This window comes from Haemaphysalis longicornis, unplaced genomic scaffold (assembly GCF_048455015.1).
Source record: "Haemaphysalis longicornis isolate Haplotype H1 unplaced genomic scaffold, Haemaphysalis longicornis Haplotype H1 scaffold_12, whole genome shotgun sequence".
Lineage (NCBI taxonomy): Eukaryota > Metazoa > Arthropoda > Arachnida > Ixodida > Ixodidae > Haemaphysalis > Haemaphysalis longicornis.
Genome location: NW_027526225.1, coordinates 92,326,118 through 92,398,206, shown reverse-complemented (window position 1 = coordinate 92,398,206; position 72,089 = coordinate 92,326,118). Strand labels below are relative to the sequence as shown.

The window sequence follows — 72,089 nt, the reverse complement described above, 5'->3', positions numbered from 1 at the left end:
TTGTACATCGTCTTTCTCTGTACGAATCCGCTTATTTCCAAGGCCGGTATCTTCTCTATCCTCGGATTGTGTATCAATACAAGTATTTTCTTTGGGTTGAGTACTAGGCGGAGCGCCGGTTGTGGTCCTGCGTGTTGATGGCATGCTTGCGAGTTATATATTGGGACTGTGGGCGTAGGGAGAAAGAGCGTCTGTTTATGTACGGCTAAGTTGTTCTTGAGATAGTGGCTGACTCACCTTCTTTTTGTGGTGAAATTTCCTTGGGTCTTGATTCCGTGTGCGGTGGCAATGTAGTCTTCCGCTGGAGGGGGGGGGGGGATGGGCCTTCTAGTTCTTTTCGGGTTTCCTGTTGGCCTCGGCTTGGTGTGGCCTTGTACAGTGGCGGCAGGTTCCCTCGGTGTCAGCTCGTTCAAGTGTCCCCGTTAAGTGATTGCGGGTGTTGAGGCGTTTCAGATACGCTTGTTTTGTAACGACAGCGTCCGCTTCGAGTTCCTTGTGGCAAAAACGCCCGTGTGTGCGAGATTTCGGAGCACGTTAAAGATCCCCAGGTGGTCAAAATTAATCCGCAGCCCTCCACTACGGCGTGCCTCATCACCTGCGTTGCGTCGGCGCGTTAAACCCTACACTCAATCAAAAATCCTTGTACCATGTGGCGTCGTCCGATCGGTGTGGTCCTAAGCAGTTGACACACTTGATGTCAAATGTGTGAGCATCGTCTTTGTTGGAATGGCCGAAGTTGGGGCACCTGATGAGGGTTGAGAGGGTACACGCATCTGCTGTGTCCCAGTCCTAGGCATTTATAGTAGATCTGAGACTTGGGCCGGTGAGTTTTGCAGCGGCGGTCAGCAACACCTAAGCTGACCGTTAGCGATACGTAGGTTCCCGAATACGTTATAATCGCTGCCATGGAATACCACAGCAGCGATTATTCCATTATTCTTTCGGAGAGTGTGGTATATCCTTGCGGCGCTATGACGAGCGGATTCAGGGTTGCTAGGTCTCTGCCGCGTTCCACTTCGGCGATGACACCTTTGCACGTTTCACGACCGGCCGGGGTATGCACGTTGACGCCGTTGTTCACTTGAGTGAAGCTTCGGTAAGTTATGTTAAGTAGCCTCCTGATGGCGGTGGCGTCGTCGCTAGTGTTACTAGGGTATTCTTGAAAGGCTCGATCGTCCTCGTCGTCGTCACGCCTGCTGCTTCTTCGGGTTTGAGACCTGCTGTTAGGATAGGGTAGTCGGTGCAAAGCCAGACGCACTACTTGAGTGAAGTTGGAGACTTCCAGCCGCTCTTAGGATGATTTCCGTGGCTCACCTTGATTGGGGTACGTGTCGGGTGATTCCAGCCATCCTCCATCAGTTGGTACCGCATCGTAGGGTCTTTAACGGGGCCGGCGCTGGCCAAGCGGGTAGGATTCATCGTTAGGCCTAGGACAATCTCCCTAGTTGGAAGACAACATTTGGCAGTACAATCCCGGCAAATGAGCGGAGGCCACTCCATTTTGGTAGACGGCCTTCGAAGATGATTCGGCACTTTGTCAACTCCAGTGGAGAATATTCCTACGAGGTATTTCGGCAGAGTGGTGTGCATGCGTGCTGACCATGCCAGCAAAGAGGAAGAACTATTTTGAAGGAGATGTCTAGGTGACGCGTGGTAAGTCGGAATATTGACGTAATTCGCGCCAAATGTTGAAGATAAGAAATAGAACACAGAGACGTACCTCCCATGTAGCAGTAATGTTCTCTTTGGAAAACATTTCTTTGTTTCTATGTTCAAGCTCACGTAAGCGGACGTAATGGCTCAAGAATGTTTTTGTGCTCATGGATAAAAACTCCCAGCGAACTTTGGGTGGAGGGAAGAGGGAGGGGTAAGCAAATATTCCTGACACTTCGATGCTCTGGGTGGCTTATGGCGAAACATATGTCCTTGTTGAAGCGGTTGACGGTGGCCTTTGTTTTCATTATAGGCGCTTGCAGGAGGCGATCTTAACGTGACGTACTGCCAGATGTTTCTTGCGGCGGCCGGGGTGTACTCAATGCGGGATAAAGCGTTTACATTTTCTTGTTCCACTCGGAAGTCTTCTCTGGGTGGTTGTCCCAAACAGCTCCGTGTGTGTCCCACCTTTGCAAAATAGAATGGCAGACTTTTTTTTCTGACTGCTTCTGTGACAATTTAAACCGTCCCAGATGCACCTGCGCCTCCGTTTGAGACAGATGTTTTACAAGGAGACCTGCGCAAATTTCGCTTGTCCGGTATGCGGGTTTGTATTCATTCCGAAATGGAACCGCTACGTGCTGAAGCCTGAAGCCTACGTGCTGAAGCCTGAAGCCTGTTACGTCAAATGAAAAGAGCCTTGTCCAACCTGCGGATGCCTTTGACTCGTTTATGCTGGGTCTGTTTGAATTCTATTCACAGTAAAGCCCGCTTATCTCGAACAGTGCGAGGATTGTAAAATAGTTCGATATAGCGAAAATTCGGTATAGAAAGGGAAGCAAAAAAACCTACGCGAGAGCAATCCTACCGACGGTGTCACGAGCTGACGCTGAGCTCTTGCCACCCTGAATTTCACCATTAATATGACACTTTCTCGGAAGGAGAACAATAATTTTTGGGGCGGAAGAACTGCGTGAGTGTAGCCTGCTTCTTGGAGCACAGCGCGTTGCTGGTGACGGCTTGCTTCGCGGTATCTAAACAGTCTACAAGAACAAGACCGCTGCCCTCACTGACACTGCAGCATCGCCGTAGCAGAGCCACGGCAGCGACGGCGTCTCTCGTGCTCGGAAGCCGTGCGGAGTCCTCGGCGTCTTCGACAGAACGGAGACAAGCATGGATACAAGTGAATAACGGCGAACCCAGCGAACCCAGAAAGTGCGGGAAACGAGTGGCGCGGTCTTGAAGATCGGGGGCACCGCAGCCCGCAGCGCCCAATGTGGCGCTTTCGGCGCTTACGGCATGCATGCGTGGAGCTGGTCCACTCTGCCACGGCTGGTTTGGACGCGCTCGAGCTCCCGCGGTAGTTTCAAACGACACCGGCGCCAGCGCTGCGCGCCGATGTATGGCGGGAAAGCCTGCCGCATGCCTAATGAGAGCGAAAAATCCGGCGCGGGAGAGTTCGATATATCCATTGTGAGGAAAATCGCGTTCGATATAAAATTTAAAATGCATGTAATTTTTATCAGAATTATACAAGGGTTTGATATAGGCAGCAATTCTGTATGTCCGTGTTCGATATAAGCGGGCTTTACCGTATGCCTAACATCGGAAAAGGAAGCCGCTTTGGAGCTTACGTCCTCAATGAAGGGCTGTAAGAAGACAGCTGAACTAGTCACGCTACGCATCGATTCACACTTTCTAGTGTTGGCCGTTTGTTCTGTTGTTGAAAAAATGGGATAAGCTAAACCTTGCCTGGGTACGGGATATATGTATAGGTAGCTTAACTATTTTCAAAGCTCTCCATAGTATGCCTTAAGGCTTTAGTAACGCGACCTTGTATAGTCCAACTAAACAAATACCATAAAAATTGTTTGCCCCTGTGTATTGCCGACACAGTTATGCGCACAAGGTGTCTTCTGAGCCAAAGAAGAAAGAAATACAACCGGCGGCTGGTTGAGGGGGCGCTAGCGCGAAAGACAACGGGAGAATGAGTCATTATGAAAACACAGAGCTTTTGATGACGCCACATGGCGTTCAGGGTACTGGTTTGGTGCAATACTAATATTTTTATTTGTTTCGTTCGTAATGCTGTAAAGCTCTTTATTACCTACGAATATACAGCGCTTCCCGCGCTAATAATAACATAGTAATAGAGCCAATAGTGCAGTACCTTTCAATCTGTTCATCCTACTTGGGACTCATTTTTGACCACTCGAGTATTACAGAAAAGAGATGCATTAACGTGGCAGCCATGTTATTACATCTCTTCCCTCTCCTTCCCGCCATTTCGTGCTCTTCCCCTCTCGTATCCCACTGCCCACGATAAACGCTGTGGAGGCTTGCTGAGGTCAACTCAATTTTCCCGCGTTCCTCTACTTGGACGTTATCCTTAAGGACTTGTAACGTTTCGGCTCTAAATGCCCCTCGATGTCTATGACGTGCCGTCAGCTTTTCGTTGCATTTTAGTGTGAAAAAAACTGTTTTCGACTCGTATTTGTACTTTCTATAACACATACCAAGCGGACAAATCTTCTCAAAAAAGCGACGCTGCTTAGCACGTGTTATGTATTGATGTTTGAGATATGCCAAATGGGTTCATTTAACTTCACAAACGTTGACATGGCAACTGATTTTTTGGTTCGGAAATATTTGTCCCAATGTGAGCTCCTCGTTTCAGTATTCTTTTAATGGCCGGGCGATTGAATCAAGGGACAAAAAATACGCAGACAGACAGACATACCAATATTATGTGGTATATGTAGACCGGGAAATGCGATCGCCTTTAAATCATTCAGGAGACATTTAAGACTTCCACGTTTGGCCTTGCGGAAGAATTTCACTTCGTTTCAAGATGTACAAACTCAGTGTTTAGAGGCAGGCATATCGTGATTAGGTCTCTTTCTGTTTGAGCATTGTTTTTGTCGCAAGCGAGATACGTGCCTGGCATGTCATCTTTGTGTAGTAGTGCTTTTGTAGGCGTCTGTTGGGGGTGGTTTAGTTTCAATAAAATCCCGCATATTTGATCGCGCGCCGGCAATTTAAATCGGACACTGAAGGCCTAATAAATTCGTAGCTCTCTTAAGTTTTATTCCTCGAGCAACGATGTGTAATTTTTAAGAAATTATACACAAAACTGGCATTCCTCTCTTCCGTTTCCTTTCACTTTTTTGTGACGTAAGCACCGGGTCAGAAACTGAGATTGAAGCATCGGCACGGTCTAGAGCTCAAACACTGGAAACGGTACCTTTTTTTGTCTCCAAGCCATGGCCGCCACCGAAAACGAGTTTCTTTCGAGGAGACTGGCTTGTACTTTTATGATTTTTCGCCAACGCATGGAGAAATGCGTTGATATGCTCTGATTACCGGTTCGCTCTTTTATACCAGCCACCCAAAGTTCCTCGGGGCGGTCGCAAGGAAGAGGTATCGAATACCCAGAAAGGACACCAGCCTTTCTAAGCGCCATTTAAGCGGGTGCCCTCTTCTCACCCCATGTAGGGATAACGGAGTTTTTAATTTTTTTTATCCCTCAAAAAGTGCGCAGAAGAAATCTGTTACTAAAATTTCTGAGTGTGGCGAATTGGGAAATTGGAGACTGTAATGGTGAAAACAGCACATAAGAAGGCGACCTATGGTAAACACAAACACGGCGCTCACTCGCAACTGAAGATTTTTATGAAAGAAAACACCCATAATTGTGAGGCATATCACCGAAAACACAAACAAGAAAAAAAGAGGTAAAAACCAGCTCAAAATGGCTACCACTCTTAGCAATACACTAGCGGTCATGCGCCATCAAGATATGCAAGTTATCTTTTAGAAATGGTGAGAGAAGGACAACCGATGCATTTTTGGAGCTCCTTGACCGTTGAATGCGCACAAAAAATCTGTCGCGGGAGTTTTTCTTGGTGCTTGGCTAGAATTGTTGTGCCAACGAAACAAGGGACATAGCGACACGTCAGGATATCCCCGGCCAAATGCACCCAGGTCTCGTTTCTAAAGGAGCGTTCATGTTTCCTTAATCTAATAATCGCAAACCTCCCTATCTGGCCAACGTCCGTCTTAGGGCAAAGGCAAATTTCACACCACATTTCTGGTGCACTGTACAAATTTAGACCCATGGTATTTCCCGGCATCTTCATTGGTGATGTCTCGGCCGCCTTCTGCACTGCCTGGCAAATGCTCCTCAGCCATGCAGGAGCGCTGTATACAACCCTGAAACCATACCTTGATGCTGCTTTTCGTACCCCTTGCGACAATCGTTGGATATAAGGCACAACCGCAGGCTTTTCTCCTCCCGAGACGTAAACATCGCCGCGAATACTAGCACTTTTTACCTCCTCGTGACAGCGCACGTTCCAGATACCTCGTATTTTTCAGTCTGAGTAGCTGAGCACATAAACTTGCCGACACGGTGCATTGGCAAGACTTTATTACGGATGCGTAAATGCACTACTCTGCGAGGCTATCCTTAATAACCTAAATAATATTAGTGCGGTTTCGTAAATAGCAAAACACACACAAAAATTGAACACCAAAAATGCGAAGAAAAAAAATTGTAAATGTGCATTACTACACGAGAGAGCTGCTGCGTAGGCAAGATATATTCACACAGACTTCTAGTTATTACCTTGTAGTTCAAGACTTAATACGAGTGGATGTAGAAGTTGGCATTATCACTTGCACGTGAGTGTCCTGTTGCCTGCAACAGGGTTTAAAAATCATTTGGACTCGTTGCGGCGTAGAGAATTGAAAGAAAAGTGTAGGAAACTAACATTGAGACAGATTATACAAACTTTTCGCTTTACATTTGGCTGAAACCGGCGTGGCCCGTGCAACTGCGAGTGTAAACCCCATGTGGAGGCAGTTACTTTTCATGAAACTGTTTGTATTGCTGATTACAAGTTTTCGCTTCAGTACATTACAATTTTGGTTTCTAAAACGAACGAAGAGCACCGTATTCTTGTGAGCCTTCAAGACTAGTTAGCGTAGAAACGGTTGATTTTATGTTTCTGTTTCAAAATGTAGCTTCAAGCAAATCTCCAAAACAATGTTATGTTGTCTTTCATTTTTTTGTAAAAGCTGTAAAACACTATTTCTACCCTCCACCCGTGGAGGACAGGCCGCTTTTCCCGGCACATATTACTTCCCTGTTAAAATCGCCATCGTGGCTAGGGGAGTATGCATATTTCGTGATTTCTGGCGCGTCCGATGTGTTACGCCACACCTTACTGTGCCACAGACAATACTACCAACGGTACAGTAGTACTGTAGCATGGATAATGCTTACAGCTGCAGCATAAATGCTATGACTTGGTTTATTATAACATATATGTTAAATTTGTTCGCAGTGACCGCCCGCAGTGCAAGGCCAAATTAACAAGACCCGCACTTCCAATCAAGAAACGGCGTTTGCCTTATGAATGCCGAATACTTTATGAATTAATAACAATAAGTGTTTGACACATGCGGTTACATTTATGCTCAATCTGAAAGCTGCCATCGCATCTCAGATTAGACTGAAGAATCCCGTAAAACGTTTTGCGATTGCAAGATGAACGGGGTAAATCAGTACCGAGAGCAGATAAACGGCTTTGTTTTGGGAGGGAGGTTTATAATTCCTCTGCAATAGGTCCCCTTTCCCTCGCACACGAGTAACAAAATTTGAAGTTCTTCCAGTACACTTTTATGTTAAAAAGCAAAGTGGTGTTTAAACAAAGAGAGCAAATGAAAGGGCAGGCGGGACCAGTGCTAGGCAAATATATAACGCAATAATGTCATTAGTTTTTGTTCGTGTTTACCTTAGTGGGGCCGTGTGTTTAAGGGCGAAATACATACTCCCTCACATGAGGGAAAGTTCCAAAAAAGATAAGAAAGGTATGCGCTGTGGACACATGTATTTTGGTTCGTTTTATGTTTTTGTTATAAGAATTAAAGCTTGTCGGCGAAACGCATCCTTGAAAACCCGGAAATTCCTAGCCCTCACAGAGCTCCGAGCCGTGGTATCGATTATTTATACGGTCAAAAGATGCGAGACAATCAAAAGCCGTGCACACCAAAATTAGCGTATTAGTGCTGTCTTCGCCAGAATGCGTAATGCAGCAAAAAACCAAAAAATGTTGTTTTTTTTCTTGCGCGCTAAGGGAAACCTATGTGCAGTTTTCCTAATTAAAACGCATTTCTAAGGTGGCGATACTTAACATGTGGGCGCCCTTTTCTGCACGAATGACGGCATGCCATTAGCGCTGCTTGGTAATTGCGCCTGTATAGGTCAAAGCCGAAGTTTAAAGTCGCCTGGAGGCTGAAGGATACCGCGATAATTTTCTTGCGCCGACTTGCACTCTACGGGTGTGAGCAGTGGCCGCTTGCGTGTCCAGTATGGCGGCTCACCTCTCGGCACAAAAAGCGACGCTGTGTGGACGGTGAAAATTTATATGACTGCTAAAAAGGGAAAAATGCATTAACTATTGTGACATTGAGATACATGAAAGGCTGGGATGGTCACAAAAAACAATGACAGTGCATGGTAAGGGGTACATGGTTGAGCGACCTCGTCATGAACTTGTAAGTGTTAGTGGTTTTATGCTGTTGCGTTCCGGTTTGAATTCTACCGGTGATAAAACTAAGGGTCCAAACTTGGTTCCTGCCGAAATATCGCTTCGATGGTGGTTTCTTGCACTTCCACAATCCGGTAATGAGAGTATATCTTTATTTCATTTTCATTTGGTTTGTTTTACTGTACTTTAAAATACCACTACCTGCACTGAACGCCCAACTAAACACAGTCAGCTTCCTCCAGAGCCGTGGAGCGCGTTGTCTCCTCACAGGTTTTTAGGGCGAAGCTCCTCTGGCTCGGGCCCTGTCCCGCCCCTCGTTGCTGCTGTACACGGCACCACGATGATGATTGCGGCAGGATCCTCCTAGGGATTGGCCAACCAAAGATTGGCCAAACAGGTCAAAACGTTCAACGCGTTCGTTGCTACCCAACAAGGAGGAGAGGAAGAAGAATATGTTGTCGTTCGTCGCCTGCGAGCTCAAGACACGTACCGGGGGTACGCTACACAAGACGCCCTGCAGAAGGTGACGGCCAAGGTGGCTAAAATGTCACACACCGAATTCGCCAACTTACCCATTGAGATTCTCATCGTCCCAAACAAGCCCTACATAGTCACCACAAACATCGACGTCGTCGACGGGCTTTTCAACGGAGCGATGGGAACTCTCAAGCTTTGCGAGTGAGGAGTGGTGGTCTTGACGCGGTGGCGCCCGGTTTCGATCCCACGACTCTATGGCCGCGATGGGGGATACGTGGCGCAATTGCCACTGCGCTACAAACCGAGACGCGTGCATGGCTTCGAACGCACCTTATGTCCTTCACTCATTCAGATGGTGCGTGGGGCCAAGAAGACCTATAACAATGTTTCACGGTTTCACCTATAAGCATTTTAGCTTCGCCCCTCTCATCACCATCCACTTCGTGGAGATGGCGGGATTTTTTACACGCTCTGTCCTGAGGGCACGGGACATCCGTACAAAAAACGTGGCCTCCGGGTTCCCTGTAAACTGCAGGGAAGTGCTCGCGCGACACTTTGTTCAACTGTATTCCATAGCACCGACATGAACAATTCAGAAGACCCTTCCCATGGTCTTTTAAAAAAATACCGACCCTGATATTTAAGCCTTACTCAGTAAAATACATTCTACTTTCGTCATGCTGCGAGATACAACCACCTCAATGCCTATGGAAGACAAGTTACTTCGCCTATTTTCGATTTAAGTAATGGAAAACGTTGCGGTGGAAACTTGCTATAAAAGCTGGGCTATATGTTTGTAGCTGATGTAGAAAAAACTAACTTTTTCTTTAGAGCATCATTTATTTTACGTTGGTTTACTTTATTGTAGGAACGTTACCAACATGTACCTTTATATACCATAAGAAATAAACGAGATAACTTATGTTATAAAATCGCTGTGTCTAGTGTGCGTCCGACGGCCGTATAACCACTCCACCCAAGTGAACCGGATTTCGGCAAAAAAATCTTTGGCCCGGCACTTCCTCCTTGTCACTAATGTAACCCCACATAACCTAACCTGAGAAAACCTTAAGAAAAGAAAGCAACAATTCAAAACTCCCGAAGCAATTTTAAACTATGACAATAAAATACGAAAGTAAAGAGGCACAAAAATGACGCAAGCGCCTTCTTGTAACAACGACTGTTTCGATCAGGAAGCAGAGACGGAACCCCTAAACCACAATAGCAAACGCTCTGCCCTTTGTCGACCTAGTCTAACAAACCCGAGTTGCGTTGGACGCACCCTTGCCGTGGTTTGCAACGCTGAGTGAAATCGGGCTCAGATGGCGCTTTACACACCAGGTATGGAAATAACGTGGATGTTTAGAACTTTTTAGGAAACCACTAAGCTTTCACCATCCAAGGCAGAATTCTAATCAAATAATCTATCAATCTGTTAAGCAGTGAACGTGTCCACAAGTGCCTTTATGATCACGAGACTGGCACATCAAAGTCACATACTGCGACAACAGGGGTACTGTCATCGGAACAAATCCAAGGCATCAGGAAAGTCCTAGAACACCTGAGCAGACCCTAGAGGTTCAATCACACAATGAATCAGCTATACTTGGAAACAGAAACACAAAATCAGCCCAAGCCACCGCTGACAAGCCTTGGAAACATTCAAATCACAAGTGGCACTTTACAATAAGAATGTAGTAAATTAAGATCAGCTAGTAACTTCACACCATTTGTGCTCATACATGAAATGTGACACTTCTACATACAATTGAAAATGATATTGCACGATATAAAATTTCACAAAGGGAAGTTATTATTCATAAGTGTATAAGCAAAGTTAGTGCACAAAACATATGCGAAAGCTCATATACGAAACCTGACCCTAAAGGGAGAACTTTTTCCGAAATGCAGCAAAGTACATTGTATTAAGTTCTTTGTACAAACGATAATTTAGGAGTTTCGGCAAAATGCATTTCAACATAGCAAAGCTGCAGTTATTTCTACATTGTGGAATTTTAAACGTAGTGGTCGCTCAATGGCATACGGCTGTTTTCATGGGATAAGCAATGGAATTTTCTTGATAAATCGATGGTTCATTTATATTGTTTTCTTAAAGATAATTCCAAACCTGTGGTGAAAAAACCGAGGCAAATTTATGTCGCGTGTATATTGAAGCAACCCGAGCTTCATATGATACGCAAGCGATATCACGGTGGGTCTTCTTCTGCAGGATTGGGAGTTTTAAATATTCGTGTGGTGATGGTTACCGAAACAAGATAACATTAATAGATAGAGATGACAGAAAGAACTGTAAAGGCTTAGTTGAGATTTATCGAGTAAAATATGACTTACTCCAAAGCATACCGTCAAATATTGAAAGCGCAATATACTTTTTACAAATGTGGGCGTTGTAGGTGTAGGCGTAAAGATTATACCTAGTAATGCACAACTCTGCGTTCTGAATAACTGAATAAAACGATCCAGATGTATTACTCGAGAACCTGTCACGCGAAAAAGCAAGCCTTTGTTTTCTGTTTGCTTTTAACTAATTTACGCAGTAACATCCCTCACACAAATAGAAGACGGGTTAGGCTGGCGGTAAGGTGAGTAATACTTTTCGATGAGAAAAAAGGGGTAGTGCCACCCACAAAAATAACGTATAATGCCAACTTGCTTATCTAACAGATGCCATTTATGTAGAAACTGAACAGGAAATGCTCAAATAAACCACCCTGGGGTACACCATATTCTGTTTTAGCGCAACCGGAAGGCCAGTAGGTAATAGTGGCATCTTACAATTGACAGCCTAACCACGAGCGTCATGATGTTCGAGTTTCGCAAAAAAAAAACTCCCTCATTCCCGCCCGGTGGGAACCGCCGTAAGTCCTGAAGGCTTTCGATTGTAATGGCCACCCGTACTCTCTGCACCAGTCGTCTCTGCTATCAGAAGTGGGACTGCGTAAACGGCTCCCCCAATTTCTCAAGTAGTGTCGGGGATAGGAATGGGGGTTGAGAATTGCTTCCACCCCCATTCCTGGTGGGGGCAGAATGTGCATGTGGTTGCATATAGGGTCGAATACTTCACATGAAGAAAGCTTTTCTGTGGGTAAGAATTAGTTTGCAGTATGCGAAAGGTTGTACCTTCGTATCGCGAGAGGTGTAGGTGTTGGCTGTGCCCATTCACTGGCGACAGCTGCGAAAAACATTGTCCGCGGATACACAAAAACCCAAAACCCTTCGGAGTATTGTAGCCCCTATAGGTTTTTAAAATTCCTGGATAACTAATGCAACCCCGTTGCTTATGTTAGCACAGAAAAATAAATCACAAAAAGTGGCAATCGCCGTACTTTCAGCTGAATTAAGAAAGGGGTTCCTCTAAAATCATTGTCAGAGATCTACAACAATCGTCGCAAGACGTTACAGGGAATTTTGTACTGGCAACGGCATCCGCCACACAGAACACATGGCTATTAAACGCAGCTCCCCTGTTCACTTTCTGGTGTAGCATATCATTGAAGAATAAGCTAAGTTAGTGTGGGTATCGTCGATTCTTGAAAGTGTTGCTTGTTTGGTCCAATAATCAATAGAGATAAATAAATTAAATATATCATGTAATTTATTTTAAAGCATCCTTGATGTCATTCTTGTCAATTTCCTTGTCGTCGTATATCAACCCCAACCACACGAATCAGGACGTTATCTTTCACTTTGTAACACACGCCTAATACCGGGGTTGAAATTGCCGCAGCATTTCCACCGTTTTTGTTATTTGTGGCCGACACCCCTCTTCCGTCCTTGGCTCCGCTTTCTTTTCCTCCCCGGTATATGCAACCGTCCAGGCACCGGATCAATTTGTTTCCCGGATAGCGCGTCCGGAAGCTCGCCCGATACATCACTGAATCCTGCCAGAACGACGGGAAATCTTGCTATTACGCTGCTCACCTAGATGTCTCCTTTCACCATGTAGAAGAAAGGTTGCTTTCAGCGCGTCTTCGTCCTGCAGGTCTGTGCGAAGAGTTACTGCCCCCCTTCATTGGCCCCTACAAAGTCCTTCGGCGAACCTCTCCAGTGAACTAATTATCATTTCCTCATTGTGGCGTCACCGACCATTGGTGCCACGGTGTTGAGATTGTGGACGTGTCACGTATGAAGCCGTTCGTCTAGCGTTCTTTATCCTCTTGGTTTTCGGCTAGTTTCGTTGCATCGGTGACCGATGCGAAATAGTGTGAGCAGTCTTTCAGTTTTAGAGGGTATAATGCCCTGTACTGGTCAATCTCACCGAAACGAGCACCTGCCAGGAACATTCCCATTACATTTTCCGTCTTCATTATCGCATCACTCGCCATCATCATCTCGCCCACGGGCGCATTCGTTCTTAGCCTCTGCTTCAGCTGGTTTCACACCAAGGTTGATGACGTCGTTGTCCTGCAATAAACGATTCACCACAGCCCCTGGTCCAGGCCTCTCATTATACAGAATATTTATTTTGCTGCAGAGGCAAAAGGCAGACCCTTTATTCATGACGTGTGGAGGCAGAAAAACCAGCTGTTGGTTTTTGAATTTCTTCTATTTTTGTTGATATTTGAAGACTGAGTTGTGTATATTTGTACGGAGTACTGCTTTATTGCGTTTGGTGGTGTACCTGTCAGTTAAAGTGTACCGTCCTGACTGCTTGGTCATTATTGTTTTGTACCACATCTTGAATACCAACTAACCTTGTCAGCATATATAACTACACAAAAGGTTAGCGGAAAGTACCGAGGCTGCCCTTTGAGTGGCACACACCGTCAAACACCCGGCTTCTTAGCCAAGAAAACATTGAGAAAAATATTGAAGTTTCACTTTTACTGGAAACGATTGTGATCGCTAGGGACGGATGGGTTTTTGCCAAGGCACTCCGTGTCCCAAGCGGATAGCAGTGGTTCCTTAAGAGTTACCGCGTCCAGACAGCATGCCGGCATTCTGAAGGTCGCTGTTAGGGAGTAAGCTTCATCGTGTACACGTTGGTCATGTGCCTTAGCATACACCAAAAACTGAGAAAACAAAAGCAGCCAGCCCAGTTACACCACGCAGTGCAAGTAGCATCCTTTCTTTGTTATTTGTTTGGTACAGCTGCACGGCATAAGAGTTCGGTAGAGCTAAGACGAGCTATCGCTGCTGTCGTGCACGGGCTATGCCCCGACATTCGCTTTGCACAACTGATAGGGAACATGATGCCAAATGGCACAGGGTACCCTCCACACGAAGAGAATTGATTGTTGTTGTCCGGTCAAGAAAATGGCCACCGCTGTCATAAGTACATGAATAAAAGTGCAATAATGATTTGGTGGTATTTGAATTTCCATCTCCACAGTACGCGTCCGATGCTACACCACTGTGCTATCTCCGCATGTAGCCAGCTATAGAACACTTTCGGTTCGCGGTATTTTAAGCGTTTACTTTGCCACAGAGCGTACCGGGTGAACGTCAGATCACAATAAGAAGAAGAGGCTTTTAGGCGAACATAAAAATGTTACCTTCTGGTATAAAGACACAGTGGACCACGATGACGCCGTGGTCCACATAACGTAGAACGATGCATCGTTTAAACAGAGCGACTCACCGTTAGAACCAAAGCAGGGCATAACTTCAGTAAGTGGCAGCGGTCAGCGTCTTGTGCTAATCTAGGCAACGATGAGCTTTTCGTTTTAGGGGCGGAGCTCCTCTTGCTCGGGTCCTGCCCCGTCCCTTGTTGCTGCTGTATACGGCACGGCACATGAATGATGATTGCGGCAGGATCCCCGTAGGAATTTGCCCACCAAAGATTGGCCAAGCAGGTCAAAACGTTCAACGCGTTCGTTTCTACCCAGTGAGAAGGAGAGGAAGAAGGATTTTTTTTTCGTTCGTCGTCTACGAGTTCGAGACACGTACCAGGGGTACGCGACACAAGACGTTCTGCAAAAGGCGACGACCAAGGTGGCTAAATTGTCACACACTGAATTCGCCAACTTACCCATGGAGATTCTCATCGTCCCAATCAAGCCCTACATAATCATCACAAATATCGACGTCGTCGACGGGCTTGTCAACGGAGCGGTGGGACGTCTGAAGCTTTGCGAGCGAGGAGTGGTGGTCTTGACGCGGCGGCGCCCGGTTTCGATCCCACGACTCTCTGGCCGCGACGGGAGGTACGTGGCGCAATTGCCACTGCGCTACAAACCGAGACGCGAGCATGGCTTCGAATGCGCCTTATGTCCTCCACCAATTCGAAACGCCCCGCACGGGGCACCTTGAGCAATCTTGGTGACGGTACTGGCGATACCGCGGACCCCGAGCCCCCAAACATACGCTGGATCCAACCGTGGCAATGTGTTTATAGGTGGAGGGTTAGAAACCACGAACGGTGGCCGTCGGAGCCCAGGTCAAGCTCCGGCGGATGGGCTCCCTGTCTGTCTACCAGGCAGGGAGCTCCGGGACCTCTTTGGCTACCAGGGTAAGCTCAAAGAAGAAAGTACCCCCGTCTCCCTGCTTTTTCCTATGCCATGAGGATAAATCAAACCCCCCCCCACCCCCAGACGTGATCGGCCCCCGAAAAGGGGCCGCACCGAAGTTTCTTTTCCACCACTTCCTAACTTGAGTCCTCCGAAACCAAACAACTATCCTCGCTTCATCGTGAAGGAATCTGTACACCAATCAAAACCTCTTGCTTCACAGTCTGTATTTCTCATTTCAAAGTTTCTTGACGGTATTGTTGGAGGGTCGTATAAGGCCAAAAAACATCGAACCGGTGAAATTCTTGTCGAGGTCAGTAGCCAGGATCAGGCCAATAAACTTCTTGCTCAAACCAGCATCGCCGATCTGCCAATCCGAGTCACGCCCCACCGCAGCCTAAACAGCTCACAGGGCGTGATGTCCGAGTATGACCTACTAAATGAATCTGAAGCTGACCTGCTGGAGGGCCTTCGTAGTCAGGGCGTAACAGCGGTCAGGCGCATAACCATCCGCAGAGATGATAAACAAATACCGACAAAGCACCTCATCCTAACCTTTGACAAGTCCATCCTTCCAGAATTCATCAACGCAGGTTACATCCGATGTTCAGTCCGGCCGTACATCCCGAACCCGCGGCGCTGTTTCAAGTGCCAACGGTTCGGGCACGGCACAAACTCCTGTCGCGGCCGACTGACCTGCGCAAAATGCGCCCAGCACGACCACCCGTCCGACAACTGTAACGTTCAACATTTTCTTTGCGTAAACTGCCAGGGCCCACATGCGGCCTACTCCAGAAAATGTGAAAAGTTTCAATTAGAAAAGAAAATCATTAACATCAAGGTCACTGAAAACATCACCTTCCCAGAGGCGCGGAAGAGGTTCGCCTCTTTCCCTCTTTGGAGGTACGCCGACGCAGCTCGCCGGGGGGCGGAGCGGCGTCTGGTTTCGGCGGGGACCCAGTACCGCGAGTCGGACTTGGTCCCTTCCCCGCCCCCCCCCCCCCTGGGTTGCCTCAGGCAGCCCAACCCGCCTCCGCACCGCTCGCTGAGCCAGCAGCGGCTGTGGGGGCAACCACGTCTGGTGGAAGCGATGCTGCATCCTCCACTTCCACTCCAGCGTCCCAAACCAGAAACGTGGGCGCAGACGAGATGGAGACGGAGGAACTAGCGGCAGCTCCCACCCCCACCGCACTGCCTGCGCCATCCGAGGTGTTCCTGAATCCCTCGGTGGTTGCGGGCACGGAAAAGCGCGCCCCAAAGGGTTCGCGGTCCAAGGAGCCTGATCCGTCAGGCGCTCTGAGGACATCCGAGGATGAAATGGACGTCGGTCCGGTCTTGTCTGCGGTGCACCGCAAGGAACGCGTCCCGACGCCAAAGCCTCCCGACAAGCCAAAAAAGACGAGAGTCACAGCCCCGAAAGACGACACATAAACAACTCAGTCCAGTAGCTCCGAACACTTCATAATGGGAAGAGAGAACATAGTACAATGGAACTGCAGAGGCCTTCTGAATAATCTTGACGACGTGTATGAGATTCTACATACCAATCAGCCAAGTGTAATGTGTGTTCAGGAAACACATTTGAATTCTAAACACACAAATTTCTTGAATAGTTACCTGGTATACAGGAAAGACAGGGATGGCTGCACACACTCCTCTGGCGGTGTGGCCATAATCGTCCGGAAATCCTTAGCATGCCACCCTGTCACTTTAAACACTATCCTTGAGGCTGTAGCAATACGCTTAATAATATTTAATAGGTTGATAACGGTATGCTCCATATTCATTCCTCCTGATGTTACACTTTTGAGCTCTGACTTCGAGGCGCTGGTTGACCAGCTGCCTGAACCATACATTCTAACAGGCGACCTTAATGCTCACAATTCTCTTTGGGGCTCTTCTCGTACGGATGCCCGAGGTCGCCTGATAGAGAGGTTTCTTACATCCTCTGGAGCATGCCTTTTCAACAATAAACAGCCTACATATCATAACATAGGACACAACACATACTCATGTCTTGACTTGGCTATTGGCTCCGCAGTTCTCTTTCCTCTTCTCGAGTGGGGTGTGGGGACTGACCCATTTGGCAGTGACCATTTCCCCACTTCATTAACGTATATAGGTAAAGGCCCGAGCAGTCCATCTTCCCATAATAGGTTCAATGAAGCACGAGCTAACTGGAACACATTTACAGAGACATCCAAACTACACCACACATCCATAGGACACCTACACGTTGAAGAAGCTACCCAACTCCTCACGGCGCACATCCTCGACGCCGGCGAAAAGTCCATTCCCCACGCCTCTGGTGCCCCGCGCAACCAGCGGAGGCCGTGGTGGAATGAGGACTGTAGGCGGGCTCGAGAGGCCCAGAACAAGGCGTGGGGTGTCCTTCGTCGGTACCCCACGTCGGGTAACCTCATTTTGTTCAAACGGGCCAAGGAGTTAGGAAAACGTGTGCGCCGTGAGGCGAAACGAGAGAGTTGGCACACCTTCTTGACATCCATTAATTCATACACGGACACACACAAAGTCTGGACACGTATACGCAAGCTCAAAGGACCACAGACACACAGCCTGCCCCTGGTTAGCACAACAGGGGACACACTTGAAGACCAGGCTAACACGCTTGCACAACACTTCGAACACGTGTCCAGTTCAGCACACTACACGAACACTTTCATGAAACACAAAACATCTGCAGAAAAAAAGCCCTTACACGACAAAGACAGATCTAAAACTTGCTACAACTCTGAATTCACTCTCTATGAGTTGAGGGCTGCCCTGAGCACGTGCAAACCTTCAGCTCCAGGCGCAGATAAGATTACATACACCATAATACAGCACCTACACCCAGACACTCTTGAAACGCTATTACACCTATACAACAAAATATGGCTTTCGGGGCACATTCCACGCTCTTGGAGGGGGGCCATAGTAGTGGCTTTCCTAAAGGAAGGGAAGGACCCTTCCTCTCCCGCAAGCTATCGTCCCATTGCCCTGACAAGCTGCCTGTGTGAGCTCTTCGAAAAGATGATAAACAGGAGACTCGTGTACTTTTTAGAGTACAACGGTCTTCTCGAGAGCTGCCAGGCGGGCTTTAGGGCGGGCCGATCTACGAACGATCAACTCGTTGCGTTAGAGTCATATATTAAAGATGCTTTCCTCCACAAGCAGTACTGTATGACAGTATTCTTTGATCTTGAAAAGGCGTACGACACTGCTTGGCGGTACGGCATCCTCAGCGATTTGAAGTCCTTTGGCATGTCGGGGAACATGATGAATACGCTTGTTAGTTACCTTTCTGAAAGAACGTTTCGTGTGCGAGTTGGAGCTGCACTCTCTAGGGTTCATGTGCAGGAAAACGGCGTGCCGCAAGGTGGTGTTTTGAGTTGCACTTTGTTTATTGTAAAAATGAATTCTCTTCAGAAGGCACTGCCACCATCGATCTCCTGTTCAGTGTACGTAGACGACGTTCAACTCTCCTTCAAATCGTGTAACTTGTCTATCTGCGAGCGCCAAGTGCAGCTTAGTGTGAACAAGCTAGCCGCCTGGGCAGATAGCAACGGTTTTAAGTTTAATCCAGTGAAGTGTACTTGTGTTTTGTTTTCGAAAAGGCGCGGCATTCGGCCGGATCCGGACATCAAACTCAATGGTGTCTCAATTCCAGTCAGAAATGAACACAAGTTTTTATCGTGAACCTGATAGGTTCACGATTAGACTATGGAAGCGTTGTTTATGGGTCAGCAAGTAAGACATCCCTCAAAATGCTGGACCCAGTGCTTCATCTGGGGCTCCGGTTGGCATGTGGCGCCTTCCGGACTAGCCCGGCCGAAAGCCTCTATGTGGAGTGTAATAAGTGGAACCTACAACGTCAGCGAGCATACACAGATCTCCTTTTCGCTTTTAAAATTTCATCTATGCCACAACATCCTTTTAAATCGGCTTTTCATGATACGTCTATGACTGCACTACTCCTAAACCGACCATCGTTCTCTGCGCCCTTCTCTTACAGAGTTAGAGAGGAAGCGTCAGAGCTTTCTGTCTCCTTTTTAGACACCATAAAAAGTTCTCAAACAGATTTTATAGCACCATGGCATCTCCGCCCTGTATCATGCGACACATCCTTCACACATGTAGATAAAAACCGAGCTCCCACATGTGCAATTCTGCAGCACTTCTTGTATTTGCTGCACAAGTATCAATTTTCTGAATTTTATACGGACGCCTCTAAAACTGCCACCTCTGTGTCCTGCGCGGCGCATGGGCCCGGCCTTAATGTCACCAGAACTCTTAACAGTAATACCAGTATCTTTACGGCAGAGGCTTATGGTGTACTAATTGTTGTTAATCATATCCTTCAAAGTCACATCCCACAATCCATTATATATACAGACTCTCTCAGTGTCGTGCGGGCGTTGTCGTCAACAAAGTCTTCAAAAAATCACGTTGTAAATCTAATAGTCAAGGGTATTATGTCTGTGTATGTCCACAAATTTGAACTACTCCTTTGCTGGGTCCCTGGCCACTGTGGTATAGCCGGGAACGAAGCAGCGGATCGAATGGCCGCTGCTGCTACACTCTCGAATACAGTAGACATAACCACATTACCCTACACCGACGTGAAACCACACATCAGACAACAACTTCGCAAAACATGGCAAACACAAACAAACAGACAACAAGTTACACGTAATAAAACCACACTTGGGACCATACACCACCGACACACGCAATAGATACACTGAAGTCGCCTTGGCTAGATTACGGATAGGGCACACTCACGCAACGCGCTCTCACCTGCTCACTGGATCTCCAAGACCTCTGTGCAGCAGGTGCGGAGAGGCCCTATCCGTGATCCACGTCCTCATAGAATGTAAGGCACTCGACACTACACGACGCAAACACTTCCCTCAACTACACACACGACATATTCCACCACACCCATCATACTTCTTAGGAGATGATGCCATGTTTTCTGTTCAGCGCACGTTTAAGTTCCTATCAGAAGTTCACTTTTTACAACTCATCTCATACCACCCATTGCTTTACCCCTGGTTCTATACACCAGCCACCTTATTTATTTTTTAACCACTCTTGTTCTTCACCCTGGCCCTTTACACCAGCCGTACTCATAGTTTTTAGGGGGTCGGCACATACCCACGAAGAAGAGGAGTGTTGATGTGTCCCGCTCCTGCTTTTTTGATGGTTCTGGAGTAGAATATGCGGTAATATGATGCGGATTTAGTGCTCATCGAACGCAGAAACTGTTCCGGTCCACGCAGAGATAAACATTTTGTCGGTGAGTGGACTTTTCGGCCATTTACGACTGTTTTTCGCGAAGGCCACGCCGGAGCGCAGATAACCCTAACGCCGACGGCCGCTCCTGGGCCTAAGCGGCAGCGCTCCGAGACCATGCCCGAGGTGGAAATGGTAGAGGGGGTGGATATTTCCCCCGAAGAAGTCAACTGTCCAGGATGGCGTACGTCACTATCAAAGAAGAGGAAATCCCGCCCCGAGCTCCCATCCTCGGCGGACTCTTCACCTTCAAGTACAAACAGCTCGGTAAGCCGCCGCACGCCCGACCCGCGTAGCACTGCAAGGCGATTGGCTGCAGCCTCGCGGCTCCCACGCTTACCAAGGGGCCAAGTTCGTGTTATTATTCGTCCCAGGGACGGAATTGATGTGAAGAAAATGAGCCTGTACGCAGTCATGAGAGCCCTGACGACGGCGGCGAAAATCACTGAGGAAGCCTGCAAGCAAGACCTGCTGTGTCCTAACCCGATGCAAAATATTTATGTACTAACGACGCCGGCTGTAAAAACGCGGAGGCATACGCCAAGGTAAACCAAATAATCCTCGGCACCAAGAAACATGCTATTGCTGCTTACGTAGCTGCGCCCGAAAACACGTGCAAAGGGGTCGTCCGCAACATCGACGCGCACCTCACGGACATTCAACTTAAGGAGCTTTTCGTCACCGAAAGAAATCCGTCGATCCTCGAGGCCAAGCGTATCAAGACCTCTACGACTGTCGTGCTCCTCTTTGAGGGCATGCGGGTGCCGAGGTATGTCGTCTTTGGCATGTGCCTCGTCAAGTGCTCTCTTTACAAGCGTCAAGTGGACGTGTGCTACTCGTGCGGCAAGCCGGGTCACCGAGCCGACGTCTGCATCAACCCCAAGCGGGATAATTGCAGGGGCTGCGGAGCCGAAAACCCGGGTGAAGATCACAACTGTAGACCGAAGTGCGGCCTGTGCGGTGGCGGCCACGTCACCGGCGACAAGAGCTGCAAGCAAAAATTCCAAGTGCCTTTCCTCGTGCGTCAGCGCCGACGTCAGAGGAGCCGGGAGCGCAAACACCAGCGGTTGCAATCGCGACACCGCTCCGGTGGCGGCGATGACTTCAACCACCAGGCGGGCGCCGGTGGCCTCCGCAGCGCCCTCAAGGGAGGGGCGCGCTCGCCCAGTAACAGCGGCGGCAGTTCGAATGTCGACGCCAGTTCGAGCAGGTCGCAATCCAGGATGCGATCCCGTTCCGGTGCCAGGCGGAGCCGTTCGAGCCATCGGTCGCAGTCCCGGAGCCTACGCGGTTCGAGCAGGTCGCAGTCCAGGAGACGATCGAGATCCGGACGTGACCGTTCCAGCCAGCAGGTTCGTCTGCAGTCTCCCTCCTGGGCTGATCGAGTCCAGGGCGGGCGGAAAACGCCGCCAACGTCGTCGACGAACGCCCAGGTAACGCCTAGGGCACTGCCAGAGCATATCAATAACAGGATAGACGAAGTATTGAGGGAAAACAAAGAAATTAAGGAGCAGCTCGATCAGCTCACACATGCTATCACCAATATGGCCGAGGAAAACATGAGACTTAGAGCCGAGAACGCCTCGCTTAAAACAGAGAGAGATCAGCTACAGTCGCAGAGGGGAACGACCCCATCGCGCAGCACCAAGCGTAGAATGTCTCCGTGCTCTCGGGGGGCCGAGGGGGAAGACAAACTTGAGGCCGTCATGCAAGCCTTGAGAAGGCAATCCGAAGACCTCAATGCAATATTCCAACGTATGGCCACGATGGAGAGTACCATAGCGGCACATATACCAACTAATGCTGCACAATCTAACGGAGCAACAGGATTACCTCACTCGACGATATGCCCAAACCCAAACGGACCCTGCAATGGCCAGTAAAACAAAGAACTTTCACATCTGGCAGTGGAACTGCGCTAGTTTCAAGCAAAGAAGAGCCACATTACAGCAATATTTAGAATCGCAACCCGAGAAACCCCAGGTAATCCTCCTACAAGAAACGCTCTGCGAAACCCTTACAATTCCAGGATATCGAGTCGTCGCGGCTAGAGAGCAAGGAAAGAGAGGACTTGCCACGCTCGTATCTACGCAAGTTTCATTCCAAGAGCACGTGCTCAAAATCAATTCGGCCAAGCTCGAACACATCATGATCGAAATTGTCCCCAATGTCAAGTGGAGCGCACGGCTTTTCATTCTCAACGTTTACGACTCCCCGTCTGACTATAAACAACCTTTCAACACGTTAATCTCCAAGGCTGCAACGCTAGCGAGGGACGTCCCCATTGTTATGGCAGGGGATTTCAACGCGGCGCACGAGGCCTGGGGTTACCAGAAAACAACGGTGCAAAAGAAGGGTTCTAGGCTCCTACAGGCGGTCACGGACTGCTCGTTTAACTTGATCACGGACCCCCAATTCCCTACGCGGATTGGGACGTCCGTGACAAGAGATACAACACCGGACCTAACCTTCATAAAGAACATTCAAGAAGCGACCTGGCGCAATACCCTAGAGAACTTAGGCAGTGACCATTACATCTTGGCCACTACCCTTCAGATGGAAGCGCAAAAGCCCAGGCAACACAAAATCGTTGATTGGGACAATTTCGCAGGATCCGTAAGGAAGACCAAACCGAATACAAGACACTGCAGGATCTTCTCGACAGGCTTAAGACGGATGTCGCGGCCGCCACCAAAACCGTCGAAGCCCCACCAAATATCACGCAGATGGACGCCAGACTCGCGAATCTGCTTGAAGCAAGAAATTCAATTCAAGCAAGATGGCGCAAGCAACGACTCAATAGACGACTGAGGAAGAAGACTGCGGAACTCAACCGCAAGATAGAGGAACACACACTCACACTCAATACTCAGAAATGGGACGAGATCTGCGCCCTCACAGACGGTCGCATGCGTATGGGTGGGAAGTGGAATCTACTCAAGAAGCTCATCGACGACAAACAGTGTAAAGGCAATCAACAACTCGCACTCGACAAACTCATGCACAACCTGCGAACGTCGGGCATGACGGACGAAAATATTTTCGATAAATTAGCTAGCATCTACCTCTCTGTGGGTCAGAGCTCAGACCAAGACTACCCCGAATACCAAGGAGAAGAGAACGAGGTTCTTGACGGCGCCATCACGGAGCAGGACGTCTGGGCGGCTCTGCAGGAGCTGAACAGCCGTTCTGCCCCGGGGCCTGATGGTGTCACGAACCACATGCTGCGTAACCTCGACGCCAAATCGGTCAAGACCCTCACGGAAGAAGCGAACAAGGTCTGGACAACTGGCCAAGTTCCCAAAAGCTGGAAAGAAGCAACGGTCGTCATGATTCCCAAACCGGGTAAGCCCCTAGAGCCCGAGAACATGAGACCGATCTCGCTGACCTCTTGTGTCGGCAAAGTCGTTGAACGCGTGGTCAATGCAAGGATCTCACGTCACATCGAGCAAGAAGAGATCTTCCCGCACAACATGGTCGGCTTTAGACCCGGACTGTCCACGCAAGACGTCATGTTGCTTCTGAAGAACCAAGTCCTGGAAGTGTATTCGAGAGATGTCAGGGGAATCCTAGCCCTCGACCTCACAAAAGCCTTCGACACGATTCGTCACCAATACGTGTTGAAGATGATATCGAAACTTAACCTCGGCAGAAACTTTCACTCATACATAAGATCCTTCCTCAGGGACCGCACGGCCTTCTTCAAACTCGGCCAGGTGCGGTCGAAGGAGTACGGACTCGGTCCGAGGGGCACCCCGCAGGGAGCAGTACTGTCTCCGCTGCTTTTCAATCTCGTTATGCGGGACTTGTCCCTCGAGCTGGGACGTATCCCCGGAATCAATCACGCTCTGTATGCGGACGACATCACGGTCTGGAGCCGTGGTGGTTCGGAAGCTCAGACGGAAGAAGCCCTGCAAACGGCGCTAGACATCACAGAAGAGTACCTTCAGGACACGGGACTAAAACTGTCGCCGGGCAAGTCGGAACTCCTGTTATACCGGTCCAACCGTAAGGGCGGAGCGGGGCAACCGCACCCCAATCAAGCGGCCATCGAGCTGTGCACGAGAGACGGCTCCGTCATACCGAAGGTTGATGTCATAAGGATACTCGGTATGCTCATTCAAAGTCGAGGGAACAACACCAAGACCATCGAGAACCTGACCAGTAAAACGGAAGCGACGATCCGACTCATGATGCGCGTCTCCAACCGCAGGGGTGGCCTCTCCGAGCGCAACCTCCTGCGACTGTACAGCGCCTTCCTAATGAGCCACATTAACTACGTGGCGGGTGCCCTCGACTGGTCCCGCACAGAAGAGAGTAAAGTCGATACGCTCATGAGGAAGAGCATAAAGAGGGTGCTCGGTATCCCCTTATCCGCAAGCACGGAAAAGTTGGAACAACTCGGCATCCACAATTCACTGGTCGAAATCGCAGAAGCGCAAAGAACCGCGCAAGAACAGAGGCTGCTTTCCACCAAGGCCGGCAGGAAGATTCTTGGAGACATCGGCTACCTGAACGAAGATTTTGTGGATCACACTGCACAGATCCCCGCAACGGTGAAGGAAACGTTCCAGGTAGACCCGTTACCGAGGAATGTACATCCCCAATATAACGAGGGGAGAAGGCGAGCCAGGGCCCGAACCATCTTACAGCTCGCAAATACAGGATCGGCCAAAGCTCTGTTCGTCGATGTCGCCCAGTACGACCGCTCGGGCAGGTTTGGCATGGCAGCGGTGGATGTCAAAGGAAACCTCGTCACCTCGGCGTCCTTCTATGCACCAAAGGCCACTACGGCCGAACAAATCGCCTTATCTATCGCCATGACGGAAACCCGGTTTAAGCAAATCTACACGGACTCCCGCTCGGCGGCAAGAGCCTTCCTCAAAGGAACTATTGCCAAAGAGGCAGCCAGGATTCTACAGGGAAGAAAACAAGAGACGTTCCATAACATCACATGGTTCCCGGCCCACATGGGCCACGGAGTCCACGACACCCTCCCCAACGCCAACGAGTTCGCTCACGATCGCGCGCGAGAAACCGTCTGCCGCGGCGATCGAACAGGCCGAGCTCCCGAGGCCCCCAGAGAGTTCCGAGACGCATTACTCACGTTCAACGAGGTAGTCACACACTACCAACTTACGCGAAGAACACTCCCGCTGGCCCACCCTGCTCTCACACACCCACAGTCAGCAGCCTTTAGAATGCTTCAGACCTGTTCCTTCCCAACCAGGAGCCGGTTTAGCTTATTTCACCCGGAAATTGACCCTCACTGTCCTCTCTGCGACGCAGCTTACTGTAACTTAGACCATATGCTATGGCAGTGCCCGGCGTTACAAGAGGACGCCGAACTCATAACAGAGGAAGAATGGACCATGGCGCTCCACAGCGAAGATTACTACACACAACTCCGGGCTGTCCAGAAGGCCTGCGTTAGGGCGGAGGCCCTAAACCTCCCGCCACCCGCGCAGGTGCGGCCCGCGTCTACTCTAGACGGTCCTCTGGGCCGCTAGGTTTGACCTTCCGGACCTAATAAAGTTCAATGTCTGTCTGTCTGTCATAGTTTTTAACTGATTTTATTTCGTGTTGTCTCCTCATCAAATAACTTTCTGTTTGGCGCTCTTTGCCCGTGTCGGCCTTGCGCCAATAAAATCAAACCATCATCAATTCGAAACGTGTGCGCCGTCAAGAAGACCTATACACAGTTTTTCATGGTTTCACCGATAAGCATTTTAGCTTCGCCCCTCTCATCATCATTCAAACATCGTGGAGATTGCAGGTTTTTTTTCTGTCGAATGAGCTTGCTCCTGCCGGCCGCGGAGTGCTGGTAATTTTTTCCTTCCCAAATTGCGTGGCCTGACCCTGTCAGCACTCCCCTCACTGCTGTGAACTCGCAAAGTTGAAGGCCTTTTCTATCCTTATCACCAGTCCCTGCCGGCCTACAGTGAACTTTCTTGCAATGCATTATTTTGTTGGGGAGGGGGGGACAAGAAACTTCCTTTTGTATATCATAAATTTGTGCCCAGTTGCTGCGCCAAAAGCTGCCTTAGCAGCTTGACGATGCCCAGCACACCGCTACGTGGCAGTAAGGGCCGACAACAACACAGAAAAAATAACAGAACATGATATACATACATCCAATATATGTTTTTGCAAACAAAAGCGTAAATCCGATGAAACCGTCTTTCAATTCAATGGCAGGTTACATACATTGGTAGGCGGGTTGTGCTTTTGGATGTAAATTATTCAAAATCAATCCCAAACTGCAAAACATTAGAGGCAAGAAATAAAAACCAAGCAGCACATTTGCAACTTGCAGAGAGCAAAAAACTAAAAAAGTCTGCAGCTGTCATGATAATTAGAAATTTGTCTACATGGTCAAAAATTATTTTCGGAATTCCCAAAAATAAAGTTTGCCGTGTGCTTATAGCTGTTTAGAACAGAAGGGAGATTGTGTTGTAGCGATTGTAATTGAGAATTGTTTCTGAAATGCGGGATGAACCAAGCATCAGAACTGCGGGTGGTAGCCAAGTTTCAGCTTTGTCGCAAAGAAGCCAGGCGAGTAATAATAGTCTCTATTGCGGGGGGGGGGGGGGGGGTTAATGAAAAGTTGCACAAAATTCGATATACATGTGGTCTCCTTTCACAATGTTGTACATGGGAAATATATTTCCATATGCTGTCTACATGAGCATACCAACTAAGGTGAGCAGAAAAAATGACGCCAAGAATTTGATGCTGAGACACTAAGTCAATTTTGCTAACCGCATATACAAGCGAATGTTGTAATTTATTTGGTTTATTTCTTGCTCTGAAAATAATTGCTTTTCGTATCACTGTAATAACTTTTATTCTATTTAATGCGACCATATTTGGAGCTTCTCTAGCACGTCATTACATTAGGCAATTAAGTTATTTTTGTATTTTTGTCTGAAGGTAATACGGTGCTGTCATCCGCTTATGTGATAAATTTAGCTGTTGTATATACCAAAACAATATCACTAATATAGGCATTAAAGAGCAGTGGTCCCAATACGCTCCCTTGAGGCACAGCGGTTGTTATCGATAAAAACGATGATCGGAAGGGACCTATGCATACACACTGATTCCTATGCTTAAGTATGACAGGAGTAGTTCAAGTGGTCCACCTCTAATTCCAAAGGACGAGAGTTTATTAATCGGTATGTTATGATTAAGGCAATCAAATGCCTCGGTAAAATCTATGCATCACCCCAAAGTGTAAATATTATTATCTATTATTATATATTTATTGCATTTCACCTCGCATATCATATTTACATACATACTCTCTCTCATTTCTGATTATTATTGGTCATCCATCCGATTAGCCTAGAAAGCCCCCGCACGGGGCACCTTGAGTAATCTTGGTGACGGTACTGGCGATACCGTGGACCCCGAGCCCCCCAACATAAGCTGTGTCCTACCGTGGTGATGTGTTTTTAAGGTGAAGGCTAGAAACCTCTAACGGTGGCCGTCGGAGCCGTGGTCAAGCTCCGGCCGATGGGCTCCCTGCCTGTCTACCAGGCAGGGAGCTCCGGGACCTCTTTGACTACCAGTGTAAGGTCAAAGGAGAAAGTACCCCCGTCTCCCTGCTTTTCAATGTATCATATGGCATTTTCTAAACCCCCCCCCCCCCCCAGACGTGATCGGCCCCCGAAAAGGGGCCGCACCGAAGTTTCTTTTCCTCCTTTGCAATCGATCTCTCCCCCAAAGCCTGATAATTTCTCGCGGTTTCTGATCATGGAATCCGTTGACAAGACAAAGCCCATCACGTCCCAGTCTGTGTTTCTAATCTCCAAGTTTCTTGAAAGCCTTATCGGAAAGTCGTACAAGGCTAAGAAACTCACAACGGGAGAAGTTTTGATAGAAGTAGAAAACAAGCAACAATCCTCTAACCTCCTCAAGCAAACGCGCATGGTAGATGTTGACATCAAGATCACGCCCCATCGCAGCCTCAATAGCTGCCAGGGCGTGATCTCTGATCGGGATCTAATGAACGAGACTGAAGCAGATCTGCTCGAGGGCCTCCGAGATCAGGGCGTGACAGCAGTGAGGTGAATCACCATACGCCGAAATGATGAAATAATTCCAACCAAGCACATAATCTTGACACTTGACCGCTCTAACCTTCCTGAGTCGGTCAACGCAGGCTTCTTGAGATGTCCAATCCGACCCTACGTGCCGAACCCACGCCGCTGTTTCAAGTGTCAGCGGTTTGGGCACGGCACAACGTCTTGTCGTGGTAAATTGACGTGCGCAAAATGTGCAGCACATGATCATCAAACTGACAATTGTAAATCCGTGAACTTCACCTGTGCCAACTGCCAGGGACCACACGCTGCCTATTCTAGGAGCTGTGAAAAATTCAAAGAAGGAAAACAGATGATTGCCTTGAAAGTCAACGAAAACATCACCTTCCCAGAGGCACGGAAGAGGTTCGCCTCCTTCCCTCTGGGCAGGTACGCCGACGCAGCTCGCCGGGGGGCGGAGCGGCGTCTGGTTTCGGCGGGGACCCAGTACCGCGAGTCGGACTTGGTCCCGCCACCGCCCCCCCCCCCCCTGGGTTGCCTATGGCAGCCCAATCCACCTCCGCACCGCTCGCTCACCCAGCAGCGGCTGTGGTGGCAACGTCTGTTGGGGATGCCGCTGCATCCACTGCTTCCTCTCCACCGGCCCAAAGCACACGCATGGGCACGGAGATGGAGACGGAGGCAGTCGCAGCGACCCCCTCCCCCGCCTCACTGCCTGCGCCATCTGTGGTGCTCCCCACGCCTTCGGCACTGGCAGCGCAGGCGAAGAACACCCGAAAGGGTTCAACGTCAAGGGGGCCCAGTCCGCTGGGCACCCCTTTGCCTTCAGATGACGACATGGACGTCGAGCCCTTCCGGCTTTCATCGCAGTGAAAGGAACGGGCTGCGACGTCCAGGTCAGTAGAGAAGGCCAGAAAACCCCTTCCAAGAGTCCAAGCCCCGAAAGACCCTACATAAATAGTCACACTCCAGTAGCTCTGAACACATAATAATGGGAAGAGAAAACATAATACAATAGAACTGCAGAGGCCTTCTGAATAATCTTGATGATGTATACCAAATACTGCATGCTTATCAGCCAAGTGTAATGTGTGTTCAGGAAACACATTTGAATTCTAAACACACAAATTTCTTGAACAGTTACTTGATATATAGAAAGGACAGGGATGGCTGCACGCACTCTTCTGGGGGTGTGGCCATAATTGCCCGGAAATCTTTAGCATGCCACCCTGTCACTCTGAATACTGTCCTTGAGGCTGTGGCAATTCGAACAATAATATTTAATAGGTTGATAACGGTATGCTCCATATACATTCCTCCTGATGTTTCACTTTTAAGCTCTGACTTCGAGGCGCTGGTTGACCAGCTGCCCGAACCATACATCTTAACAGGCGACCTTAATGCTCACAATTCTTTATGGGGCTCTTCTCGTACGGATGCCCGGGGTCGCCTGATAGAGAGGTTTCTTACATCCTCTGGAGCATGTCTTTTCAACAATAAACAGCCTACATACCATAACATAGAACACAACACATACTCATGTCTTGACTTGGCGATTGGCTCAGCAGTTCTCTTTCCTCTCCTCGAGTGGGGTGTGGGCACTGACCCATACGGTAGTGACCACTTCCCCACCTCACTCACATACATAGGTAAAGGCCCATGCAGTCTATCTTCCCATAATAGGTTCAATGAAGCACGAGCTAAGTGGAATACATTTACAGAGACATCCAAACTACATCACACATCCATAGGACACCTAAACGTCGAATAAGCTACCCAACTCCTCACGGCGCACATCCTCGACGCCGCCGAAAAGTCCATTCCCCACGCCTCTGGTGCCCCGCGCAACCAGCGGAGGCCGTGTTGGAATGAGGACTGTAGGCGGGCGCGAGAGGCCCAGAACAAGGCGTGGGGTATCCTTCGTCGGTACCCCACGTCGGGAAACCTCCTCTTGTTCAAACGGGCCAAGGCGTTAGGAAAACGTGTGCGCCGTGAGGCAAAACGAGAGAGTTGGCGTTCCTTCATAACATCAATAAACTCATACACAGACACACGGAAAGTATGGACGAGAATACTGAAACTCAAAGGACAACAAGCACACAGCCTGCCTCTGGTCAGCACAACAGGGGACACACTCGAAGACCAGGCTGACACACTCGCACAACACTTTCAATACGTTTCTAGTTCAGCACACTACACGAACACTTTCATGAAACACAAACAAACGGCCGAAAAGAAGCCTATACTAGATAACAATAGGTCATCATCTTCTTATAACTCAGAGTTTTCACTGCATGAGCTGAGGGCTGCTTTGAGCACGTGTAAACCCTCAGCTCCAGGCCCAGACAACATTACATACACAATGATACAACACCTGCACGCAGACACTCTTCTAACACTCTTACACCTATATAACAAGGTATGGCTTTCGGGGAACGTTCTACAATCTTGGAGGGAGGCCATTGTAGTGGCTTTCTTGAAGGAGGGAAAGGACCCGTCGTCCCCCTCAAGTTACCGTCCTATTGCCCTGACGAGCTGCATGTGCAAGCTCTTCGAGAAGATGATAAATCGCAGGCTCGTGTACTTCCTTGAGTACAACGGTCTTCTCGAGAGCTGCCAGGCAGGCTTCAGGGTGGGGCGATCCACGAATGATCAACTGGTTGCACTTGACTCATACATCAAGGATGCCTTCGTACATAAGCAGTACTGTTTAACTGTCTTTTTCGACCTCGAGAAGGCCTACGACACCGCTTGGCGTTATGGGATCCTTAGTGACCTCAGGTCATTCGGCGTTTCGGGTAATATTTTGAACACCCTTGTTAGTTATTTGTCAGAGAGAACGTTCAGAGTAAGAGTTGGTTGTGCACTTTCAAAGGTTCACGTCCAAGAAAATGGCGTGCCGCAAGGTGGCGTGTTGAGTTGCACCCTCTTCATAGTAAAGATGAACTCTCTTGGAAAGGCACTGCCACCAACAATCTCTTATTCTATGTATGTAGACGACGTGCAAATATCTTTCAAATCATGTAATATGTCAATGTGCGAACGTCAAGTCCAGCTTGGTGTCAAGAAGCTTGCCGGCTGGGCAGACAAGAATGGGTTTAAATTGAATCCTGCAAAAAGCTCCTGCGTTGTGTTCTCCAGGAAGCGCGGGGTCCATCCGGACCCAGACATTTCTCTTAATGGCGTGTCGCTTCCTGTGAATAAGGAGCACAAGTTCTTAGGTGTGGTGTTTGATCACAAACTCACATTCATTCCCCACATCAAGGAACTTAAAAATAAATGTCTCAAAACAATGAATATACTTAAGGTTCTCTCCCACCAATCCTATGGTTCCGACAAAGAACTCTTGCTTCGCTTGTATACTGCTTTGGTTGGGTCTCGTTTGGACTATGGCAGTGTGGTGTATGGGTCGGCGACTAAGACAGCCTTGCGAATTCTTGACCCAGTTCTACACCTGGGCCTTCGTCCTTCGTCGGGTGCTTTCCGCACTAGCCCTGCTGAGAGTCTTTATGTTGAGTGTAATAAGTGGAGCCTTGAGAACCAACGAGCATACATGGACTTGCTTTATGCTTTTAAAATTTCATCGCTGAATAATCATCCTTTTTATCCTGTCTTTAACGACACATCCACATCTCTGCTCTTTGTAAATCGCCCATCCGTTCCTCTGCCCTTTTCACTTAGAGTGAAAGAGCGAGCCTCGGATCTCAGTGCTTCGTTTTTAGATGTGTACAGGTCATCCTTTTCAAACAGTTTACCGCCTTGGCAAGTTCGTCCTGTGTCGTGCGACCTTTCTTTTATGAAACTTGACAAAAATCGGGTACCGCGAGCTGCAATACTGCAGCACTTTCTGTCTCTGCAGTTTAAATACCCACTTGCAGAATTTTACAGTGACGCGTCTAAAACCTCCACCATGGTCTCCTGCGCTGCTCATGGTCCGGATTTCAGTGCAGCCAGAACCATGAGCGTCCATACAACAATTTTTTCAGCAGAAGCATATGGAATTTTACTGATTGTACGACACATACTTGAAAATCATATTCCAAAGTCTATCATCTACACAGATTCCTTGAGTGTTGTTCGCGCACTGTCATCGCATACACCCCCCAAAAACCACATAGTTAATCTTGTATTTAACACTATCATGTCTGTGTATGCGCAGAAGCATCAGCTGCTCCTCTGCTGGGTCCCAGGACACGCTGGGATCGCTGGAAATGAGTTGGCAGACGAGAGGGCAGCTGCTGCTGCACTCAGGAACACTGTAGACATAACAACCGTACCATATACAGACCTCAAGCCACACATAAGACAACACTTGCGTAGAACATGGCAAGCACACTGGAGTGAACAGACAGACAACAAGTTACACGCTATAAAACCACGCTTGGGACCATACACCACTGACACACGCAACAGACACACAGAAGTCGCCTTGGGTAGGCTGCAGATAGGGCACACCCATGCAACGCACTCGTATCTGCTGACGGGATCTTCTAGACCCCAGTGCAGCAGGTGCGCAGAGGCCCTATCCGTAGTGCACATACTAATCACATGCAAGGCACTTCACACAACACGACACAAACACTTCAGAGAACTCTACAGACAACATATTCCCCTACATCCATCGTTTTTCCTAGGTGATGATGCCATTGTTTCCGTGAAACGTGTGTTTGAGTATTTGTCCGACGTCAAGTTTTTAAACCTCATTTCCTATCACGCATCATGAAATCTGGCCCGATACACCAGCCATGCTCATTGTCGTGTTGTGATTTTACTTTTGTTTTTGCTGATTTTACTTAGTGTTTAAGGTTTAACTGCTATCATCGACTATTGTTTTGGCGCTCTTTGCCCCAGTTGGCCTTGCGCCATAAACATCCAACGATCATCATCATTAGCCTAGAAAGCACGCCTTGCAGCTTTAGACACCAAGCGGGCCGCACGTCCATGTTTCGTCCGTATAATCACGTGGCTGCATTATGGCTCACTCATGTTTATGTAAGCGTCACAGACGTCCGCGTGCCGAACGGTATGGGAATGATAACAGTGTATATTCCGTATAGTAAACGCAGCCACCAGCTACGTAATAACTTGCTGTCAGATAAGTGCTTAGTCTGTTGATTGAAATCCGCTTTCGGGGCACAAAAGGTGCTCCGGGCTGGTTTTAGTTTCTGTGGAAGCTTGCTAACCGGTGGCTACAGATCCTTGGGGACTCAACCCAAGTGAGGAATTTTACAACACCGCTCAGTTTGCGTGGCAATGAATGCAGTGACACAAAAGGGACACACAATAATAAAAAAAACCAGCATGAGCTCTGTCTAGCAAACAAGTACTCATTCGAAGGAAAATGCCTCTTACGTACAAAGTACAAAACAGCACATATGAGCGTTTACGAGCATGTGTCGAAGAGTAAAACCTCCAAAGGGCTAACCACAACGACGTGGGTTCAATTCCCGTCCGCGTCGGCCGCTGTTCTGATGAAGGCCAAAAGAAAAAAAACGCGCTTGTGTACGACATTTCGGCGCACGTTAAAGATCCCCCGGTGGTCAAAAAAATCCGCAGCCCTACGCTAGGGCGCGCCTCTTGGCCTGGGTTGCGTGGGCGCATCAATACCTACAATCAACCAAACCAGAGCATTCAAAAGAAGGTATCCAGATCGGACGCGTGTCAATTATGTGAATCAAAAACGCGTCTTCGCATCTATCTGAAGAGGCAATTTCACTTTTATTGAACATAAAAGGGAGGGAAAGAATTAGGAGATTGTAATGAAACCAATGTCCGATTCCTAGGACGCCATCTTTATTCTCTCAGAACGAGCTCCCCCGCTTCTTTTTTCTTTTCCAATCGGCCGCCGTCCTCTACGCTTCACTGGCAGATTGGCGGTGACCTCATTCGCAGCTTCTCCTTGACAAAGCTTCGCGCCTTCATACTCGGCCACGCTGTGATGAGGCGCACCCAAAAACTGTGTGTCTTGTCCACTGGGCCTGGCTCGAGTGTCCACCCATGAGCAGGTGAAATTCCCGTTGTACATTTCCTGCCTTTGAATGCTTCTCACGGTTCGGTTCAGGTCTTCCTTTCTAGCTCCTGCCGGAGCTACAAGTTTTTCTGTTGGCGAGTGAGATGTCGCTATTTTCGGGCTGATGTCCTTTGTGATGAAGAGGCACGTGACACGCTCTTTGCAGTAGGATTCCTTGACGATGGGCTTGCCGCGGTTGATGATCTGGTCGTTTCTTTCTTTGCTGAGTGACTCTGCATTTGCTTCAGCGTTCATGCCTTCTGAAGGTTCGTCGTCGTCAGCTTCAACAACCGCCGCTGAAATGTGCTGGTTTGTGACAGGTGCATCCTTCTGTGGTTCGTGCTTTTCGCCACCCAGTTGGATGTTTCGCTGCTTTCTACATTTTCCCGGCATGTCGTTGTGTTCAGCTTCACCGGCCTTAGCCATCTCGATCGTCTTGTCGCGTTCTGGTGGGGACAACAAGCGCTCAGTGAGGTTGTTGAAGTAGCACGTTGCAGTGGGCGCAAAGTGATCTTCCGCCATCACCTTGGTGGTGTTGAAGTGCTCCAGGGAACTTCCGGGCGTCATGTCATTCTGGTTCGAGGGTGCGGGCTTCAAGATGCCCACAAAGTTGTAGAATCCGCCCTCACATAGCGGACTCGGGGTGACGGGCGGGGGCATTGACGCAATGGGCCGCTGCTCATGCGGACTGTGGTTGAGGGACTGTGGTGATTGGCTCTCCGTCCGCGACAAACTCTCCGAACCTTCTTTGGGAGCCGAAGGTGGCTCATCTTTAAGGAAGGCCTGCATCGGCAAGGAGGAAACTATCGGCTGGTTACAGGCCTGGTACGGAGACTCGGCACACGTGGCTCCTTCACCAGTCACAATTGGAGTCACCTTGGTGGTTGCCTCCCCCTCCTCTACCACTATCATACCATTCAATTGAGGACCAGGGCCACGGTACTCCTCCGGGGTCTGCACCGATGTCTGTAGGTGAGATTCCTGTGGCTGCCGGGTTGCACGGTGCTGCAATTCTGCAGCGACGCGAATAACGTCATGCAGGCCTAAATGCGGTGGCTGCCCCGCCAAGATTGCAGCATGGAATGAGTCAGCCAGGCCATTGACAATGTACTTTTTCGCGGCAGGAGACGGCCAGTCAAGGTTCAAGCATTTGAGCAGGTATAGCTTTTCGTATACGTAGGTGACAACGTTTTCGCCAGGGCCCTGGCGTCGGGCACACATCTGCATGAAGCGGTGACCGTAAGTTCCGCGCAAATCACCAAACGCGGAAATTAATAAACCGCTCCAGGTTGCCCAAGTCGAATGCGAGTCACCTTCGCACAGGTGCCATGCTCGGGAGGTATCACGTAGGCGTTCTTCTGCAAACGACCATTTGACGTGTTCAGGCCATGCGAGGTAAGCGGCAATGGCGTCGATCCCTTGTACCCACCGAACAGCATCGTCCTGGAAACCTCGGAATACCGGGACGACGTCCATGCGGGTGGGGGATAACGTGCTGCAAGGGACTGTGTATCCCGGACCGGGAATGACGTCGAGAAGCCGCTGACACGCCTCTGTGAGGGCCTGGGCAGGACAAAAAAGTGCGGCTGGTGGTCAGAGCAGTAGTAGTCATTGCGAAAAATTCGTCACACACGGGGAAGAGTTCAAAGTCTGCTGAAAATACGGCGCGAACGGCGGACGCAGCGGCGAGTCAAGAAGTCGGCCGCTGGGGAAGGTCGCGCCCAAGGCTGGCTCGCCTGGTGCTGGGCTGTCCTCGAGTTCGGCGCTCGTGCCGGTACAGCGGCCCCACCGATAAACTCGGGCAGCAGGGCTGGAAGACGTGCAAGGCCTTCGCCGCTGCTGAGGGCTATCCCTGCGGCTGGATCGCCGCGAGCGAGAGCAGGTCCGAAGGCTGGGTCGCCTCAGGCTTGAAGACTGGTCGGCTGCGCCACTTGTAATGAAACCAATGTCCGATTACTAGGACGCCGTGTTTATTCTCTCAGAACGAGCTCCCCCGCTTCTTCTTTCTTCTTTTCCAATCGGCCGCCGTCCTCTTCGCTTTGCTAGCAGATTGGCCACTGACCTCATTTGCAGCTTCTCCTTGACAAAGCATCGCGCCTTCAGAAGAGTTATTCGCAAGCTTCTCAATTCACAGCGGTGGGAGGCACCGGCACTGGGAAGCCCGTGTCCAATGACTGTCTTATGGGATCAAGCCCAGATTCATATCGTAATTTTGTGCGCTTCGGGGATTTTCTTTAACAAGCTGACTTTAATACGCAAAGGCGACTCCTTTGTGATAAGAAGCGCATGCGTAGTAGAAAACGTGCATTTGTAAGTGTGCGTATGCCTTTGTTTATATACGGAGATCCTTCAGATGCGTGTTCGAAAACCTCCCAGCTTCCTCTGCAAGTATGGCCGCATGAGAAAGGTATCGAGTTCACAGAAGGTATAGACCACACCACACATCCTGTTTTGTTTTTTTTGTTCTTGAAGACGCAACGTGGTCTGACTTGATTTACGCTCTTCTTCGGTAAAGGGTGAGCATAAATAAAATATCAAGTGATGCCCAGCTCTTTTTCGTCTTAGCGCCTACACCGCGTGTTTAACCTGTCGTTCGTATTCCACTGCTATTCTTGTATGCCTGTAACCGTTTTCTTATTAGGGTGCCTGTTAGAAGATATGGGGAGTCGACTCAAGCGAGCAAACAACCCCACCGAATCAGCAGGGCACAAGTGCGGGAGGGGGTGGCCGTCTGATGTGCGGCTTTCGCCTACCAGAGCGGTAAAAATGAGTCACAGCCGTGAGCGAAACAAGAGAAAAAATTATATTTGAAAGTACAAAACACTGCGCGAGCACGGGGACATGTAATGTTAGCGACAGGTAACATAGAACGAATACAAATGCGGGAAACAGTTCAAATAGAAAATGTACAATAATGAGCTCTAACCACAAATATTACAGGGTAGAAAAGTAAATTTAAACCTAAACAGTTCGATGCATGAGCGAGACAGAGTCCAACAGTATTCACGGACCGGGGCGGACAAACCACTGCTGTCGAAGGCGATTGAGCTTCCTGTGCAGCGCGGCTTCGTCGTAGGCCAGGTTGTCGAGGCGCTTACGGTGGTTTGACGCCCGGCAGTACGTTGGAGGCCTCCAGGGCGCGGGTCGCCGATGGTGGTGCACAAACTGGCAAAAGCCGCTGTTACACCACGACGTCCAAACGTAACAAGTTTGCGACAGCCCGGCTTCTTTCTTGATAACGGCGCCGGCGTGGAGAGAGAGGGCACAACACACAACGCGCCTGCCGCCATCGAGCGCACAACTTCCCTCTTTCTTCCTTCTGGAATCATGGGTGCGTCATAGCACTGGCCAAGCTGCGCTCGCCCCCTCCAAAGCGCTCGAAGCTTCGACGAAAGCTGAGCGACGGAGGTTTTATTTTTGTTGTTTTCTTGCCGAAGAGCCGGAGAGTGGGTGGAGTAACCGCCGCCCCATTCGAGGGAGTTAAAGGGTTTTCCGGAGCCAATAAAAAAGAAGTTGAATGACTCGGACTACTGGGTTACGAGAATTAGGTGCTGTACAATAATATGAAAAAGGTATACAATACTTTTAAACTGAGTTTGTGGCAGAGCCCGCAGTTTTAGAATATTAGGAAATAATATTTACAAAACTCACAAAGTCTGGTGCACGCGTCGTTCACGCTTAGCGAACAAAAGATAAAGTGCGTACTAATAACATATCAAGTACAGTACACTTGTTTTACATAATAATAATTTCACGTACATCGTTCGCGTACAGAACGAGGTTTTAGAACACATTCCTCATAAATACACAGCCTACGTAGAAAGGACAAGTTCAAGAACAATACGGTCTTTCTGAGATAACGAAGAACACAGATCAAGCTAGTCCACATGACAGAGTTCTGGTCAGTAATTACAAGTGGGAAACTTATAATTACTGTGGGAAAGTTTAAACAAGTGGGAAACTTGAAACAAGTGAGAAATATACAGAATGTAATCTAGTGCAAATGTCTAGTAGGCTCACACCCAATGAGTGTGATTTTCTACCCAAAAACAGATACAATGTACTGGTGCAATAAACATCATAATAAACTTTAGAAAATATGTTGTTCGCAAATATTAAGATGCAACCGAAAGGTTCACGAATGCCACAAGTTAACTCCAATATTACACAGCAAACGTACTGTACAATAGTGAAAGCAATGGTCACGCAAAACGGAACTAGTACGTGAATACACAGCGATACACAGCAGAGCTAGAATGGCAACATCAATGCAAACGTCGCGTACAGTACAATAGACAAATAAAGAATACATTGTTCAGGTGCAGCACACAACCTCAAGATACAACTCGGTCACACAATTCCACTTATACACGCATGAATACCTGATCTTGCATTCTGGCTATTTAACCCGTGTCCATCGGACGCTTTCTTAGCTGATCGTGCGGCACTCTTTCGTTCGAGAAAGCCCGTATCCTACTGTCGCCCGAAATGACAAACCCCTTCGCATTTCCCGCGATACCGGGCCCACAAACTTCCTTCAGTGCCTGGGCCTTCGTCAGGGGAACGTTCGAGCAGCTAGAAACTGGTTGGTGTCCCTTCCCACCTGCTCGTCTGAACAAATTGCAGTAGAGATGTTTTGGGCGCTGTTCCGCAGTGCTGGGGTCCTGCTGCCATGTGAAAAGCGGTGTGTGGCGTTAGGTGATTGAAACTGGTGTTCTTGTGCGTTCGGGTGGGCACGGCAGGATCGGTGACCGTCTCATGTTCTAGTGCATGCAATAAGTTTTTTTAAGTATGGCGTACGCTCACGTGGGCGTTCGGTACGCGTGTGGACGGGCAGGTGGACGTGCGTGGTCATGTGTGTACCAGCTGGCCGAAAGTGAACCAATTTGGGGGGTATATATTTTTGAGTTCTACAAATTGGAATTTCAGCAAAAAAGTGGCTTGGTTATAACCACTGCTCCTTTATTATTGATTGGCTTCAGATCTGGCATATCCGGAGTCGTTATGAAGCTAGCATGCTAGTGAAGCTAGCTAGTGAGCCCAATGTACAGCAACATAACGAATACCCGCAATTAGGGAAGGGTACATGTCTGAGAGAGTCGATCCCAAATTCGCCCCCAGAACAAGCACGGTAAACGACAAAATAGCGAGTGTAGCGAAATTTAATGGCTGATGCAGTTTTCACCATACTTATTTTCAATTGATATATGATTGTTTAGTGAAAACATAGACTTAATCTACTGGTAATCTCTAGCAGAATAACAAACGCAATGCGGTGTTCGCGTTAACCAGTGAAGCACTGTGGTGATGACTCGCTGATTTACAGGGCGGTTTAATGCCGTTCGTCTTTCGAAATATCGATTTAACCGTCGCTATGTAAGTATCAATATGCAATAAAGGTACGCAAGCGTTTTCCTTGTTCACATACAGAGTGTTTCGGTTAGATAGGCCAGGAACCTTTTCTTGGCTCGGCCGTCCTAGAGCACTATTATATTGGCCGTTGTAACTAAATGGAGGGAGGGGGGCAAGATGATGCGAGAAAACGTGCTGTTTAGAACGCTCTTTATCATCAAACTGCACAAAAATCGGCTGCAAAAGCCCAGACCTTCGGCTTCCGTAGTATATCTCACTTTAGCGCTATATTTAGTCAATATCTGCAAAACACGCAAGTGTTTTGTTTAAGCTCGCGGCATGCTGCGCCATAACACAAATATCACAAATCCCCATAACACAAATATCCTTCTGGTTCTAGGAATTTAGCTGTGTCGGCAACAAGTTCAACAGAACAATTGTTACTGTACAAATAGGTTGTGAACTATACGAAACATACATGCACAAAAACGCTGTGCCTCAATGTGGTATTTTCAGTTGTACGTTCTTTAGAATTAAATAACCTCAGTTGTGAAGACGTTAGCAGCATCAATTTCCACTGTAGGTACCTAAGGTATGTCTATATTATTCCAAAGGTACGCGATCTTTTTAATTCGGCAAGGCTGATACAGCTTAACCTGCTGTCGAAAACTGCCTCGCCTAAATAAAATGAACTGAGTAGAAGGAGCTTATTCAGAAGAATTTTTCACGTTGCTGGTTTGGTTGCCAAAAAAAAGGTGCAGAAGTCGACTTCCTGTTTCACGCGGCTCATATAATCCAGAACCCGTTGTGTTCTGCAGCACGTAAGGGGATTGCATATCGAAATTGAAACGGGAGTGAAATGGGATTAGAATGCCTGAGGCCGTACTGCCACATTGATCTCATTTTTTTGTATGCAAATGAACAAAACATATCAGTAAAATATGGGGGCGTGAAACAAACAAAGCGCTAACGGTACAATGGGCACAAATAAGACTATAGGGAAACTTTTATAAAAAACGGCGACAAATTTGCATAACTGCCATCTCTTTTTGTCAAAATCTTAAGATTCTGCAAGAATTTCATCGCTGCATAGCCCGTTGGAGCTGCAACCAGAAAAAGTTATTCCTCCTCTCAGTTGCATTTGACGGAGGAACTTCTATGTACGTTCTCGATTTTGTGAGAAACAGGATCGTCTTGCTCATTTCAGATTCCTGCACATGCTCCTTCTTGACGAAAATCAATCCGTCGGAACGCTCGCTGTCAGCCAACCCGTGTTGAGCGAGTCTCACTTCAAACATGCACCAGCGGCTGCGGCAGAATCGAGGGCTCAACACAAAGATGCAGACGCGACTCTGCGTAATGGCTCGGCATATGTTCTCGGTGATCGGAATGCCCGGGATGAAGTCCCTCTCGGCGACGCAAAGTCGGAACGTGAGGGGAGGCGATTCGAGTTTGGGCAGCAGAATGTTGTGAACCCAATCCGAGTCAGAGGCGTGGTAGGATACGAAAGCGTCCCATGCGTAGTTCACCACGTTCACGCTCCTCCTGTAGCCTCTGATGCCAACTTTAAGGCACAAAGATACATATACGAAGTACCAGCGGCATTTGTAAGCGCCATAAACGAGCACGGCGGCCGAAATGATACAAAGTATCCCCGGAACAGCGTACACGCGATAATAGTCCACAGCTACGCACTCTTCCTCTCTCCATGTAACGTTCCGAACATTGTATCCGTGTTGTTCCTCTGGAATCTTGCAGGCTACGCACCCCACGCACTGCACTTGGTGATTGTCAAGAAAGCTGTGGAGGTTGTTGAGGTAGCAACTGTAGCAATCCCAGGGATTGAAGTTGAGGCTCACATTCTGTATGTCGTTCAGGTCGACAAACATTTCGTTGTCCAGCACCTCCATCTCATTATGGCCAAGATCCAACCTTTTTAGTCCAGTCATCCGAGAAAATATTGGTGGCGTCCACTTCTTTATTTTGTTGTGGTTGGCGAAAAGCACTTCAGGGGAACGGTTGAGAGGTTTGTCCACACGAAGTTGTTGTATGCTGTTGAAAGATATGTCAACAATTTGCAAGGACACCAACGGAATTAGTATATTTGTGCTATCAAAGACCGTCAGGCGGTTGCGGGTCAGGTTCAACCATAATAAACCCGTAAGACCTTCCAGCGTCGCTTCATTGAGTGCTGGTATTTCGTTTGCCGTCAAAGAAAGAAGCTGCAGTTTTTCCAGGCATATAAATGGGGAGCCTAGTAGAATCTCCAGGTGGCACCTGTCCATGTGTAGCTCCTCCAAATTCGGGAAACCACATAGGTCGCGATCACGCAACCGTGTCACGTTGCTGCCACTTGCGATTAATTGCACCGCACTGCTGTTTCTATTACGGCGGGCGGGACAAAAGGTAAACTCCACTGCTGGAGGAACATTTGTGTCAGACATGTTTAGAGATGCCAGTGTTTTTAAAGAAAATATTGCTTCTGGTACACCGGGGAGCTTCGTGCCTGTCAGAGAAATTTTCTTAACAGTCGGAATGAGGTCAAAAGCGTTCGGATGAATGGTCTCAATAGGAGATTGTGAAAATTCCAGGTGCTGAATACTCTCCATGGGAGGAATATCGTTGAACGAGATGTTGTGGAAAAAACACCTGTAGAACGCGACATGCGGAACCTGGTAAAACGCGAGAAAGTGCAGAAGCTTCGTGGGGATTTTGACCACTGTTTCCTCAACCGTAATAACTGCTTCGGCGTAGCCGTTGGAAATGTCCCAGGTTATGCCATAAGAAGTTTCGATGTCTGAGGGTGACAGGGGGCACAGGTCAGCAAAGTTGTAAACGCGGAAAATGTCGCTTCGATTGACTTGCTTGCTGTCACAGATGGCGACAAATTTCCACTCGGGCTTCGCGAATGTAAAGCTAAGTGTCATCTGCAGAACGCTCTCCACAAACAGCACGGAATTGAAAACACTAAGAAATTTCATCATTTCTTCGTTCGGCAAAGTAAGTTTGTAGCTTCTCAAGAAATTGTCTGGAAAGTAGTCCCATTTCTTAAATTGTAAACGTCGGAGGGAAAAACAGACTAGGACAAGGCCCTGAGGCACGGTGCAAAGTGTACTTTCTGAAACCAGTAGATACTCCATTGACATTATCTGGTGCTCAGTAGGCTTAAAGTCGTTTGGAGCAGGGAAGGTGAGAAGAAGGCGACAATGAGCGTGAAGATGGCCGTTTTCAAAGCTGAGCTTGCACTTCTCCAAGAATTTAGGGGTGACTGTCGTCAGGCTCGTGGGGACAGGGCAGGGCAGATAGGCTGAGATTCCTTCGGTTGAGCATATCCAGGTCCACAGAACGAACACATACGTCTTCCAACGCCTGGCATTCTGGAACAGTTAGGAATGTAGATATCAAATAATGAATGTTTTTAACGTCACGAGTACTGAATGGAATAAAAACAGGTGCGATTTCTTCCTCGTCAGACGTCGAAGCACCGTTCCTTTCACTTGCACAAAATACAGTGGTTATTTTTTTGCAATGAAGTAGTTGCCAATTTCAATACATTTGACGGAGAGTTTGCTTAAATGTGTTTGCTGAAAGCGCAACCCTCTATTTCCCCAGAGGTGCAATTTTCTTCAATATTTCACCGGTTAGCAAACAACCATAGGTACTTGCAGTGAAGAAACGTCCCGTTCTTTGCTACTCAGCACATTGTACCGGTACGTGCTTGTTCCTTGTGATCCAACTCGTACATTAAACTCTAGTATTATTGAAGTACTGTAACTTGTTGTGAAGTCCCACTGAAGTATAAGCTTTTAAGCAATACCAGTAAGATCACCAATATCATATAATATTTTCAAGGATCTAACAAAATTAATGAGCTTTGATCTCGTTTTTAAATGGGAAATATTTCTCACACACCTATAGTTTGTAGTGATTGGAATAGCACCAACATTTCAGTGTCGGTTAAGCCAACCAACCTTTAAACGTTTGAGGAATTGACGTAGCACCGTTAGAAACGTGAACCTAGCATACTTGACTCTGTCCATAATAAACATTGTATTTTTTTCAGGATGTATTATACAATGTAAAACTATACCCGAGAATTGGGAAGTTTACACAGAGATATCGCAGATGCGGTTGTGTAGCTTAGGTGTTGTGAATCACTAAGAATGAAGTCATACTATTTTGCGCCGCGTAAACGCCATAATAGTACGGCTTTCGCAATATGTACATGGAAGATTTTTGCTACAGCTGGGAAGACTTTTGCTTACACGGCTAGATAGCTCAGGTGACGTGACAAAAAAATGACAACTGAAATTTACTTACACCGTTGTACTGCATGACGTTCGGCGACGAGGTATCCTGAGCCGCACACTTGTGAGTTTCCACCCGATATACAGGCAAGAGTTGGCCCCGTAGCTTCTATTTTATGGCGCAGTGAGCTCGGAGAGGAAAAGGTAGGAGAGGAAAAGGAAATAAAAGAGGAAGCGAAGAAATGTTGCTTGCTTGTCTTGTGGTTGATATGAGTGCTTGTTTCCGGGAAGATGGATTGATGGCGGGACACATAAAAGTAATCTCCCAAAAAAGCCGTGAAAACACATTTTTATGAAAGAAAGAAGATTTATTTCTCCTGAGTTTATACTGGGACGGCAGCAGAGGCTATAGGCTTTGCAGCCTGACAAGGGCCTCTGCGCCTAACTACACTTGACAACAGGGCACTCATTAACAATAATCAAATATGATATCGTAGCATTTCACTGAAGAAAACACACAATAAAAATTCAAATATTTGTTTAGTAAAGCTTAGAAAACATAGGCTTTCATTGAAAAGAAGAGAAAAAGTCACTGATATACTTAGTAAAGCTCTCACAATTGCGGAGTATAACTTCACAACAAACATATACTTTATTATATATATTCAATGTAATGGCATAAAAGGATGGACTTCATTTGGGTTTTAGAATGAATATTACTGGTGTCTATGAGAATATGCTCATGATTTAATAAGGCCGGTGCTGGATGCGCAATGTGCTGTTTACCGTAATTTGTCTTCACTGTTGGGGTTTTCCTGTACAGGTAACGTAATGTTGTATTTAAAATGCCTATTTTCTGGAGTGTTCTGAAAAGTCTGAGGATAATGTTGCTCAACCCATTATAAAAGACTAAAATAATACAGTTGTGTGATTTTTAATGTCGAGTATTTTTTAAAAGTGGCTTAGTTTTTAGGTCTCCGATGCCATGATATTGTTCGAAGGCTCTGAGGCCTCTTTTTTGCGTAATCAGTAGTTTTTGATTGTTCGTTTGCCTCGTAGTACCCCATACCATGATACAATATACCATTTTCGAAAAAACAGTGCATAATACAACTTCATTTGTAGCCATTTTGGTACAACTGGGCTGAGTTTTTATAAACACACATCAGTTCGACTAAGCTCCATAGTTAGTTTTTATACATGCTTGTTCCATGTCAAGCCTTTTCGTAACCATACGCGTAAAAACTTCTGACTGGTTACCTGTTCAATTTGTCTGCCCTCAAACAAAATGGTTGAATTATATAAACGTGGTTTATTAATATTAGCAAATACAATGTATTTGGTTTTATTGACGTTTTGTTGTAGTTTGTTTAGACTAAGCCATCCAGACAGCTGGTGGAGGTTTTCAAACCTGGTGTTCAAGTTCCAGAATAGATGTACCGCTAAAGAAAATGTTCCTATCGCCTGCGTACATATCTAGCTTGGGAGAACACGGTATATCATAGAGATAATTTATGTAAATTATAAATAGTAGAGGACCGAGTATTGACCCCTGCGGTACTCCTCTAGTTACGTTTGTATGAGCCGATGCGCTGTTGTTTACGCAGACATATTGACGACGGTTTATTATGCAGTTTTTCATTAGGTCAATAACCACACCACGTGCGCTACACATGCTAAGTTATGCGTTAAGAGTTCATGGTATACTGAATCAAATGCCTTTCTGAAATCAATTAACAAACCAAGAAAGTATAGCCTCTGTTTGAGGTTTTTTTTTAGTTCATGTTTGATATTTAGCACAGCTTTCTCACGATATTTATTTTTCTGAAATCCATACTGAGTCTCATTGATCACATTGTACTTGCTACCCAGGCAGCACAGGACTGTTCGGCCTAAAACAGGCCGGTGTACTTTGGCCGGTGATTTTCTCTCCGGCCATTTTCCGGCAGCCATGTTCGGCCCATGTCCAAATGTGGGCCTTTTGGCCGTATACGGCCCTACTCCCATGGCTGTCCAAGGGCCAGTGTCCGTCGGCCAGTCGACCGGGTTACGGTCATACGGCCAGATTCCAGCCGCAGGGCTCCGGCCATTCGGAAGCCACCCGTGTACGGCCGAAGTACGGCCGCCGGAAGACAGCCGAGATGCGGTCGTCGGACTCCAGCCGGACTAAAGCTACCGGAAATACGGCCGTGCTACGGGCATTGGAGTTCAGCCACAGTACGTTAACTGTACTGAGGCCGGTCACTGCATGTCGCGCAAGCAGATGTCTCATTCGCGCAGTGCAGAAGAAGCACAAACCCAGCATTTTGGGTCCAATGCAGCCACATCAAACTGAGCTCGCGTGCAACCACCAGCCGTCAAGCTTTCAGCGCAGCCTTTCTTCATTACCAGCCTCAGTTGACAGCAAAATTCATTTATTGAACCGTGCTCACAAATTGCCGTTCCTTTAATTGCTGTGCCTCTTTTACTGCCGAAAACAGAAAATATTCAGTTCTTTGTAGAGCTTGAATAGATGTATTGTCCAGGTCCTGATATCTCTGTGGGGCGGCTTACCTGTAATAATTGGGGGAAGGTGAGGGGCGGCGGCGGAGGGCGCATACTTTAGTGGGTTGAATTTCAGAGAGATAAATTGCGCCGGTTTTAGCCAATTTCTTTTAGGGCAATATTCCGGAACACTTTCATGCTATGACTACATAAACTATTTTATGACAGTTGCTTGACCAATTTTGATGTATATAAAACCGGCGTGAATGCCTTTACGAAGCGTTTTGGTTCTCAACAAAACACTCAGGAGCATTTAATATAACTCCTTCACAAAAACGTATGTCCAGTTTTTGCCCATGTTTCTTCCAAAGACATTTTCTACTCGATGAACTTTTCTGATGATCTTGCGCAGGGCTGATCCTAAGAAGGAGCGAACAGGTACTTTCATTTTCAATCTATTTTAATGTTGTTATCATGAGTATACGTCCGCACCACTTAATAGTCCAAAAGAACTTAGTTTTATTCTAATGTCATACTACGTTCAAAAAATTATAGACGCGTTGCGAATGACGCCCTGCTTCAGGTGGCTGCAGTTGTATCCCTCTGTGTTCGCGCAAGGGAAGGCGTAAAATTAGAGTTAAATAATTTGTTTCGAACCAATAGCATAGCAATGGTAGCATGCATACAGGAAACCTTGCATACTGCGCCGAATAGGGCAATAAATATGTTATTGGTTAAAGTTGAATGAGTAGGGTTCTCAACCCGTTTATTTATTTATTTATTTATTTATTTATTTATTTATTTATTTATTTATTTATTTATTTATTTATTTATTTGTATTCATTTATTTATTCACTGTTTTATTTATTTATTTATTTGTTTATTTATTTATTTATTTATTTATTTGTATTCATTTATTTATTCACTGTTTTATTTATTTATTTATTTATTTGATGCCTGCTTTCCTTTGCATGCATTACAGAAGGGAGATACAAAACACTCAGCATTAAATATGATCAAAATAACAAAATAATTCTACAAAGCGCGCTGAAAATCGTCAATATAAACAGTTAATGGAATCATACGCGGAAGATAATTACACTGCTGTATTGATGTAAAATAAAATGAATCGCGCAAGGCGTCACCTTTAAAGGAAAGTTAATAATTTGCTTTAAGCTAGCGGTCCCACTTTGCGATATGTAGAATGGCGCTTGGACATACTTCTCCCCTTCTACTCCATCTTTCGCATGATAGATATTACGAAAAAAGTTCAACCTGTGGTTTCGTCTGTCATCTTTCACGTCCTGCCATTTCAGTTTACTTTACTTTCTCTCATGCTAAGTTGAGCGTGCCAATTACCTAATACGAATCGCACTGACATATTCTGTATGGTTTCGAGCGTATCAACCACCTCTTTGGTGTAGGGATCCACGAAAACACATGCGTACTCCAAGATTGAGCGCACATGAGTGAAATACGGTTGTTCTTTTCAGTTAGATCGAGGTTCACTGAAATATCGTCTCAGAAAGCCAAAAACATATGCAGCCGTAACTTTTATGGTGTGAACCTGCCTATTTAACCTCTAACCACTCCCTAAATAAACTCCTAGGTATTTATATTCCTCGGCCGTTGTCACAGCATAAATTTACGGTATACGTATTCAATTTGGAATGAAGGTTTTCTTGTAAAGTGCCGTTAACACGCTGTTTAACATTCAAAAACTTTTCTGAATCAGCACACCAGGATGTTATTAAATTCGAATAAAGCTGCAGGTGTACGGAATCACGTTCATTCGCTATAGTCCGGTAACCTACACAGTACTTTTGAACAAAGCTATAGGGAGAATAGTAATAACAATGCAAAAAACGATTCATTCAGTTCATAGGATGAAATGTACTACGCAGAAGGTGATGTGGAACACCATCATTTGCTCCTTTGCAGTACAAGAATATACAGTCAACCACTTTAAGCTTTTCTATTGCAAGAGCCAAATCGTGCGTGAACTCAACAATCTGCGTTGAGCAAGAAAATCCTGAAAAAATCCGTGTTTGCAAGGATGCTGGCGATTATGTTTAACCAAATGAGTCATATCCCAAGAGTACCTAAGCTCACCTTTAAACATCGGAACTAAATTAACAGCTAGGCTTCGTCAGTCACAAGGCTCTGTTGTTATCGCAAATTTAAAATATTTTTTTTTAAAAAGGCAGTCGTAAAATCCCCTGAAGTAACATAGTGCAGGGCATGAAGTTGATCCTACCAGTGCACGAGCGAGTCTCTTCTACGTTTATCACCAACAACATAGTGCAACATTGCTTGTCGCAGTTTAATTGTAAGCAGAATAACTTGCGCTTTTGCTCGCACTTGCCTTTCTTTAGTGGGGAGTCCTTGACATGGTGGTGGTTTAGCTCCTGCGTGATGGCCGCTTGCTCGACGCCCTTCAAGGACAGTTATTTTGGTAAACCATCTCCATCTCAGATCACACATCTCTGCCGAGTCGATGTCTCCAATGCTCTCCATTTCTTCAGGGGGCGAATAGCCTCGAGCTGATGCGTTGACGAAGCCAGCGGCAGAGGCGTGCTAGCGGCGATGACTGGCGAGGCTTAGTTCACCCGTCGGTGTGGCACAGTCTTCTGGTGGCAATAAATGACATTTCCATGGCCTAAAAGGTTCCCTGCTAATGTCCAGTGAGTTCTTGCACCTTGCCCGTACACCGAGAACACTCATTACTGTTTGACAAAGGATGTTCGTTTATTTAAAACGTAGAAAGACGGAGCGGTTGAAAAACGCATCCCCGCCGTTCGGCTCCCTAACGGCTTTTTCTCACCCCAGGAAAAAAACCGGTCGGTCTCCTTCCGAACACGTCTGTGCATGAATTCACGGCGCCCAGGCGCGTGCCGTTGTTCGGCTGTATGTCGTTTGCAGAAAAAATGACGTATAACCAGATACCTTACGTAGGCCGGTCTCCTCTTGAACACCGGTTGCCAAATATTCTGTGGCCATTCGCTTGCCGTAATTCGGCCGAGTACAGCTAACCAAATGAAAACCGTATATTCTGGGGCCGTACGTCGGCCGGTATCCTTCATAACACTGGTTGCCCGGAGAAAACGAATAATCTACCGCCGGACGCGCGGTTCACCGTTGAAACAACGAATGATCACGGCAGCCGCGCTCCGGCCAGTCTCCTTTCGAACACCAACTGCAGCAAGAATACGTATAATCTGTGGCCGGTCGCTTGCCGTGCTTCGGCCGATTACCGCTTCCCGAAGAAAAAACGAATGCCCTAAGGCCGTACTTCGGCCGTTCTCTTTCTCAACATCGGCAGCCGTAAGAGAACTAAATATGCGGCAGCCGGTTAGCTGCCGTTGTGCGTCCGAACACGGGCGGACGGAAAAATACCGAAGGGCTGGTTGCCGAATCTTGGCCGTTCAACGCATGATCAGTGGCTGCCAGAACCTGGATGCTGGCCGGACATGCCAGAAAGCGGCCATAGACGGGCCGGTCTTGGGGCGCACTTTCTGTGCCGCCTGGGTAAAGAACATGTACAACCACGTGTTTATTGCATTCTCAAATACCTTTGACACACCCGGTAGAAGTGATATAGGCCTGTAATTAGTGAAATGACGCTTATCACCGCCTTTAAAAACAGGACACACACGCGCTATCTTTAGGCAGTCAGGAAAAATTCCAGTGTCGAACATTGCATTGATTATATGAGCAATAATTGGGGCTATAATATCAGCTACGTATTTTAACGCAGTCGACTTTATCTCATAACCTGCAGCTACGTTATTCTTGGTCGGCTGTATCAGTTTCAATACTTCATCCGATGTCACAGGGGTTTGCTATGCAGGCTTTGCAAGGCTGAACTCGTTTAACACAAAACAAGAAACTACATTGCTATTATTTTTATATTCCGCACTTGTCACAAAGTACACATTCTTCTGATTGGCTGCTGGAGTGTCACATAGGATACCTGCACGAGTCTGAATCGATATTTGTGGAGCTTGTTCCTTTCCAGACATGAGGTTCTTCACTTCTTCCCGGACCTTCGTAGGGTCATTTTTTATCGTAGTAAGCAGCTTAGCATAATACGCTTCCTTCGCATGCCTCAGTTCTGTGGTCAATTTATTCCTATATTTTTTAAACCCAAACAAGTCCTCGCAGTTTGACCACTGAACAAAAGCGTGAAACATCTTATTTCGTCTCAATCACTTTCAATAGCCTTCAATCAATCCAGGGCTTCCTAGCTCGTTGTGATTTAGGATTTCGCGAAGTGATTAGAAATGTTCGATTATAGCATTCCATAAATTTTAGATGCGAAGCATCTTATGCTTGGGGCTGTGTCCCTCCCTCCGTCGTTGTTGTCGGCCGTCCGCACCCTACGGCGCATGCGCGTGTCTTCAGCCCCGTCAGCGCTTGGGCTGACGTCAGCGCAGTCCACCATAAAAAGAAATAGGCGGTGATCGGTTTCAATTCCACCACACTCTGGCCGCAACGGGAAGTACGTGGCACTCTTCCCACTACGGTACAAACCGAGACGGGAGCATGTGCTACGAACGCGCCTTATGTCCTTCACTCACTGAAACTACGTAAAGAAGTGACTGATACAACGAAGGCACGCTCAAGTAGATGCTCAAGTAGATGCTCAAAATATTTAAAGAATTCTCGTTTGCTACCCATAGGTGGTTGATCATAACCGTCGCTAATAATTTCTCTAAACGTACCAACATACACTCAATGCTATAATTTATTACTGAAAACGCCGAAATTACGTGGTGCCTGAATGACTGTTTAACATAAACGGCTTCGCCTCAGCCCCGGCTACTTGGTCGCACTAGGCCGTTGTACGAGCAACCATGAAATTACGGTGGTTTTTCTGTTTCTGTTAGCCATGTTTCTGTGTACATTAAAACGTCGAAGCTATGTGATATAAAAGCATACAACTCACTAAGCTGTTCCTTCTTATTTCGGATGCTGCGCGTATTTATGTGTAAGATTTTGAGCTGCTTCGGCATACATGAAAAAGATGTGTTCAAAGTCGCCACATCGTAGTAGGTACATGATTTCTATCTGTCAATTTTTTAAAAAATTGACAGATGTAAAAAAATGTCTAAAAAATGTCTAGAAAAGCCACACTGCGTGGCAGAGCATTCTTGCCATGGTTGCAGCACTGAGAAAGAGCGGGGTCAGACGGCGTTCTAAACACCTCGTATGAAAATTACGTTTGATGCTTAGAACGTTTTGAGAAACCACTAACCATTCACCAACCAAGGCGGAATTCTAGTCGGATAACCTATCAATCTGTTAAACACTAAGCGTGACCACTAGTCCCTTTATGATCACGAGACGTGCACATCAAACTCGCAGGCTGCGACAACAAAGGTACTGTCATCGGAACAAATCTAAGGCGTCAGGCAAGTCTAAGAACACCAGAGCAGATCCTAGAGGTTCAATCACACCATGAGTCGGTTATACTTTATTTTGATTTTTTGGTGCGCGGTTCACTAATGCTGGGAGTGGAAACAGAAAATCAGCCTTAACGACCGTTGACAACTCTTGCAACCCTGCAACTCACAAGTTGCACCTTACAACAAATAGAACAGTAAAATACGATGAGCTAGTAACCCAACACCACATATTCTGCTCGTAGATGAAAAGTGACACTTATAGATGAAAAGTGAGAATCGCACGGCAGATCTGGACATCAGAGTGATACCCCACGGTAGCCTCAGTAGCTCTCAGGGTGTAATTTCTGAGCCAGATCTGATAAATGAGACGGAAGCCGATCTGCTCGAAGGCCTGAAAGGCGGGGGCGTGACTGCAGTAAGGCGCATCACCATGGGGCGAGATGATAAGCAAATCATGACAAAGGATATAACTTAACATTTGATCGTTCGACACTCCCCGAATTCATTAAAGAAGGTTTCATTCATTGTTCTATCGGGCCGTACATCCCGAACCCGCGGCGCTGTTTCAAGTGTCAACGGTGCGGGCATGGCACCACCTCCTGTCGTGGCAAAACAACGTGTGCAAAATGTTCATCTCAAGTTCATGAGACAGATAACGGCCAGGCTCAACAATTCATCTGCAGCAACTATAATGGACCTCATGCTCCATACTCCCGCACGTGTGAAATGTTGAAGATGGAAAAGAAAATATGCAATCTCAAAATCACGGAAAACATCACCTTCCCAGGCGCGCGGAACAGGCTCGCCTCTGCCCCCTTGGGGAGGTACGCCAACGCAGCTCGCCGGGGGGCGAAGCGGGGTCTCGTTTCGGCGGGAACTCAGTACCTCGAGTCAGACCTGGTCCCGCCTCTACCTCCACCCTGTGTTGCCTTGGGCAGCCCAACCCGCCTCCGCACCGCTCGCTGAGTCAGCAGCGGCTGTGGTGGCATCCACGTCTTTTGGGCATGCTGCTGCACCCACTGTCTCCTCCTCTGCACCGGCCCGAAGCACACGCGAGGGCCCGGAGGAGATAGAGATTAAGGAAACCGCAGCAGTTCCCACCTTCGCCGCACCGCCTGTGCCACCCAGGGCGCTCTTGACGCCCTCGGCGGTCGCGACCAAAACGTAGGGCACAGCAAGGGGTGCCAAGTTCGGGGGTCCGGTACGCCGGGTACCCCTTCTAAATCTGATGATGAGATGGATGTGGGACCTTTCCTGTCTCTTTCGCAGGGGAAGGAACGGGTTCTTCCATCTAAACCTCCGGAGAAGGTGAAAAACCTCTCGCAAGAGTGCAAGCCCCGAAAGACCTTACGTAAATAGTCCCACTCCAGTAGCTCTAACGCATCATATTGGGAAGAGAAAATATTGTGCAATGGAACTGCAGAGGCCTTCTGAATAATCTTGATGACGCGTATGATATTCTGCATACTAATAAGCCAAGTTTAATGTGTGTCTAAGAAACACATTTACATTCCAATCAATCAAATTTCTTATATAGCTATATCGTGTTCAGAAAGGATACGGTTGGCTGCACACACTTTTCGGGCGCTGTAGCCATAATAGCCCGGAAATCCCTAGCATGCTATCCTATGACTCTAACACCGTCCTTGAGGCTGTAGCAATACGCAAAATAATTTCAATAAGTTCATAACGGTATGCTCCATTTGCATTCGTCCTGATTTTGAACTTTCGATCTCTGACTTTGAGGCGCTGGTCGACGAGCTGCCCGAACCATACATCCTAATAGGCGGCCTTAATGCGCACAACCCTCTTTGGGGCTGTTCTCCCACGGATGCCCGAGGTCGCCTTATTGAGAATTTCCTTACATCTTCAGGAGCATGCATCTTCAACGAAAAAAGCCCACATACGTTAATATAGGACACAACACACACTCATACCTTGATGTGGCTATTGGCTCCACAGTTCTCTTTCCTCTTCTCGAGTGGGGTGTGGGCAGTGACCCATAATGAAGTGACCATTTCCCCCCTCACGAACATATATAGTTAAACGCACATGCAGCCCATCTTCCCAGAACAGGTTCAATGAAGCAAGTGCTGAGTGGAATACATTTACAGAAACATACAAACTACATCACACATCTATAGGACACTTACACGTTGGAGCAGATCTCCAAGTCCTCATGGCGAACATCCTCGACGCCGCCGAAAAGTCCATTCCCCACGCCTCTGGTGCCCCGCGAAACCAGAGGAGGCCATGGGGGAATGCGGACTGTAGGCGGGCGTGAAAGGCCCAGAAGAAGGCGTGTGGTATCCTTCGTCGGTACGCTACATCGAGTAACCTCCTCTTGTTCAAACGGGCCAAGGCGTTTGGATAACGTGTGTGCCGTGGGGCAAAACGAGATATTTGGCATACCTTCTTTACATCCATAAACTCGTACACAGACACACACAAAGTCTGGACACCCGTTCGTAAGCGCAAAAGACAACAGACACACACCTGCCCCTGGTTAGAACAGCAGAGGACACACTCGAAGACCAGGCCAACACACTTGCTGAACACTTCGAACACCTGTCCAGTTCAGCACACTACACAAACACTCTCATAAAACACACATCTGCGGAAAAGAAGTCCCTTCGTGATAGCAACAAGTCGCACACTTCTTAAAATTCTCCTTTTTCAATTCATGAGCTGAAGGCAGCCCTGAAAACATGTAAGCCTTCAGCTCCAAGTGCAGACAAAATCACATACACCATAATAGAACACCTACACTCAGACACCCTTGAAACACTCTTACACCTATACAATAAACTATGGCTTTCGGGGCACATTCCATGCTCTTCGAGGGAGGCCATAGTAGTGGCTTTCCTAAGGGAAGGGAAGGACCCATCCTCTCCTGCCAGTTATCGTCCCGTTGCCCTGAAAACCTGCCTGTGTAAGCTCTTCGAGAAGATGATAAACAGGAGACTTGTGTACTTCTTAGAGTAGAATGATCTTCTCGAGAGCTGCCAAGCATGCTTCAGGGCGAGGCGATCTACAATTGACCAACTAGTAGCGCTAGAATGCTACATTAAAGATGCCTACCTACATAAGCAGTACTGTATGAGAGTATTCTTTGATCTTGAAAAAGCGTACGATACCGCGTGGCGGTACGGCATCCTAAGCGACCTGAAGTCATTTGATATGTCGGGTAACATGATGAACACCCTTGCCAATTATTTGTCTGAAAGAATGTTTCGCGTGCGAGTTGGAACTGCACTCTCTAGGTTGTGTCCGGTAAAAAGGCATGCGACAAGGTGGAGATTTGAGCTGCACCCTTTTTATTGTGAAAATGAATTCTCGTAGGAAGATGCTAGCACCATCGATTTCTGTTTTAATCTATGTAGACGACGCTCAACTCTCCTAAAAATCCTGTAACTTGTCTGTGCGTGAGCGCCAAGTCCAGCTTGGTGTGAACAAGCTAGCCGGCTGGGCAGATAGCAATGGTTTCAAGTTTAATCCAGGAAAGTGCACTTGTGTGTTGTTTTTCATGAGGCGCGGCATTCGGCCGGATCCAGACATTCTACTCCACGGTGTCAGGTTCCTTTCAAAAAAGAACACACGTTCTTAGGTATTACCTTTGACGAAAAGCTCACACTTATCCAACACAAAACAACTAATACATAAATGCTTGAAAACAATGACTATTAAAAAGGTTCTCTCGCACATTTTGTTTGGTGCTGACAAACAACTTCTTTTACGTGTTTTTACCAGCCCATTAGGTTCACGGTTGGACTATGGAAGTGTTGTTTATGGGTCGGCAAGTAAAACATCCCTTAAAATGCGGCACCCAGTGCTTCATCTGAGGCTTCACCTGGCATGTGGCGCCTTCCGCACTAGCCCTGTCGAAAGCCTCTATGTGAAGTGTAATAAGTGGAACCATCAACGTCAGCGAGAATACATAGATTTCCTTTATGCTTTTAAAATGTCATCCATGCCTCACCATCCTTTTAATTCAATTTTTCATGATACATCGATGACTGAACTCCTTTTAAATCGACCATCGTTCTCTGCGCCCTTCTCTTACAGTGTTAGAGAGGAAGCGCCAGAGCTTGCTGCCTCCTTTTTAGACACCATCCAAACATCTGCAACAGATTTCGTAGCACCATGGAATTCCCGCCCTGTATCATGCGACCGAGCTCCCACATGTGCAATTCTGCAGCACATTTTGTATTTGCAGCGGAAGTATCAGTGTTCTGAATTCTATACGGACGCCTCTAGAACTGCCACCTCTGTGCCCTGCGTGGCGAATGGACCCGGTTTTAGTGTCACTAAAACGCTGAATAGTTAAACTAGTATCTTTACGGCAGAGGCGTATGGTGGACTTCTTGTTGTTAATCATATACTTCAAAGCCACATCCCACAATTCATTATTTATACAGATTCCCTCGATGTTGTGCGGGCATTGGCATCAACAGTCTTCAAAAAACCACGTTGTCAATCTGATCTTCAAGGGTATTATGTCTGTGTATGTCCGCAAATTTGAACTAGTCCTTTGCTGGGTACCTGGCCACTGTGGTATAGGCGGGTACGAAGCCGCTGGTCGAATGACTGCTGCTGCTGCTGCTGCTACACTCTCGAATGCAGTTGACATAACCACATTACCCTACACCGACGTGAAGCCACACATCAGACAACAACATCGCAAGACATGGCAAACACACTGGAGTGAACAAACAGACAAGTTACAAGTAATAAAACCACACTTGGGGCCATACACCTCCGACAGACGCAATAGATACACGGAAGTCGCCTTGGCTAGATAACTGATAGGGCACACGCACGCAACGCACTCGCACCTCCTCACTGGATCTCCAATACCTTTGTGCAGCAGGTGCGGAGATCCACACCCTCATGGAGATTCGTGTGGAGATTCGTGATCCACACCCTCATACAATGCAAGGCACTAGAAACAACACGACACGGACACTTCTCACAACTACACAGACAACACAATTCACTACACCCATCTTACTTTTTTGGAGACTACCCCATAATCACCCACAAGCGCACTTTTAAGTTTCTTAGCGATGTAAAGTTTTTACATCTCATTTATTATCATGCACCTTGAGAACCTGTCCCTTTACACCAGTCATCTTCATTTCGTTGTATTTTGCATTGTTTATTTTTACTGAAATGTTCTACTTTTACTTTCATGTCACTGTCATGTAATCACTTTTGCTTGGCGAACGTGCCCTTGGTTGGCCCTGAACATTAAAATCCAAACATCACCATGATGATCAAAATCATAAATCATAAAAGAACAAGCCAGTTTTTTCGCCAGAGACTTGTTTCCAGTTTCGGCCATGGCTTGGAGGCGTAAAAACTACCGTTTCCAGTGTGCACCCAGCGCCAACAGTTTAGGTTCTAGACCGTCTGTGCTAATAGGGGTGCCTATTAGCACCATTTGTTAAAAGCGGTAATTCACTCCTTGGTGCGTTCATTACTGTTTGTTGTCACCGAGCATTTACCACAAGAAGAACCGCGGCACTGAAAATATTGGCTTATTCTCTTCCCCTGTCAATCGTCTTGGACCTCGAGACAGATCTTATCGACTTGTTTCACCTGCTACGGTCCATTGAGGTGCATGAAACACATTTGCCCGGGCGAGGTGAAACATCCTCTTCTTTGGAACTGCTGCCATACCGCTCTGCGATTGGCTATTCTACACCGCAATATAGGCACTCCCGTACAAATGCGGGGATGATATTGAGCCCTGGCTTACATGCGTACTCGGGCGGTACTTTTACGACGACATCTGGCGGTGCCACGCTCGTTGTGTTCAGCTCGCCCGATGAGGTTTTGGCGCCGGAAGTATTTTGAATTTTGCGCCCGACCAGCTCTTACGGAGCAGAAGCTATTGCCTTACAGCGTATGTTACTTTAACGCAACACAAACAAGCCCCCTGTCCGGTTTTCGTTCATTGTGACGGTATACCCCTACTTTTTTGTTGTGGGAGATCTCTTCAACACATCAGAAACTGTTCATGAAGTTATCAACAACTGGCTTTTTCCCTCCCAGTCTCCCTCTTCTACGTTTCCAGCCACTCTGGGTTCTGGGGCAACGATCTCACCGATCTCGTCGCTACAAGTGCACCAACCAGGGGTGAGGAAGCGGAGGGGCGTACTTCGAAGCGAATTGTAAGACTACGGTTGTTGAGGGCTTGTCCACTGGAATAGCGGCGTAGGTTGAGCTCCGACAACATAGACACCTAGTTGTTTCGATGGGTACCGAGTGTTCTAGCCGTACTTCCCTACTTTCCTCCGTCCCGAAGACTCGCTCAACCTATTTCCACACGGATGATATCCTGCGCAACAAAACGTGATTGTGCGGACACAGACGGACAAAACCGATTACGTTTTCCCACAATCTCCTGGATTGTGCAAAAACTGTTGCCTTTGTGTCCCGATTAAGACAGGTCGTTCGACTCCCAATGGAACCATCTTACTTGCGTCACACACTAGTCAACGCTGAAGGGGAGAAAATATTAATTGGACTGGCGGGGTTGGTCGGCAATAGCATGCCGGACATTTCCAGACAGTGAATCTGGCCTTCAAGTACCCGGTGCCTGTATGCTCTGCACATGACATCTTCGTTCTTCTGCAACCTTTGAGCGAAACCTGGAGGCAGAGCCTGTGCTGATGAGTGAACTCATGTTGATGTAAAACTTTTGTGACGTTCGTGGATTTGCCGTGTCTGTATTCATCCTCTACGTGGTTCTTTTGGGCGCTGCTCCTCAGTGGTGGGCTCCTGCTGTCAGGTGGACAAGCAGTGTATGCCGTTCGCGGTTTGGAAGGGGTCTTCCCCTGCGTACGGGTGGGCACGGCAGGATCGGTGATCCTCTCGTATTCAAGTGCATGCGTTAAGTGCATGCGTTTAGGTGTACGTTCACGTGTGCGTTAGGTGGGCGGGGGGACGGGCAGGTGGACGTGCATGGCCGTGCGCGTACCAACTGGCCGAGAGTGAACCAATATGCGGGGTATATAATTTATCGCTCTACAAATTGGCTTTTTCAGCAAAAATTGTGTGTGGGTTATAACCACTGCTCATTTATTTTTTATTGGCTTTAAACCTTCCATAGCGTTGCTGGAGTGGGTGTTGCGGCCGAGGTTATTCTTTTAATTTTTTGAAGTTTAGAAGAAGTTTATTGACTCTTGTAACAGAGGAAGGTTACATGTGAAGATGTATACAGGCGAGGGACCCATAGTTGATACTGCACTAGGACCCTCGATCTATGATTTCATAAAAAACATACACTAAAAGCAGCTAAAGACAATTTCAATAGTCACAAGTCTCAGAGTTACACCTATAGAGATAAAGTAACAACAGAGCATTAGAAACCAAGAATGCATTTCGTAACAATACTAGGCAGACTCAACTGAAAGAGCACAATGAGAAGAAAAGAAAAGAAAAAGGAAAAAGGGAAGTAACGGAGAAAAATGAAAAACCAGAAACTGGACACACTACACTATATTGTATTGGATATGCCAAGTCACAATTTTAAGCAAAACAACAGTTTATAATGTGCAGAAAAAACGAATAGATGAAACCGCGCATTTAAGCCAAACGTGTAAACAATTTATGGCAAGAGAAGACAAAAACAAACGCAGTTCAACAGGCGAGTATTGCACACCTTGAAAAAAGTAAAAAAAAACACAAATAAGAGACGCAAAGTAAGTGGAATGTAGCTGACGCTGAAAAAGTTTTTTTTGTATCCCACTAGCCAGACAGAACTATAAAAACACAGGGTGGAACACGAAACAAAAAGAATCGGCGGCCACCTTTCGGTCTATATTCATACACATCAATTTCTGTGTGGCTCTTTCAAGTATACGCAGTCGTTGTGAAGCTAGCATGCCAACCAGTGAGCCCAAGGTGCATCAAAATAAAGAATACCCGCAATTTGGGAAGAGGCACTAGTCTGAGAGCGTCGATCCCTAATGCGCCCTCCGAACAAGCACGGTTAACGACAAAAGAGCGAGTATAGCGAAATCTGATGTGTAGATGCGTTTGTACCTTATTCATTTTCAATTTGAAATTTGCTTGTTTAGTGAACAAACATAGACTTAGACCATTGGTAATCTCTAGCAGAATAGCAAACACAATGCGGCGTTCGCGTTAACCCATCAAGCACCGTAGTGATGATTCGCTGGTTTACAGGGTGTTTTCAGGCCATTCGTCATTCGAAATATTGATTTAACCGTCGCTATGTAAACATCAATATGCAGTATTCGTATAGTGTTCAGGTTAGATAGGCGAGGAATTTTTTCTTAGCCCGGCCGTTTTACAGAAGTATTGTATTAGCCGACGTAATTAAATGGACGGGCAAGATGATGCGAGAGATCATGCCGTTTCGAACGCTCTTCCTCGTCAAAGTGCACATAAATCGGCTGCGAAGCATCCCACAATCCATTATCTCTACAGATTCCCTCAGTGTTGTGCAGGCATTGTCATCAACAAAGTCTTCCAAAAACCACGCTGTCAATCTGATAGTCAAGGGTATTATGTCTGTGTATGTCCACAAATTTGAACTAGTCCTTTGCTGGGTCCTTGGCCACTTTGGTATAGCCGGGAACGAAGCCGCGGATCGAATGGCTGCTGCTGCTACACACTTGAATACAGTAGACATAACCACATTACCCTACACAGACGTGAAGGCACAGACCAGACAACAACTTCGCAAAACATGGCGAACACACTGGAGCGAACAAACAGACATGTTACACTTAATAAAACCACACTTGGTACCCTGCATCACCGACGCATGCAATAGATATACAGTATACAGAAGTCGCTTTCGCTAGATTACGGATAGGCCACACACATGCAACGCACTCGCACCTTCTGTATGGATCTCCAAGGCCTCTGTGCAGCAGGTGTGGGGAGGCCCTATCCGTGATCCACATCCTCATACAATGCAAGGCACTTCACACAACACGACGCAAACACTTCCCACAACTATTCACACGATATATTCCATCACAACCATCATACTTCTTGGGAGACGAGCCCATGTTTGCAATCAAACGTGTTTTTGAGTTTCTTACAGACGTAAAATTTTTACATCTCATTTCTTATCATGCATCTTGACAACCTGGCCCTTTACGCCAGTCCTCTTCATTACGTTATGTTTTGCTTTGTTTATTTTTACCGAATTGTACTTTTACCTTCCCCGCACGGGGCACCTTGATTATTCACGGTGACGGTGAGCAGCGACACCGCGGACCCCGAGCTCCCATACATAAGCCGTGTCCAACCGTGGCGAGGTGTTTAAAGGTGAAGAGTAGAAGCCGTAAACGGTGGCCGTCGGAGCCTTGGTCTAGCTCCGGCCAATGGGCTCCCTGCCTGTCTACCAGGCAGGGAGCTCCGGGACCTCTTTGACTACCAGGGTAAGGTCAAAGAAGAAAGTATCCCGGTCTCCCTGCTTTTATACTATGCCCTATGGTATTTACAACCCCCCCCCCCTCCCAAACGTGATCGGTCCCTCAAAAGGGGCCGCACCGAAGTATCTTTTCCTTCATTGCCATCTTTAACATTTCCTGAACCGGATACTTTTTCTCGATTTCTTGTGATGGAATCGCTCAACGCAACCCAACCTCTTGTATCGCAGTCAGTCTTCTTGATCGCAAAATATCTTGAAGCGATAATAGGAAAATCATATAAGTGCAAAAAACAAAGGTCTGCTGAACTCCTCATCGAAATAAATGACAAGCAGCAGTCCACGAAGCTTCTAGCTCAGACTAGACTGGCTGATCTAGACATCAGGGTCACACCCCATCGGAGCCTCAACAGCTCGCGGAGTGTGATATCCGAGACGGATTTCCTGAACGAATCGGATGCGGATCTCCTTGCCGGCTTGAAGGATCAGGGCACCACTGCCGTGAGACGCATCACTATCCGCAGAGACGACAAGGATATTCCCACCAAGAACATTATCTTTACTTTTGACCGCGCAGTTCTTCCACAACACATAAATGCAGCTTTTATCTGTTGCTCCATTCGTCCCTACATCCCGAACCCGCGGCACTGTTTTAAATGCCAGCGGTTCGGGCACGGTACAAACTCTTGCCGTGGCCCAACGTCATGTGCAAAATGCGCGTCGCATGACCATCCGAGCGACAACTGTCCATCCGACGCCCTCTCTTGTGTGAACTGCGGGGGGGGGCGCATGCAGCCTACTCCCGCAAGTGCGAAAAATTTCAAGTTGAAGAAAAGATAATCAACATCAAGGTAACGGAGAACATCACCTTCCCAGAGGCGCGGAAGAGGTTCGCCTCTTTCCCCCTGGGGAGGTACGCCGACGCAGCTCGCCGGGGGGCGGAGCGGCGTCTGATTTCCACAGGAACCCAGTTCAGCGAGTCTGACCTAGTCCCTTCCCCGCCCCCCCCCCCCCCCTGGGGTGCCTCAGGCAGGCCAACCCGCCACACCACGCCGCTTGCTGAGGCAGCAGCGGTTGTGGTGCCAACCTCTCCCGTTGGGACCGGTGCCGCTCCCGCCGCTGCCTCCCCGTCCTCCAGTGCGTTAGAGGGTGTCGAGGGGATGGACAGGGGGGGCCCGGCTCCCACCGTCACCGCACCGCCCGTGCCCCTTCTGGCGTCCCCGACGCCAGCGGCGGTGGCGGCTCAAACGAAGGGCTCCCGAAGGGGGACCAAGTCCGGGGGGCCCGGTTTGACGGGCACCCCCAGGACATCTGATGACCAAATGGACGTCGCGCCGTTCCTGCCTGCAACGCAGCACAAGGAGCGGCCTCCGACGGCCAAGCCAGTAGAAAGGCCTAGAAAGCCTAATCCAAGAGTAACAGCCCCGAAAGACAACACATGAACACACACGAACACACACACTCTAGTCATTCTTAAATTTAAATAATGGGAACAGAAAACATAATCCAATGGAACTGCAAAAGCCGAATTAAAAATTTTGACGATGTGTATGAGATTCTGTATGCCAGTCAGCCAAGTATCATGTGTCTCCAGGAGACCCACCTCAATTCTAAACAAACAAATTTCTTAAATAGGTACATGTTATTCACAAAGGACAGGGTTGGCTGCACCCTCTCTTCAGGAGGTGTGGCCATTATCGCCCGGAAATCATTAGCATGCCACACGCTCTTTAAGCACTGTCCTCGAGGCTGTAGTGATCCGTACAATAATATTTAATAGGTTGATAACGGTATGCTCCATTTACATCTCTCCTGATTTTGCACTTCTGAGCTCTGATTTGGACTGACTGACTGAAAAACATTTATTTACATAAGTTTGTACAGGGAGGGTGCGAGCGATCCTTAAGGGGCCGCTCCGTACAAAGACTAGGTGGGCTCCCCCTTACGGGAGCCCAATGGCGTCGGCTGCGGACCGGGCCCGCCCGACCAGGGCCCGTAGGGCCATCGGGTCAGAGCAGCCGAGCAGGGCTGCCTCCCAGTTCTCCCAGGAATGTTCGCGTAGAAGGGGTAGGTTTGGGGTATTTTGGCATGCCCACACCATGTGGAAAATGTCAGAGGAATCTTCCTGACAGTGCGGGCCCTTCCCCGTGATAGCGGGGTCGAAGTGTTTTGCGATTGCCGGGCACAAGAGAGTTTTCGTATAAAGGCGAAGGAGGATGCGGTCCTCCGCTTTCGTGAGGCCCCTACAGGGCTTGGGATGGACGGAATGGCCGGATTGATGAAACTGTGTGACCTCCTTAAAGGTGCAAGCGGGAGTAGGTTCTCGGTCCGGATCGGTGGGAGATGAGGATTGTGCCCAGAGAGTGAGCGCGCGGGCAGCGGGGTCAGCCACCTCGTTACCCTCAAGGCCCGTGTGAGCCGGAGCCCATATGATCGTTCGGTTCGCGGGGGCACCCAGGTAGTTACTGTTTTGCAGAATTTTGTAAGCAAAGTACGGAATGCACCCCTGTTCGATATTGCAACAAGCACCCCTTGAGTCGGTGATAATGACCCGCGAGTCCTCATCTGCGGCGGCTAGCGCGATGTCAATCTCCTCCGCGTGTGTAATATTGTGTGCACAGAATATGAGTCCGTTCACTGCCGTGTTTTGGTGGACGACCACGGCCAACCCCCGTGTGCGGGCCGGAGGCGTCTACGTGAAAGACTCCGTTTTTTCGACCATAGTGGCGAGCCAATGCTTGTGCCCGCGCGAGGCGTCGGCCACTGTGGTCATCTCGCGTCATATTGGCTGGAAGAGGACGCACATGCAAGGCGTATCTCCAGACGTTGGGAATTTGTACGCGCTTTTCCGTATCTATTGGGTGATGGATGTGTAGTCGGGCAAGAAGGCCGCAACCCGACGGCATTTTAGAGTGTCGTGTATTGATTTGTCAAGTGCGCCTCACGCAGCTCCTTAAATGTGTTCACCATTCCCAGGCCTAGAAGGCGCTGGTTGGAGGTGTGGAGCGGAAGGTCGAGAGCGCGCTAGTAGATTTTACGGAGAATGACCTCGAGTACATTCTCGTCAAACCTGCGTAAGTGGAGGTATGGAGCCGAGTACAGGACTCGGCTGGTTACGAATGCAGGCGCCAGCCGCAAGGCATCATTGCATCGTAACCCCCCGTGCTTATTGGAAACCCGGCGGATCATTCGGCCCACCTGGTCCCCCACTTCACGCAATTTGGCCAATGTTGTGTCTGCTCTGCGATGCTTGTGAATGAAGAGCCCCAGTACACTGATCTCATCGAGTTCGGGTATGGGTCCGCTGTGAAGGGACAGGTTGATTTTGGTGGTGCACTTTGGTTAGGGGCGTATGAGCACGAATTCCGATTTGGACGGGGAGCACTGAAGGCCACAACGACGGGCGTAGTCGTCCACGACGTCCGCCGCTTGCTGCAGGTTGGCCTCCATTTCTCCTGATGAACTGTGTGACGCCCAGATGGTGATGTCGTCGGCATACAGCGAATGCGGGATGCCTTCGACTTTCACCAGCTGAGCTGGTAGCCTTATCATTGCCAGATTGAATAGGAGGGGCGAGAGGACTGCTCCCTGCGGGGTCCCTCCGGTGCCTAATTGGTAAGGGCCGTGTTCCATGTCCTGAATTCGAATATATGATTGTCGGTCAGTGAGGAATTGCTTAATGTAGTTGAAGGCATTTTGGCCACCGTCCACTTGTGAGAGATATGTTAGAAAAATTTCGTGAGTCACGTTATCAACGGCCCCCTTCAAATCCAAAGCGAGCACAACCTTGTCACTGAGAGGGTACTCGATGGGATTGAGGATCTCACGATCGAGCTGGAGTAAGACATCCTGCGCGGACCGGTGTGGGCGGAACCCGAACATGGTGTCTGCAAGTGCATTTTTGTTCTCCAAAAACTCGGACAGCCTGTCGCGCACCATTGTCTCCATTATATTTCCCACACAAGAAGTAAGAGAGATGGGGCGGAGGTTGTCCATGTTAATGGCTTTGCCCGCTTTGGGTATGAAGGTGACCAGGGCGGTCTTCTAATCAATCGGGAGGGGTGTTTCCCCTAGCCAAATAGAGTTGAAGTAAGCAAGGAGCATAGTGTAGGCAGAGTCGCGAAGATTGGCGAGTAATTTCACTGTGATCTGATCCCGTCCTGGTGCCGTTCCTCGCCTCATTTTTGCTAGGGCCGCCTATAGGTCGTATAGCTGGAACGGTTGATCCAGCTCCGCGTTCTCGCTACCTGCATACTAGTACGCGGACCCTCGGGGGTCCTGCTGTGTGCTTAGGTATTGGTCTCGCAGTTTGCATGCCAATTTTGTCGTGTCCCCATCGAAGCTGTGAATCGCTCGTTGGAGATGCTTTTGTTTCTCTGTTCGAGTTTGGGTCGTATCGATCAAGGCGCGGAAGAGGCGCCAGGTACTCCTACTGGACATTTGTCGCGCGGCCGTGTTGCATTGCTCTACCCAGTTAGAGTCGGCGAGCTGGGCCGCGTAGTCCGAGCGTGCTCTCGCCGCGTACACGGGCCAGCCACCGAATACGATGCCAGCATTTTTCGCCGCAAGGCCGCCCTGGGTGTTTCGTCAGGTGAAACACAACAAGCCTCTGACCAGGCTACACGGCCGTACCTCGGGCCTTCACCAGCCTCCAGATGCCATCCTTCATGTCCCTGACTGGGCGCCTGAGACGCAACCGCTGGTTGTCCAGGCTTTTGTGGACGCCGGGGCATACGACTGCTTCGTAACCACGGCTTTGACGTGTCCCTCTTGCCCTGCCCTAAATCAAAGCTGCACGTACGAGTCGCTAGTCCACTCCCAAGCCTGCTATCAGAACTTACTGCCATTAGGGATGGCCTGCAGGCGCTGGCATCGACTTTGACTACTGGGGACAAGCTGGAACTCTACACGGACTCAACTGCAGCGATTCGGGATTTGCTTCGCGCTGCGCGTTGTACAAGCCTGGCCACACGCATTCACGAGATTATGGACACTTATCCATGCCCTGTTCACGCGTTTAATGGATTCGCCGAGACTCGTTTTCTGCGCACACTGTGGCAGATCGCGCCTGCCACCGAAGAGACCTCCAATGGCCACTACTACTACTTCGGCTATCTACCCTAGAAGACAACCTCCGCTGCGCCACGCGTGCTTTACTTCCACCGCGTGGAACTGACCTCCCCAGTGGTCTCGCTCGCTGGGAAGAAGTCTTGCTGCGGAGGCTTCGAGTTGGGGTGGCGTTATCCCCAGCAGTTACTCATGCTTGGCCTGCGCGATACCACGCCCCGTTTGCGGACACCTGCCCCTTCTGTGTGATTCCTGCGCCAGAAGCTGACGTTGAACACCTGTTGTGGACTTGTTCAGGTCTTAGAAATGCCAGAATTCAACACCTCCGAGGTACAGGGCTCCATCCTGGGAGACCCCCCTATCTTGAGCATTGGATATGGGGACCCCAGTACCGGTCTCTTCTTGGCTTTCTGGGTGCAACTGATGCAATGTTGTACCTATAAACCTCCCTGTTATGCCGTAGGGCAATCTATCGCATTAAAAAAACGGTCCGAGCGTTGAGATAACCCAGCCCGTTTCTCGCGCATGCACCTTATGGGGTTTATATTCTTCCCCTGGCACGTCTTTGGCGCATATCCCTGTGTCTGGATTGGACATAATCTTGCCTTCCTCTTCTTCATGGTCGAGGCTGTAATGGCGAATACCCCGAACACTTGATGGCCTGTTGCATCTTTTCATTATCCTCTCTACAACACAATGAACGAAGTGTGCCTATTGTGAGAGGCGACCTTAACACCTTTCAACGGGTTTTGTTCAGCGTCACTGTCATGCGGTAGGAAGCAGAGCATGGCAAGCGATTAAAGGGGAGAGCTAAGAATTAAAGCAACCGCGTGACCCCAGAGGGAAGCTAAGCGCGAGTGGGTAGAGCGCGAAGGAAGAGAGGGTTGTTTCGTAGCGGATTGAACTGTACGAAAAAAAAAACGACTGTGGAGAGCTTCTTCAAACAAGTGCGGTAAAGAGCAAAATGAAATAAAGTAAAAAACTTGAAAAGTCATTTTCCCTGTTGCTATTCCTTCCTTCGTAACACAAGGCCACTTGGGGGATGGGCCCGGAATTTGGATCCTTGAGGAACTAACGAGCCCGGTTCGCAAAATTCTTAACACTGTGGGCTCGAACAGTAACATTTGTAGGATAGTGCGTGCAGCGTGAAGACTGAACGTGATGTCACGGGAGTAGGACAGGTGCACACCCCCCTCGTAGAACTACGATTCTAGGGAGGCCGTGGCGTGTTCCAGTCTGCTTGGACACTAAGACGAACAAATGAAACCGAAGAAACTAACGCAAACACGCAACAACAGAAAATTAGCCGTTTAAAGTAATCTGTGCCAAAAGAAAAAGAAACGAAAGCGAGGAAAAAGGCGCAAGTACAATAAATTAAAAAAGAATTTGCAAATACATCTCACCAGGGTTTCGCCTTAAAAGCACGTAAGCAGACTGGACCGCGCCGAGGAAATTGTGTGTCGAAAACGGAGTGTTTCGATAACGTAATACGAGCAGCAACTGTTTTGAATGTGGCGCGCTTTCATCACCCGCTTTCTTTTTTTTGCCAGTCGGCCATAGTCACGTAATTGCACAGTGTGCCACCAACGGCAGAAACCACTTCTTAGGACAAAAAATTCCAAACAGAAAGTTCATATGAAAGCATGAAACAAAAGAGAAAGTGGACTTTGCAGCAAAATACAGATTAATAAAGTAAAAGTACAATAAAATGAAGTAATTGGATTTGTGCGCCCCCAGTAGCCACCAGTGTAGCAGGGGAGCGAGAGAAACCACTGAAAGATGCGCCACGCCCTAGTCGCGCATCCTTGGTGCGCGCTGCCCTAGGCCGATTACGTCACCTCAATAATCAGCCAACAGCATGAATCGCACTGTTATTACATTTTAAGCCCGCCTTAAAATATGACCATTACGTGAGGAGGCGGGTACAGAGCTCGTTGATTCCCGAGTTTCGGTCAATCTCGGGCCTTCTTGAATAGCGCCCCAAAAGTAGTACTGGAGGACCTTTCGTGTGAAAAAGCAAGCCTTGATTTTCTAGTTGCTTTTGCCAAATGAATTTACGCGGGAACACCGCTCAAACAAATAGAAGACTTTGTTTAGGCTGGCGGTTAGGCGTGCTATGCCATTCGAGGAGAAAAAAGGCTGGTGCCACCCACAAAATAATGTCTTTTGCCAGCTCGCTTATGTCACAGATGTCATTTATGAAGACACTCAACAGTAAATGTTAGAGTAAACGGCCTTGGGTACACCATATTTGGTTTGAACGCAATGGGAAGGTCAGTAGGTAATGGGAACATCTTGCAATGGAGCGCCTAAATATGATTCATTTGGTTAGGAGCCCGTCCACGAGCTCCATAATGTTCGAGTTTCGCAAAAAGAACTTCGTGATTCCCGCCTTGTGGGAAGCGCGGTTAGTCCGGAAGCCTTTGGATCGTAAGGGCCATCTGTGCTCTCTCAACCAGTAGTCTCGTCGGCTATGAGAAGTGGGAGTGTGTGAGCAGCTCCGCCCATTTCTCATATGGAGAGTTGGGGATAGGGATGGGGGTTCGAAATTGCTGGCACCCCCGTACGGTACGGGAGGGGGGTTGAAGGTGCATGTGAATGAATATAGTGTAGAATACATCACATATAGAATTTTTTTTAGGCGGGTAAGAATTAGTTTGCAGTCTGCGAAAGGTTGTGGCTTCGTATAGGGAGAGGTGTAGCTGTTAGCTCTGCCCATTCGCTTGCGACACCCGCGAACAACATTCTATGGGGATACACAACAACTTAAAATGCTTGGCAGTGTTCTAAGCACTATCGGTTTTTCTTATCGCTGAATTAATGATGCGACAAGGTTGCTTATGTTAGCACAAAAAAAAACACCGCAAAACATGGCAATCCCCGAAATTTTAGCTCAATTAAGAACGCTGTTTCTATGAAATATTTGTCAAAGATCTTCGACAATCATCGCAAGACGTTTTACCGAGAATTTTGCACTAGTAATTTCATCCAGCCAAACACAAAACATGCTATTCAACCCAGCTCCCTTTTCGCTTCACGGTGTAGCATGTCATGAAATTAAAATCTAAGTCTGTGTGGTTATCGTCGGTTTTTGAAAGTGTTGCTTGTGTGGTCCAATATCAATAAAGGTAAATAAATTAAATATATATTGAAATTTGTTTCCAAGTCATCCTTGTCAACTTCCTTGTCCTTGTATATGAACCCCAACCACTTGAATTTGGACGTTTTCCTTCACTTTGTAACGTACGCCTACAATACCGCGGTTGAAATTGCCACGGGATTTCCACCATTTTTCTTGTTTGTGGCCGACACCCCTCTTCCGTTCTTGGTTCCTCTTTCGTTTCCTGCCCGGTATCTGCAACCGTCCAGGCACCAGATCAATTTGTTTCCCAGAAAGCGCGTCTAGAAGCTTGCCCGATAGATCACTGTATCCTGCCAGAACGACGGGATATCTCGCTATGACGCAGCTCACCCAGATGTCTCCTTTCAACCTAGAGACGCCTTTTCGTGCCACAGGACCATGCGAAGTGTTTCTGTCCCGCTTCATTGGCCCTTAAAAAGCCCTTCCGGGTGCCCCTGCAGTAAACTAATTAGTATCTCCTACTTGTGGCGTCACCAACCACCGGTGCCGCGGCGTTGAGATTGTGCACGTGTCACGTCTGAAGCCGTTCGTCTAGCGTTCTCTCTCCCCCTGAGTTTCGGCCAGTTAAGGCGCTTCACCGACCGAGCCGAAAAAGTGTGAGCACAGTCCTTCAGTCTTAGAGGATACAATGTCCTGCTCTGGTCAATCTCACCATAACGTGCACCAGCCAGGAACACTCCCATTACTTGTTCCGTCTTCATTCACGTATCACTCGCCATCATCGTCTCCCCCACGGGCGCATTCGTTCTTAGCCTCTGCTTCGGCTGGTCTCACACCAAGGTCGATCACGTCGTTGCCCTGCAATAAACGATTCACCACGGCCCCTGGTCGGTCCAGGTCTCTCAATATGCAGGATATTTCTTGTGCTACGGAGGCAAAAGGGAGAAAAATCTGCTGTTTTTTTTTCTCCAATTTTCTTTGATGTTTTATACTGAGTTGTGTATACTGTGTTTGGCTGTATACCTGTCAGTTGATGGGTACCGTGCTGAATGTAGTGGTCATTCTTGTTTTTTACCACATCTGGTAAACCAACTGATTTCATTAGTATATATAACTCCATACAAAGTGTCACCAAAACGTACCAAAGCTCCTCTGTGAGTGGCAGACACCGTCAAACACCCGGCTGCTTAGGCAAGAAAGCATTGAGGAAGATATTGAAGTTTCACTTTCAGAATACATAATAAAGAAGACGCCGATCACAAGAGAAAATAAAACAATGACGTTTCAGCCCCCTGTATGGGAGCATTGTTCACAAGATCACTTTTACTGCAAACGATTGCTATGATTAGGGGCAGATGGGTTTCTGCAAAAGCACTCCCTGTCGCAAGCAGATAGCAGTGGTCCCTTAAGATTTACCGCGGCCACGCAGCCTTCCGGCATCCGGAAGGTCGCAATGTGGCAGTAAGCTTCATTGTGGACCCGTCGGCCATGAGCCTTAGCATACACCGAAAACAGAAAAACAGACGAGTAGCCAACCCAGTTACAACTCGCGGTGCAAGGAGCTCCCTTATTTGTTATTTGTCTGGTACGGCTGCACGGCACATGGTGTCGGTAGAGGGAATACGAGCTATCGCTGCTGTCATGCACGGGCTAGGCCCCGACTGTCGCTTTACAAAGCTGAAAGCGAACTTGATTGCCAAACGGCACAGGGCACCCTCCACACGAAGAGAATTGTGCCTAAGAACACGCCTGCACTCTAAGTTCAGCACAATCCTTGCCTGTCGTGCGAACCTGTGGAAGCTCGGCTCCAAGAGTTTGAGAAGTGGAAAGATTTTTTTTTTTAGAAATCCTAAGAGGACGGCCAAAATTAGAGTAGACGCCGTTCTGCGGCCTTGCTAAAGTAGATATGTCTGCGTACAGTTCACATGTACATGATAGCTTATAAAGTCAACACCGGACCCGCCGCGGTGGCTCAGTGGCTAAGGCGTTGCGCTGCTGAGCACGAGGTCGTGGGTTCGATTCCCGGCCGCGGCTGCCGCTTTTCTGATGGAGGCGAAAAGCAAAAACGCCCGTGTGTACGAGATTTCGGCGCACGATAAAGATCCCCAGGTGGTCAAAATTAATCCGGAGCCCTCCACTACGGCGCGCCTCATCGCCTGCGTTGCGTCGGCGCGTTAAACCCCAGAATCAATCAAAGTCAACACCGGCAGTCTGTGATTCAGGCTGTAGACTACTGCGTCTTTGAATTCTTTATCTCGATCAGGTAGGGTAAAGCAGATAATTGGTGAATAGTAAAAAAGAGGGAAAATAATGCGATGCAGCTTCTTACCTCACAAGACAGGCTATTACTGTAGCAGCTGTGACCACGGTTGCAACAAATGACACTTTCTGCCAAAAGATATTCAATTTTTAAACCATGCATGTCATGAGTAACGTGTAATAAAATGAATAAGAAACAACAAAACCATTTACCGCTCATGGATTTTTTGCAACAACTTTACACTTGCCTGATTTCCTTCAAGCT

The 72,089-nt window shown here is 47.9% G+C and overlaps 1 protein-coding gene across 1 annotated transcript; it reads right to left on the bottom strand.

Annotated features, from left to right (window-relative positions):
• Window positions 1-40,941: 40,941 nt before the first annotated feature.
• On the bottom strand, window positions 40,942-63,421 carry LOC144161726 (toll-like receptor 2). Its single transcript, XM_077692337.1, has 5 exons — window positions 63,363-63,421; window positions 53,022-53,032; window positions 52,473-52,493; window positions 52,219-52,290; window positions 40,942-42,278 (listed from the first exon to the last, which is right to left on the bottom strand). The coding sequence occupies exons 1-5, from the start codon at window positions 63,419-63,421 to the stop codon at window positions 40,942-40,944; spliced, it is 1,500 nt and encodes a 499-aa protein (XP_077548463.1).
• Window positions 63,422-72,089: the final 8,668 nt, after the last annotated feature.

Coding starts and splice junctions, on each gene's coding strand:
- LOC144161726 (XM_077692337.1), bottom strand. CDS start 63,421: ATGGCCCTACGGGCCCTGGTCGGGCGGGCCCGGTCCGCAGCCGACGCC. Junction 52,291..52,472: donor GTCGAACGATCAAATGTTAA/GTTATATCCTTT, acceptor TCTGATGTCCAG/ATCTGCCGTGCGATTCTCAC. Junction 42,279..52,218: donor AGCAGAATATGTGGTGTTGG/GTTACTAGCTCA, acceptor TTCCTCCAGCAG/TGGAGTTTACCTTTTGTCCC.